Source organism: Malus sylvestris, chromosome 10, assembly GCF_916048215.2.
Source record: "Malus sylvestris chromosome 10, drMalSylv7.2, whole genome shotgun sequence".
Lineage (NCBI taxonomy): Eukaryota > Viridiplantae > Streptophyta > Magnoliopsida > Rosales > Rosaceae > Malus > Malus sylvestris.
The window spans coordinates 10,918,652-10,990,740 of record NC_062269.1 but is presented as its reverse complement, the minus strand read 5'-3'; the positions used below and the strand labels follow the sequence as shown (position 1 = coordinate 10,990,740).

General features: G+C 36.3%; 2 protein-coding genes, 2 long non-coding RNA genes and 1 pseudogene across 4 annotated transcripts in view; all 5 read left to right on the top strand.

The window, feature by feature from the left end:
- Positions 1–10,720, top strand: part of LOC126586119 (uncharacterized) — a 17,954-nt gene extending 7,234 nt beyond the window's left edge. Inside the window, exon 2 of the long non-coding RNA XR_007610750.1 lies at positions 9,574–10,720. This is a non-coding gene — a long non-coding RNA (uncharacterized LOC126586119). The remainder of the gene's footprint in view (positions 1–9,573) is intronic.
- LOC126586115 (putative polyol transporter 1) lies at positions 4,394–9,122 on the top strand (annotated as a pseudogene).
- An 18,022-nt stretch (positions 10,721–28,742) lies between the features above and the next one.
- Positions 28,743–50,953, top strand: LOC126586118 (uncharacterized). Its single transcript, XR_007610749.1, has 3 exons — positions 28,743–28,836; positions 28,930–29,010; positions 50,771–50,953. It is a non-coding gene; the product is annotated as an uncharacterized LOC126586118 (long non-coding RNA).
- LOC126586111 (putative polyol transporter 1) lies at positions 30,750–33,405 on the top strand. Its single transcript, XM_050250812.1, has 3 exons — positions 30,750–30,906; positions 31,103–31,449; positions 32,320–33,405. The coding sequence occupies exons 1-3, from the start codon at positions 30,750–30,752 to the stop codon at positions 33,403–33,405; spliced, it is 1,590 nt and encodes a 529-aa protein (XP_050106769.1).
- A 1,404-nt stretch (positions 50,954–52,357) lies between the features above and the next one.
- Positions 52,358–55,012, top strand: LOC126586113 (putative polyol transporter 1). The gene is made up of 3 exons (XM_050250814.1): positions 52,358–52,514; positions 52,710–53,056; positions 53,927–55,012. The coding sequence occupies exons 1-3, from the start codon at positions 52,358–52,360 to the stop codon at positions 55,010–55,012; spliced, it is 1,590 nt and encodes a 529-aa protein (XP_050106771.1).
- Positions 55,013–72,089: the final 17,077 nt, after the last annotated feature.

Here is a 72,089-nt window from a genome sequence, read left to right as displayed (position 1 = left end):
TATGCAAGCAAGACATGTGTGGAGAAGAACCCCTTAGTTAGCCTTCCATTATCCATTCAACCCAAATTTGTTTAAAATCTATTTAAGTTTTTAGTTTATTCGTTTTTACTTTCAACTTCACCAAACTCAAATCCCCCTTTTACTTTCTTGTTTTAAAATCTTTTGTTTACATTTTTAACTTTGTTTCTTTTTGTTTTTGAGTCAGTTTAGAGGTTTTAGCAAGCCCTCCTAATCCCCGGTTTAGAACGATCCCTACTTACATACTTTGCTACAATTGTCAAAAGAGGGTTTAATTTGTGTGCTTATATTATTACCATCAAATTTTGTGGCGCCGTTCAGGTTTTGTTTTGTTCTTATGTTTTGTTTCTTTGTTTTGCTCGAGGACTAGCAAAAGCTAAGTGTGGGGGAATTTGATAGGAGCATATTTATGCGACTTAGTATGTTTGTTTTCGTGCATTTATGTTCTTAGTTCTTAGTTATGTTAGTAGTTTAAGCCATTTTTGTGTGTTTGTAGGGTCTATGGGCCAAGGATGCAAGAAGATGCATTTTGGAGCATAGACCCTACAAACACACAAAAATGGCTTAAACTACTAACATAACTAAGAACTAAGAACATAAATGCACGAAAACAAACATACTAAGTCGCATAAATATGCTCCTATCAGATTACTCTCACATGAACTTGCTTAACTTTGAAGTTCTGATGGAACCTGAAGCCAGTGAGCTCCCAAAAAGCCTCGTGCTAGGTAGAGATGGGAATATACATATAAGGCTTACAGGATCCATTCCCCTGGGCGATGTGGGATGTAACAATGTTGCGCAATCAAATTTTCGTCGCGCAAGGTCATACAGGTTATTTAAAAGCACAGTTTCACTTTAACTTTTTCTCACATTGGTTTTCCCACAACCCTAAATTTCCTCCCATTTTCTTTATCCCCAACCCCGCCCCCCAGGGGCCCCAAAAAAAATATCCTAAGGTCTTGTTTTTATTTTGGTGAGACGATCGATTGCGCTGCTCTTACAACTAAGCAATGTAAAGGAGAAGGATTTGGGAAAGGTAATAATTAAGTTTATGTGGATGTAATATTTATATTTTTGGAAAAACAATTTTGAAATTTATGTTTTGTTTCCGCATATACTGCAGATAAAAAAAACCCAAAGATTGGTTACATTTATGTATTTGAATAACATATGTTTATATTTTTGTATTTGAGGACGATGTTTTTAATTATTTCTTTAATATGTATTTGAATTAAAATTTCAGTTTAATTGATTAATTGGTTAATTTGATTTATTTGGTTAACTTACACAATAAACTCTTTATTTACATAAGCTTCAAATTTTCAAATAAATATTTAAATTCAATCTCCTCCGTCGCTTCAACATTTAGGCGGCGAACCTGTCATCGCACAAAAATATTCGTTGCGCAAAGTGGCAAAAAAATGCAGGTAGATTTAGCGCCAATTTTCGATAGTATATGTTTTGCGCAACGGAGGTTGTCGCATAGAGAGTTTGTGTTTATAATCAGATTGCTCATCTGTAAAGGCAAAAACTGTGAAATTTGCAGCAACCACCTCTACCATTGCAAAAATTCAGCCTTCCTGCTTCCATTATTATCAAATCCGTCCCCTAATACTCCCATCATCTCAATCTTCATCATCTCTCCCTAAATCGATCTATCATACTCTATTCGGTATGCGTTTTCATTTTGTATTGGAAAATTTCATTGTGAATTCATACTAACGCCATTAAAATTGTTTTCTATAGAGCTGTTGTATACGATTATTGATTAGTGAAAAACGAAATTGGAGGTATGATTTTTGGTTTTTAAATTTTAAATTATTTAATTTATTTTTAAATTATGGTGTGTTAAATTGTTTGTATATAAACTATTGTGTACATCATTAATATTGTGTACGTCACGACCAAAATTGTTTTGTGTTGTACAACGTTAATTTTTTTCCTAGCTTAGAAAAACACCTATTGTCCTAGCCACTAGTTGCAGACAGCGAAGGTCACCCAAGTGACCAACGATTGTATCACGAATGGATAAGACTAGTGGCATAGCACTTTGGTCCACGACGTTGGGCACGTCGTTTGAACCTTTTGCCCTATATGGTGGAAATCTTGGCGGGTCATGCTGGAGAGTCAGAAGGCAGAGGTTCATGATTGTTTGTCGGTAAGTATCCAACTATTTTATGTTATATATATATATTATGTTTGTTTTATACTAATAAATTACGTAATATTTAATACTATGTTTGTATTTGTTAAATTATAGACATACTACAATTTTGACAACATTAATGAGTCCATGGCCGCCCACCTAAAGAGGCTCTTCAATGACCGCTACAAGCAGTGTAAGAGTGAACTCCACAAACAATTTGAGCTGTTTAATGATTCGGGGGTCGTTCCCCTAGAGGGTGTCCTGCTGGAGTTGGAGGAACGCCTAGAAGACTCGACCAGTCGAAATCGAGGCCCTTCTCATATATGATGGATGGTCGACGGCAGGTAATAAAGCTTTTCATATTCCAATTTTTATATGTGACATATATTTTTGCACACTAACATTTTTCTTAACTTTTTCTGTTGCAGGACAATTCAAAACTCCCCGAGATCGACGTCTTCAAGGACATTTATGTTCAACCCGGGGATAAGTTGACCAAGCAACTGCATGTAAGTATAGCTAAATTCTTTTTACTCTCTTACACTTTCAACTATTTTAAAAATTAAATTAAATATTAATTATTTTAATATTTCCTTTCTTTTTGTCACAAGCGGCTATGGTAGAGACGATCCAGTCTGTTCTTTAGGAGACCACCTCCTAGCTTCCCCTGGACACCACAATTGAGGCCGTGGATCCCCCCGAGGATGCAAGGTTTCGGATCTTGACAGAGACCTTGGATCTGACCCTTGATCGGAGACCGAGGAAGTTGTGGCGGGAGATAGAGAATGCCCGGGAGTGAGACACTGGACCTCTTCGTCGACATATTTAAAGGGCAAAGTCACAACATTGATGCAAGAAGTGGGCAACCAAAGGACTGAACTCATGTACACCTAGAGTTAGATGTCGCTGATCGTACAAGCCCTCAGCTTGTCCCACTAAGTGTTGCCCCGTCCACCTCCTAGCCCCTATACCAGGAGCAGAGCTAGCACCTCAATCAGTTGACCGCTAAGCCTTTCTAGCAGTTTACCACCATCGAGGCAGTAGACTTGTCAAACCTTCTTATTGTAGATTTTCTGTTTCCCTTACTTTTAAAACTTTTGAAATTATATGTACATTTTCTTTATATTATAAATAAAACAAATTTATTAATTATTGTTACAATTTAATTATAAAAAAAATGTAATCAACTTTTTTATAAATTATTGTTACAATTTAATTATAAAATTAAATTAAATTGTTGTTTTAATTTAAAAAATGCTTTCAGAACCCAAAATAAAAAAATATGTATATTAAACTTTACGCAATGAAACCTTTTGTCGCGTAACAGTAAATGCCACAACCATATTCGTCATGTAACAGTAATATGCATACAACAAACTTGTGACAATTAAATAATTTTAAAATTACTCCAATTTTGTTTCATGAATGTTTGCTAGGCGAAACGTTTCGTCGCGCGATGCTTTACTAACGCGGCTTTTTCGTCCAAATGAGTACAATATGACAACAGACTTTTTCGTCCAAATGAGTACAATATGACAACAAATTAAGCTCTTTGTTATGTTACATTTAATGCGACGAATCATTTTTTCAACGCAAAGTCATTTGTTGCGTGACAAATTTCATTATTCTATCTCGCAATTTTTTTTTTCATCACCTTTGTTCGACGAACATTTCTTCGCCTAAGATCTTATGTGACAAAATATTACTTTCTGCGACCAAGTGTCCTTTGTCGTGAAAACTGTAAAATGTAGAAGTGAATGTTGACCAAATTCGACTTGCGAACTAGTTATTTCCTAAGGGCAAGGTTTCGTAGGGCAACCCCAATTTTCTGATGGCGGGTGAGCTTGTAACATATATGGAACAATATCACACAGTATTTGCGCATATATAGTTGCGTGCCTGAAATGACACTAAATATGGAACCTTATTTCAGTTTTTTTATTTTGTTGATTTGGTATATAAGAACTAATTAACTAAATTGTGTTCTAGAATTAAGATAATTCAAATCGGTTCATTGATTGATGACAGTACTGGATGACGATGTTTGTTTGCATGAACAACAACATTTTGGACAAATGGATATAATTTGTATAAATGGTACTTGATTAATAGCTCATTCCTCATATCTAATTCTTTCTCTCTCTCTCTGTTAAGTGATCTCTTCATTTCTCTCTTCATTTCTCTCTGATAAGTTATTTGTTTGTCTCTCTCTCTCTCTCACATTTAGCTAGCTCTATAGAGATGGAGATGGCTAACCAGAGAGCAGAAAATAACGTCGTCTCCGGCCAACCCCAGAATAGTATTGCAGACTTTGATCCCCCAAAGAAACCCAAGACAAAGAAGTTCGTTGTTGCCTGTGCCGTTTTGGCTTCAATGACGTCTATCTTACTGGGTTATGGTAATTGTTCCTTAAAACTGATGGATATTGTTAGTGGTTGTGGTTCTAAAATGATACACTCATTCTTCACTCCTGTTCATATTCGATTAAAAATATTATCTTACTATTGCAATCCGCCATTGTCCGTTGCTACTCTTTTTGTTTTGGAAGAAACTTCTCCACCTGCGACGTATGCTTATTCCAAATTTATTTACAGATATTGGTGTAATGAGTGGAGCGTCTCTCTTCATCAAAGAAAACCTCAATATTAGCGACGTTCAAGTCGAAGTTCTTAACGGTACCCTGAACATATACTCTCTCATTAGCTCCGCCTTAGTCGGTAAAACCTCTGACTGGATTGGACGCCGGTACACCATAGTACTTGTCGGAACAATCTTCTTTATTGGAGCTCTCCTCATGGGTTTTGCCCTGAACTACGCCTTCTTCATGTTCGGTAGATTCATTGCCGGAGTTGGAGTTGGCTATGCTCTTATGATAGCTCCTGTCTACACCGCCGGGATCTCTCCGGCCTCGTTTCGTGGCTTCCTCACATCTTTCCCTGAGGTTTGTTTCAGTACCACGTTATATTATCATATAATATAGTAACTATTTTTGTTACTATATCTCATTTCTGTATCATCTCATTTCTAAGTATATGAAAAAAGTTATGCATACGAGACCATATATTTATATCTCATTTTTGTATCATCTCATGTGACACGTGGTGCATACAATGAACATTCAATAAGATAAATTCATTAATTGATGTGGCATTTATACAATTACTTGCCACGTCCGAAGGTATAAAAATATGGTAAAAAAATGTGATATTCTAACAATTTCCTCTTAAAAAGTAGGGGAGTGCTATTTACACATCCTTTTTTACCTTCCACAGACTCTTGTTAATTTTTGTCCACTAGCCTTCTTCAATTCATTCGATCTGGTAGCCAAAAATTGAGAGAATGTGTGAGATGGTAATAGAGAGTGTGATTAGCAGCACCCAAAAATAATGCTAGGGAGACTAGATATTCATAGCACATTAGTGTATCATCTCATGTGACAAGTGACGAATACAACCAACATTCAATGAGATAAATACATTAATTAATGTGACATGTACACATCACTTGCCACATTAGATAGTGCACAAATGTCATATAAAAATGTGGTCACCCTAGGATTTTCCTGAAATATCTACTGGTGGCGCTATCCATACCATGTTTTACTTTCCATACACCCTCTGAATTTCCAACTGCAAGATCAAATGAACTAAAGAATATCAAAAGACGAAAATTAATAAGAGGCGTGTGAAAAATACTAATGGATGTGTAGATAGCACCACCCTATTTATTGTTTTGTAAACCTCTCAAATGCATGCACGTGGAGGTTATATTGATAGAATTGATCATTTTGAAAATATGTAGGTGTTTGTTAACGTTGGTATATTACTGGGGTACGTATCCAACTTTGCCTTAGCCGAGCTCCCAATCGACTTGAACTGGAGGATCATGCTCGGTATCGGCGCAATTCCATCAGTTTTTCTAGCCCTCGGCGTTTTAGCCATGCCCGAGTCACCACGCTGGCTCGTCATGCAAGGGAGACTCGGAGACGCCAAGCGAGTACTAAATAAAACATCATCTTCTGAAGAGGAATCGCAGCTCAGACTAGACGAGATTTGATCGGATCATATTTATATATATTTTTACTTCAAATTCACTCGTCTTTTCTTAGTTAGTTCCTTATATTTTTGAGCTATTTACGTTATTTTTTTGTTTATAGGATTTGTTATGCAAAGAAAATAAAAATGGCACAAGTGAAATTTTATGTAATAAATTCGTCAAAACTAACATATCATTCATCCTTTCGACTAAGCAAATAAAAAATAATAATAATAAATATATAAGCAGCATGATGTGGCAAGGCCACAAATCAAATGAACCGGATATTTAATATGGAAAAGGGTTAGTGAAATGGGATTAGTAGTGGAATGGTGGGAACTTGCTTTTTGTTAAAAGCAACGGACAAGAGTTGTTGTGGGGGTTGAAAGGAGAAAAGAAAGCAGCATTTAAAGAGTATAAAAAATGATCATTCTGCATGTGCTTATTGGAGACTTCTGTTATTCTAACATATATTGAAATTTCTTGTAGGGTCAATTTAAAATAATTCAAATGTCTGGGACGTTTATGATACATGACAAGGGGGAGAGAATGAAAAGAAAGGGAGTGCCTCTCGCAGCGCCTAAGGAGAGCTGCCCCGTGGCAGCTGTAGAAAAAATAACGCTGCCTCTTGCAGCAAGTGAGAGGGGATGAGAAAAACAGAAGGACGGAAACAGAACAAGCGTCAGAGGGAGAGTAGGTGAGACCAGAGGAAAAAAATAATAAGGGGGACTGCTGCCTTGCGGCAGCAGAAACGGAGAGAGAGAGAGAAGCAGAAATTTAAAGGGAGGAGCTGCCTTTGCAGCAGAGAGAAGATATACGTGGAGGGAGGACGGAGAGACAGACGCAAGCCAGGGGAGACAGGAAACAGAAGGCAGCGTGAGGAAGCAGGAGTCCACATGGGAGACGGGCGCATGGGGAGGATGGACAGAGTGAGACGCGGGGACTGAGGGCAGAACGTGCAGCAGAAGAAAAACAAAAGGTCGTATATTTTCTCAAACTCATGTTTAATTTCTGGTTTAATTTGAAAATAATGTGTAACTAAATTTATTTTGGCTAGAGGTTAATTCGAAACCATGAATATATTTGTAATATGAATTGATTATCTTCAGTTGTGATTTTTGAGTTGTGATTTAATTTGCTTAACTACTTGATTGATAACTTGTTTATGTATGTGGGTTGAGGGTCGACACTTAATTTGCATGCCTAAACTTGATGCTAGAATATAAGTGAATTTCACCTAATCGTTATGAACTTATATTCACAAGTAGTGAAGGTTGTTATCCACAATCGTGTTAAGTGAATTCTAGGCGGGATTAACATGCGTATTCCATAGTTATGAATGCCTAGTCAATGTTTATGATTTCCGTTGAACTTAATGATCTTTGTTGAATGTCTCTATCATGCGTATTCCATAGTTAGGGACTTTGATGAGGAATAATTTGGTTGTAATGCGTATTCCATTCAATCCAATGAATTTAGGGAAATCTAAGAGTTAATTTAAGCGGACCTAATTAACTTGGAACATTGTCATTCACAATTTATTGAAAGAACAACTGAAAATCAATTTAGGTTGCATATGTGTCATGTGTGGAGAAGAACCCTCTAGCTAGTCCGTCACCTATCCTTTCACCTTAATTTCATGTTTTTGTCAATTCTGTAATTTATTTAAGTTTAATTTACTTTTCGTCAAAACCAAACCCCCCATTATTAAATTATATTATTTAGTTAGTTTTCATTGTTGTTAGTCTTTTAATTCAATTTCCGTCCATTGCAGTTCTTAGCGTCTAATTTGATTGCTTTCATTATTTTGAGTCATTCTAAGTGTGTTTCGAGTTATTAGAGTTTTTAGCCTAGTTTTGTGTCCTTGAGTCTTGTTTAATATTTTTAAATTAATTTAGAATAGATTAGCAATCCCTCCTAATCCCCGACCTAGAACGATACCCTACTTACATCTATACTACAATTGTCAAAAAGAGGGTTTAATTTGTGTGTCAAGTAAATTTCACACCAAGATTAAATAAGCTGCAGGAATCCTCAAAGAGTCAAAGGATGAGGTCGTTCAGGTTTCTAAACGCAGCCAAGGTGAAGGTATATGGAAGGAATTGCTCCTCTGCCCCACACCGGCCGTTCGCCACATTTTAATAGTAGCCCTTGGTATCCATTTCTTTCAATAATTGTCGGGCACAGACTTTGTGGTTTTGTACAGCCCCAGGATCTTTGAGAAGGCGGGAATCACTTCTTACAATGACAAGCTACTTGCAACCGTGGCTGTTGGATTTGTCAAGACCATTGCAATCTTGGTGGCAACATTTCAAGTTGATCGGTTCGGACGTCGTATTTTGCTTTTGAGCAGCATGGGTGGAATGGTAGTTTCTTTTATGCTGCTCGGTGTGGGTCTTACGATCGTTGATTAATCCCACAGCAAGGTCCCGTGGGCTGTCGGGTTGTGCATCGCCATGGTACTTTTCATCGTCATTTTTTTCTCCATCGGGTTGGGACCTATCACGTGGGTTTACAGCTCTGAGATCTTTCCATTGCAGTTGCGCGCGCAAGGGTGCAGTATGGGGGTGGCCGTAAACAGGATGACGAGCGGGGTCATCTCGATGACTTTTATTTCATTATATAAGGCCATCACGATTGGTGGGGCCTTCTTTCTTTACGCGGGAATTGCTGCGCTTAGTTGGGTCTTCTTTTATACATTGTATCCAGAAACGCAGGGTCGATCCCTTGAAGATATGGAAGTCTTGTTTGGTAAATACCACAAGTGGAGAGAAGCCAATGCCATGCTTAACAAGACTAAGCAAGCTGATCATGGTTTTGGTGACGACAACAAGGCTCAAATCCGTTAGGAATAGAAGGGCAATGCTTAATCAATGTTTAATGCACTTTATGATGATGATCAATTCCTTTATCTCATATATTTCAGTTATACACAACTGTACTTACATCTATAAGAATAATTTTCATTAAAACCCAAAAACTTGTTTGGTACGTAGTGAAGTTGAAAATTTTGAAAACTTTTGGTTTTCATCTTTAGTGAGACATTGTTGAGTTTTGGTTTCAATATTTATTGTATATTTCATTATGAAGATTACAAGAGAGTGAAGGCAACTCTTATAAAGAGCCAAAAGAAAGCTACAATAGATTGTAGGATAACTACACAAACACAACCCCTAAAATCTACCCTAATAAGTGGAAAAACAAAAACCAAATTACAAGTAAAGAAGCTTTTACAAGCAACTAAGAAAGGTTTATGTAAGGTGAATGATGATAGGAGCACATTTATGCGACTTAGTTGGCTTGTTCTTGTGCATTTATGTCGTGTTTCCTTAGTTATTTTAATGTTTAAAGTCATTTTCGTGTGTTTTCAGATTTTATGGACAAAGTATGCAAGAAGATGCATTTTGGAGGCCTTTGGAGCATGTTTCGGGCTTGGAATGGATAGCAAATGCATGGGCCAAGTGGATGGACGAATTTGAGAACTAAAGAGGCCAAGAATATGAAGAATTATGGTCCAAAAGATGAAGAAAACAGCCCAAAAATCTGTCACCCCAACTTGCATTCCTTGCCATGCAAACCACATAGAATTCCCTTTGGATTCCCATACCATGCTTGATCACTCTTGTCCCCTACATAATTTCTGATTTCATGCTTCAATTCATTTAATTATTACACTCAATTGCTTGATACCTCTTGTTCCCTTCACTCATTAGATTTTAGACAACATTTACATCCATTACATGCACCAATTGATGCTCCATCATTCACATTTGGAATCCAATGCCATGTGCAACACATGTTGTTGCACCTTTGACCCATTTGTTGACACATTTCACCTCCCTTTCCATCTCTATGCAATGTACACAATCATTCATGCTCCCTAGCTACAACACCACTCCATTTTACCCTTCACAATTTGCATCATTACTTCATTTTCACCCTTGGACCATTGCACACCACACACACAAATTGCCATGCATTTCATCCTTAACCTAACCTGATTTTCTAAGGTTTTTGGGGCCTATAAATACATGTTTACACCCCTTGGCCAAAGGACAATCCCCCATATTCATCATTTTATCACAGAAATTCGTCCATACACACCCTAGGAAGCAAAACACCCCAAAAACACCATTCTAGTGCCTAGAAAACATAACAGCCACTCCACCTTCTTCCACCCTCTTTGCCTAGTTCTCCACCACCTTCCAACCATCAAACACTCTTCCACACTCACCCTAAACCCCTCCATATCATTCCCCATCCATTCTACACCATAAATCCACCCAAAAATCTGTCCACAAGCTTCATGACGCAACAAGGAGGAAGGGAGATCCATTGATGCACTTGCTTTCCAAGTTGGAGCATTTTAGGTGTTTTCTTTCCTTTGATTTTAATGTCTAATTTTATGTATCTTTGTATTGCAAGAATGAGGAACTAAACCCCCTTAGTTGGGGGGTGATTCGAAACCATGTACATGCTTGCAATATGATTTGATTACATTCAGTTGTTATTTCATAAGTTGCGGATTCAATTCGTTCATCTACTTGATTGATAACTTATTTGTGTATGTTGATTGAGAGTGCACGCTTAGTTTTCATGCATGAATATGATGCTAGATTATGAGGGAGTTTCACCTAATAGTTACAATCTTATAATCACAAGTAGTGAAGGTCGCTTGAAAACGATCGCGTTGAATGAATTCTTGGCACTAGTTTCATGCTCATCATAGTAACGAATGCCTCGTCAACACTTATAGTTCTCATTGTGCTTCATGATTCTTGATTGTATCTTTATTGTGCTCATCACGTAAGGAACCTTTGAGGAATGCTTTGAATTGTTGTATGCGCTTTTCCATCCAATTCATTAACTTAAGGAGAACTTGAAGGTTAATTTAAGCGTATCTAATTAACTTGGGGTGTTGAGTTTCATAATTTATTGAAAGAACAACTGAAAATAATTTTGTTTGCAAGTGTGTCATGTGTGGAGAAGAACCTCCTAACTAGCCTTTTATCCATCCTTTTCATCCAAAAACGTTTTACAATCGGTTTTGTTTTAAAGTTTCTGTTTTGTTTTCAATTTTCGTCCAAAACAAATCCCCCTTTATTTTGAAGTCTTAGATTAGTTAGAAAGTGTTTTGATTTGTGTTTCTAAGTGTTTTGATTCAAGTTTTCATCCAACTTCGTCCAAGTTCTTGTTAGGTTCTCAAAACTGCCCAGAAAGTGGTTTTTAGGCAGTTTTGAGTCATTAGGTTGCTGTTTTGAGTTTTATGTTTGTTTAAGTATTTTAAAGTATAGTTTTGCATTCTTTGAGTCTAGTTTAGTGTTTTAAATTTTGTTTTTATGTTTTTAAGTCAGTTTTCAAGTGTTTAGCAATCCCTCCTAATCCCCGGCCTAGAACGATCCCTACTTACATACTTTACTACATTTGATAAAAAGAGGGTTTAATTTTGTGTGTTAACTTATTTTACGCATCAAATTTTGGCGCTGTTGCCGGGGATTAGCAACTTTGCTAATCCCTCGTTGTTTCTTTTTCATGTCTTTTGTTTTACTTTTGATATTTGATTTAGTTTTCTTTCTTTGATTTTAGGTACTGGAGAAGTAAGACATGGATTTTGCTAGCATTCAAACTCAATTGGCAAATCTTACTTCTCAATTGTCACAGTATGCCGAAAGGACCACAATGCAAAGTGTCCCTACATTTGGTGCGTCTTATAGGCAAGGATATCAAGCCAATCAATACCCACAAAGAGATTGGAGTGATCATTCAAACTCTATGTGGTGGGAAGCTCAACAAGTTCAACATGAAGGATATTGGCAGCCATATGAGGAGTTCTATTCAGGACCTATGCAGCCACCACAACCTCATATACAATATGCCCAATCAAACTCAGACTCATCAATAGATTACAATCAAATTCTTAATGAATTAAACTCTATGGTGCAGGGCTCACAACAAGAAGAATATCTACCACCATCGGAGGAGTTCTATCACTGGCCATATCAACCGTCACAGTCACCACAACAATTTGCCCAATTTAACCCAGGTACGTCTATGAATGATGATAAAACATATCAGTTACTAACCACCATGGCGCAGGGAATGCAGAACCAAGCAAATGAGGTTAATGAGCTGAAGAAGCAAATGGGCCAAATGGCCGAATTTTTGGGGCAATTCCGTGAAAATGGTAAGTTACCAAGCACTACGGTGGTCAATCCAAAGGGTGGCTTCGAATCTGCAAAGGCTATCACATTACGAAGTGGAAAAGAGGTGAGAAACAAGGAAGATGAGAAGATACAACTCGAAGAAGATGAGAACACCTACCCCACGGCAAGGGTACCATCACCCATGCCGCAACCATCTAAGACATCCCATCCGTCCACCTCAGGTAAGAATGTTCCAAATGTTGTGATTTCGAACACTAATCTGCCCAATGTCCCCTTTCCTAGCAGATTTTTGCAATCAAAGAACGAAGAGGAGGAAAAAGATGTTCTAGAGACATTTAGAAAGGTGCATGTCAACATTCCCCTCCTTGATGCCATAAAGCAAATCCCGAAGTATGCCAAGTGTTTAAAGAAGCTTTGTACAACAAAGAAACGTGTCCGGGAGAAAGAGGTGGTACATGTAAGTGAGAATGTCTCCGCCATCTTGCAACATAAACTACCCCCCAAATGCAAAGATCCGGGGAGTTTTACAATTCCGTGTGTCATTGGTAATACCCGTTTCAAATCTGCCATGCTTGATTTAGGTGCTTCTATAAATGTTATGCCATATTCCATTTATGCATCTATGAACTTAGGAGCATTGAAAAATGATGGTGTAATCATACAATTGGCCGATAGATCTAACGTTTATCCAAAGGGAGTTTTGGAAGACATTTTAGTGCAGGTTGATCATTTAATCTTCCCGGCAGATTTCTATGTCCTCGAAATGGATGAATCGGACCATGCCCCTTCATTGCCCATCCTCATTGGAAGGCCATTCATGAAAACGGCTCAAACGAAGATTGATGTGGCTAAAGGATTAGTCACTATGGCATTTGGTGGTAACATGATTAGTTTCAAAATTTCTGAATCCATTGAGACTCCTAATGTTGTTCATTCTTGTTGTGCCATTGATAAAATTGAAAAGATAGGACTGGACCGTTCAGCACCAGGCACAAAGGATGCATCAAGAACCATGCAAGACGAGGGAATTGGAGTGGCGCACAAGGACCATACGACCACTGCTCTCAAAATGCTCAAATTGGCCGAACGCACCATGGGGAAGAATGTTCACATTGCTGCCACTTCATCACAACACATAGGTAAGCCACCTAATCCAAATCCAATTTCCATTAAAGTTGATAGGTGGTTCCCTTATTTGGTGCAGGTACCCAAGCAAATCCCCGATGGTGGACGTATGAACATGAACCTTAGGCAACACAACGCACCCATCAACAAACATCACTATCCATTTCCGTTCAAGGATGTAATCTATGAGAACTTTGTTAAGCATGTTGTGGAGGACATTCCCTTGCATGCCGTGGGCTCCAGTGGGGAGTAATTGTGTTCATCGTCCGGCTGGAAGACGTTAAAGCAAGCGCTTTAAGGGAGGCAACCCATTTATTCTGCTTTATTGTCAATTTTATTACTTGTTTAATTATTTTTGGTTGTTACTTTCTATTTTGAAACATTAACAAATATGCAAAGGATTTTAACATTAAACTTCGTGGAAATGAACTGCAAACTGGGAAATAAAGAAACATAGCATAATACAAGAGGGAGCCTTCACAAAGGCTGCTTGGGAAAGGTCGTAGTAGTCGGCGGAGTTGCAGTAGTCGGCGGAGTCTCAGCAGTCGGTGGGGCCACGGAAGGAGAAGGTATCGAAGGTTGATCAGTTGGAGCTTCACTACGCGGTGCCGCCCCAGAAGACGAAGGCAGATGCTGTTGGAACAAACCCACAAACCTCCGGTGATCAAGTAAAATCTGACCATCAGTTTCCTACAGCTGTTCAATTTTCCTTTTCATGTTTGTGGCATAACTGTGTGCAAGCTTGTGCAATTTTTTATTTTCATGCTTGAGTCCTCTAATCTCCTCTTTGAGACTCTGTATTTCAGCCACCAACGATTCAACGTGACGGGTTCGAGCAAATAGGCGTTGGGCCATGTTGGACACAGAACCCGCACACTGCACGCTAAGAGCCAGAGACTCCTTAACCGCTAATTCATCAGACCGTCTAACGAGCAATCTGTTATCTCTGGGGGTGACAAGGTTTCGGGCCACCACCGCAGCGGTCATGTCATTTTTCATCACCGAATCCCCAACGGTAAGAGGACCAGTAGGGGATATGAGGGACGGGCGCCATATGTTGTCTGGAGAAGGAGGGGCTGCTCCTTCACTAAGGTTCAAGTCAAAACGACGGTCGGAAGGGCCAGACATTTTTCAGAGGTGTTAAAGAAAGAGGAGATCGGACAAGTCAAGATCGTAGAAGTGCAAAACGGGAGTTTTTACAGGCAGAAATTCAAGAGTGCTTTGAACGTCCTGCATACCTCTATAAAAATCAGCACGCGATGGGATTTCAGAGATCGAAGAGGTGAGCTCAGAAATCGAAGAAGCCATTCGGAGATCGAAGAGGCGCCATCTTTCTCAAAAGTTGGGCTTGCTCACAAACCACCAATTCCAGATACCGAAGAGTGTCAACTGTCTCAGCCTCGTCATCACCCATCACACGCAACTCAGCTTTGCGAAAATCACGGGCAGTCTGTCGAAGCACCGATTCCAACCATCTGTCTCTCTCAGCCTCGTCAGCACTTGTCACATGCAATCTCTGCCCTCAACGAAGCTCAGAACTCGAAGCGTAAATTCCGGATATTAAAGAGACCTCTGCTTTATCGAGACGTGTCAGCATCTGTCAATTTGCACATCTGCGTTGCGTAAATCACGCGCAATCTGTCGAAATTTTTTGGAGAAGCGGAATGCACGTGGAAACTACTGTTAAATTATCCCAGGCTTGCCGACACGAGTAATGGAACAATGCCTTCCCAGCCATTAAGAAAATTCTATAAATGTTGAACTTCAAAGTGAAGCAGTCTCACCCAACTTTCAGCCTCACTTAACCCTTCATCCTCTCTGAAATGGCTTTCCAACAAACCCTCTCGAGTCACTCTGTATTTTTCATCCCCTGGGATACCCCTGCAAACAACCCATCCAGAGCACAAGTATTTCATATCATAAAGGTTGAGTGCACGAGTATCTCATATCATGCTTTCTCCCTGTCCTTTCTCCAGCCAGCACCTGCTCTCGAGTACTCATCATCTTGTGTTTCTGCTTCGTCTCTCACATATAAGGGAAGTGAAGATGATACCTCGAAGCATGTGGAGACAACGTGCTGATTCATCCTCAACTAAGGACAAGGAGAAAGAAAGCAAGAGGTGGGCACTTGGAAAGATTGAAGAAAGAAACAGACCAACACCTCTCCCTCGTGCCTGCCCGTCGTGCAGAAGAAACAAGCAGAGAAGAATGCAGCTTGCACAATCATCCTAGCGTAAGGAGTCTGAGATGAAGAACTAGAGAAGCTGCCACATCTGCTTGGAAAACAAATAAGGAATTGCAACATCGCCAAAGAGAAAAGCTTCGCCGTACAATTCCAATCCAGTTCAAGATCAAAGCTGTGGAAAGTCAACAAGATCAACTATCTCCAAAACCAGATTTGCGTTCTTAAACTCTACTCTGTCTGGTTTTTACTTTGCCATATTTGTCATGTTTATTTGTTGTTTATTATTTGCTTGTTTTTGGTGTGAGTATATGCTTGAAACATTGAGGACAATGTTTGATTTAAGTGTGGGGGGGTAACCATTGTTTTGCATGAAATTCGTAGAAATTTATCACCCATTACTTCTAGTGTTGTTCCTTGTTGTTTTAAGTATTTTTTAAGTTGTTTTGGAGTGTTTCAGTGTGTTTTGACATAAAAATCCGAAAATTCATAAAAATTTGAAAAATAGTTTTTGAAAATCCAAAAAAGAGTTGTTTTTGTGCGCTTATTTGTGTCTTAGGGTACCTTCCAACACAATGATGAGGATTCGGTTTGTAATTGCATGACTGTTAAAGAGAGTTATAAACATGGATGAAAGTTTGATTTACTCTTTATTTATGCGTGGTTGTGGTTATAACTTATGAAATCACATGTAATCATAAAAGAAAAAAAAATTAGTTTTTGTAACATGCTTGAAGGAAAGAACTCAAACTAACGCTACAACCTTGTGAGACTTGAGCTTAAACGTTTATTTGGAGAGTTAAAATCTGTGCATTCTTGTTTTCTAAAGTCATTGCATGATCTCATTATTCTTTGGTTGGTTATTACTTAGAAGGCGTTTCATCATTTAGTTCCAAATGCTAGAACTCATGCCTATTTCATTCAAAGCATGCTATTGATTTGCATAAAACATATTCAAGATGAAATTGTGTAGTTACCACCACCAAAGCCAAATTGCCATGTATCCCATATCGTTATATGTTTAAGTTAACCCCATTGAGCCTTGATAGCCTACATTCTTTGTTAAACCACATTATCCTTACCTAGCCTAGTTTAGGACCATCCATACCCTTGTTCTTGAAGCATAGTAAAGCATGATTCAAATTGAATTTCTTTTGATTAATGTATGGCAGAAAACAAGTGTGGGGGAAGTGTGAGTTATTATGCTTGTTGAAAAGAAAAGAAGAGTTGAAAAAAAAAAAAAAAAAAAAAAAAGAGTTGAAAAATATGCGAAAAAGAGTTTTAAAGTGCTGCTTGTTGAAGAAAGGGTCCAAAACATAGAATTCGGCCCTAAATATTGCTTGAATTTTCCCTTCGTGTCTAAAAGCTGATTTCTGCAATCTAAGTGAATTCTAAGTTTCAATTTCATTACTTTACTTGCTATTGCTTTAAGAACGATTGTTATCCTTATCCTTCATTTGTTAGCCATCACCCCAAGCCCCGTTACAACCCTTAACTTCATCTTGAGTGTCATGCGTTTCAATATGTGGAGTTTGAAATTGATATGAGCATATGGTGTCACTGGTTCTCGCATCTAAGTAGTAGCATTCCATTCATGAGATCATATCTAAACATGCTTATTAACTCCAGAAATTGCTTTCTTTGTGATACATATATGTGAGCGTTCGTTTTCATATCTACATCAATCTTCTCACATATAACTAGTATAGGGTGTGTAGTTAGAAAATCTGAGTGAAAATTGAGTGCATATCTTGTAAGGAATTGAGTGATTTCTCTAAGGCATGTTACTACATCAAAAACATTATTTTAATCGATTAATTGTGAACAAGTAAGTAGTGACTATGATTAAGTACGTGCTTAAGTGTGAAGATGACTCAAATCTGTGGGGATAATGATTTTTAACATGTCATGTGCATTGGAAATCCCTGAGGCAAATGTTGGAAGGTTTAGGTTGTGTTTTATTTACTTTGTTTCGTTTTATCTCTTTGTTTTGCTCGAGGACTAGCAAAAGCTAAGTGTGGGGAATTTGATAGGAGCACATTTATGCGACTTAGTTGGCTTGTTCTTGTGCATTTATGTCGTGTTTCCTTAGTTATTTTAATGTTTAAAGTCATTTTCGTGTGTTTTCAGATTTTATGGACAAAGTATGCAAGAAGATGCATTTTGGAGGCCTTTGGAGCATGTTTCGGGCTTGTAATGGATAGCAAATGCATGGGCCAAGTGGATGGACGAATTTGAGAACTAAAGAGGCCAAGAATATGAAGAATTATGGTCCTAAAGATGAAGAAAACAGCCCAAAAATCTGTCACCCCAACTTGCATTCCTTGCCATGCAAACCACATAGAATTCTCTTTGGATTCCCATGCCATGCTTGATCACTCTTGTCCCCTACATAATTTTTGATTTCATGCTTCAATTCATTTAATTATTACACTCAATTGCTTGATACCTCTTGTTCCCTTCACTCATTAGATTTTAGACAACATTTACATCCATTACATGCACCAATTGATGCTCCATCATTCACATTTGGAATGCAATGCCATGTGCAACACATGTTGTTGCACCTTTGACCCATTTGTTGACAAATTTCACCTCCCTTTCCATCTCTATGCAATGTACACAATCATTCATGCTCCCTAGCTACAACACCACTCCATTTTACCCTTCACACTTTGCATCATTACTTCATTTTCACCCTTGGACCATTGGACACCACACACACAAATTGCCATGCATTTCATCCTTAACCTAACCTGATTTTCTAAGGTTTTTGGGGCCTATAAATACATGTTTACACCCCTTGGCCAAAGGACAATCCCCCATATTCATCATTTTATCACAGAAATTCGTCCATACACACCCTAGGAAGCAAAACACCCCAAAAACACCATTCTAGTGCCTAGAAAACATAACAGCCACTCCACCTTCTTCCACCCTCTTTGCCTAGTTCTCCACCACCTTCCAACCATCGAACACTCTTCCACACTCACCCTAAACCCCTCCATATCATTCCCCATCCATTCTACACCATAAATCCACCCAAAAATCTATCCACAAGCTTCATGCCGCAACAAGGAGGAAGGGAGATCCATTGATGCACTTGCTTTCCAAGTTGGAGCATTTTAGGTGTTTTCTTTCCTTTGATTTTAATGTCTAATTTTATGTATCTTTGTATTGCAAGAATGAGGAACTAAACCCCCTTAGTTGGGGGGTGATTCGAAACCATGTACATGCTTGCAATATGATTTGATTACATTCAGTTGTTATTTCATAAGTTGCGGATTCAATTCGTTCATCTACTTGATTGATAACTTATTTGTGTATGTTGATTGAGAGTGCACGCTTAGTTTTCATGCATGAATATGATGCTAGATTATGAGGGAGTTTCACCTAATAGTTACAATCTTATAATCACAAGTAGTGAAGGTCGCTTGAAAACGATCGCGTTGAATGAATTCTTGGCACTAGTTTCATGCTCATCATAGTAACGAATGCCTCGTCAACACTTATAGTTCTCATTGTGCTTCATGATTCTTGATTGTATCTTTATTGTGCTCATCACGTAAGGAACCTTTGAGGAATGCTTTGAATTGTTGTATGCGCTTTTCCATCCAATTCATTAACTTAAGGAGAACTTGAAGGATAATTTAAGCGTATCTAATTAACTTGGGGTGTTGAGTTTCATAATTTATTGAAAGAACAACTGAAAATCATTTTGTTTGCAAGTGTGTCATGTGTGGAGAAGAACCTCCTAACTAGCCTTTTATCCATCCTTTTCATCCAAAAACGTTTTACAATCGGTTTTGTTTTAAAGTTTCCGTTTTGTTTTCAATTTTCGTCCAAAACAAATCCCCCTTTATTTTGAAGTCTTAGATTAGTTAGAAAGTGTTTTGATTTGTGTTTCTAAGTGTTTTGATTCAAGTTTTCATCCAACTTCGTCCAAGTTCTTGTTAGGTTCTCAAAACTGCCCAGAAAGTGGTTTTTAGGCAGTTTTGAGTCATTAGGTTGCTGTTTTGAGTTTTATGTTTGTTTAAGTATTTTAAAGTATAGTTTTGCATTCTTTGAGTCTAGTTTAGTGTTTTAAATTTTGTTTTTATGTTTTTAAGTCAGTTTTCAAGTGTTTAGCAATCCCTCCTAATCCCCGGCCTAGAACGATCCCTACTTACATACTTTACTACATTTGATAAAAAGAGGGTTTAATTTTGTGTGTTAACTTATTTTACGCATCAAATGACAAGCTATGGAAAGTGATTGGTGAATGACAAGCTATGGAGAAAGGTTGATGTAAGGTGAATGACAAGCTATAGTGAGGATGATAACTCATACATACAACCCATCCATACAAACTGTTTTCAATACACCCCCTCAAGCTGGATCAAGGGGATTGATTGATCCAAGCTTGCACAACAAACGCTGAAACTGAGTAGAGCCTAATGCTTTTATGAATAAATCAACAAGTTGATCTTGGTTGCATGTGAACACGATGTTTATCACCTTGGATTGAACTTAAGCACGAATATAATGGTAGTCAACTTCAATATGTTTGGTTCTTTCATGGAATATTGGATTGGAGGCAATGTGCATGGCAGCTTGGTTATCACAATACAAGGACATAGGTGCCATGCTTGTGAATCCGAGCTCAGAAAGAAGACCTTTCAACCATATGAGTTCACAGGCTGTCTGCCATAGCCCTATACTTTGCTTCGGCACTAGATCGAGCAATAACAGTTTGTTTCTTGCTCTTCAAAGTGACAAGGTTCCTTCCAACAAATGTGCAAAAACTTATTATGGATTTTCGATCAAGGGCATTTCTAGCCCAGTCAGCATCTGTGTAGGCCAAGATGTGATTTGGTCCATTGTTCTTCATAATTATCCCCCTTCCTACTGAGCCCTTGAGATATCGAAGTATTCTTGTGACGATTTTCCCAGTGAACTAGAGTAGGAGTGCATGAACTGACTGGCTAGGCTAACTGAATATGAGATATCAGGCCTAGTAATGGTGAGATAAATAAGTTTCCCAACCATTCGCTGATAAACACTAGGGTCCGAGAGAGGTTCACCTTTTTCATGCCACTGAAGTTTGCTAGCTAGGGGTGTCCGAGCTGGTTTACATTCCATCATTTTAGCTGCATCTAAAAGATCAAGAACATACTTTCTTTGATTTAAGAACAATCCTTTTGAAGAGGTAGCCACCTCAATTCCAAGAAAGTATTTCAAGGGCCCCAAGTCTTTAATGGCAAATTTTTGGTGAAGTGATTGCTTAAGCATCTTGATTTCACTTATATTGTCACCTGTAATAATTAGGTCGTCAACATATATAAGCACAACCAATTTGCCAACAATACTACTTCGAACAAACAAAGAAGAGTCAGCATGACTTATTTTGAACCCTACAACTTCAAGGACTGAACTAAGTTTCGAATACCAAGCTCGAAGGGACTGTTTGAGACCATATATGGCTTTGTGAAGTCTGCAGACCTTGTTGGGTTCATTTTCTCTTGGATGACCAGGAGGCAACTTCATGTACACTTCTTCTTCAAGATCCCCATGAAGAAATGCATTCTTCACATCCATTTGGAATAAGGGCCATGCATTATTAACTGCCATAGACAATAATACCCTTACTGTGTTCATTTTGGCAACAGGAGCAAAGTTCTCCTTATAGTCAATGCCATAGGTTTGAGTAAAGCCTTAAGCTACTAACCGTTCTTTGTGTCTTTCAATGCTTCCATTGGAGTTGAATTTGGTCTTAATATCCACCTACTTCCCATAATCATCTTGCCATTTGGAAAATCCACCACACTCCATGTCTGGTTATCATTCAGAGCTTGAAGCTTTTTAGTCATAGCATCTTGCCACTCAGGCGTGCATATGGCTTCATGAAAATTCCTTGGTTCGAAAGTGTGGGACAATTTGTTAAGGAAAGAAGTATGAGAAGATGAGAATCTATGATAAGAAATGGCTGTAGAGATAGGATGCCTTGCAGTGTAAGTAACATACTCTTGTAAGCTCACTGGTGGATGTCTATCTCGTGTAGGATTTATTCTTGGTGCAGTTATAGCTTGCTGATGGTCTAAAGGAGCTTGGCACTGCATCAATTACACTTTCAATGAGTTGAGAATTATCAGTGCTGATATGAGCAGGAGTGACTTCATGAATTTCTACTGGAATAAGTAATGGAAATAGGTCCATAAGATCTTCCATATTAGCATTAGTCTCCAACCCTTTGTGGAAATAAGGAGAATATTCATCAAATCGCACATCTCTAAAGACTACCAACTTCCCCGTGGGTTGTACACTTTGTAACCCTTTTGAGAACTGACGTATCCCATAAACACACATTTGGCAGCTCGAGGGTCGAGTTTGTCACGATGGAGAGCTTGAATGTGTACATAACATGTACAACCAAAGGTCCTGAGGTGAGATAAGTTTATAGGCCTGCCCTTCATGACTTCAAAAGGAGATTTACTATTCAACACCCGAGTTGGCAGTCTATTAATGATGTACGTGGCAGTGAGTAGGACTTGAGACCAAAATTTTTTAGGAACGTTCATTTGGATCATAAGTGATCGAGTCTTCTCCAATAAGTCTCGATTCTTTCTCTCTGCCACACCATTTTGTTGTGGTGTACCAAGACAGCTAGTTTGATGCAAAATGCCATGATTGCTCAAGTAATTACTCATGTTATTGGAAGTGTACTCGGTACCATTATTTGATCTTAAGATATATAACTTAGATGAAAATTGATTGGTTATTAGGTTGTGAAAGTCCTTAAAAGCATCAAACAAATCACTTTTAAGTTTTAAAAGATACAACCAGGTTACTCTAGAATAGTCATCAATAAATGTAACATAATATCTATACCCATCAAAGGATTTTACACGAGAAGAACCTCAAATATCAGAGTGAACAAGCTCAAAAAGTTTACTAGTTCTAGAATTAAAGGAAACAAAACAAAGTCTAGTGGCTTTTGACATTTGACAAGTTTCACACTCCAGTGTGTTTTTACAAAAAAAGGGAAACAACTTGGTCATCACATGTTCTGAGGGATGGGCAAGGCGTTGATGCCAGAGTTGGTGTTCCTAAACTTAACTTAAGTTGACACTGAGCTTTTTGACAAAATTGGACTCCTTTGAGAGATAGTAGAGTCCTTTCAAGAATAACCCTTCACCAATCTTCTTTTGAGTAACTCGGTCCTGAAACACAACATTGTGAGGGGAAAATATGGCAAGACAGTCTAAGGTTTTTGTGATTTTTCCTATTGACAAGAGCTGAAAAGGAAAAGAAGGTACATAGAGCAATGGAATCAGTATGCTCACTTAGCAATCTAATCTTTCCTTTCCCTAGAATAGGTTCCCCTTTCCCATTTGCAACAGATACATGAATTGGATCAATAATTCTTTGAGAATCGTGGAGACTAGATGGTTTATTAGTTATATGATCAGTGGCACCAGAGTTAATAATCTAAATATCATATGTAACATTGGCATTAAGAGCAGTGGAAATGGCACTGATAATACCTAGAATATTGCCTTTCGATGTGTTCTCCGAGTCAGTCAAGAATCCAACAAAATTCCCTAGCATTGCAGTAGGGTTTTCAGGTGTCATTTCATCAGGTTTAGTGCTTCCTTGCTTCTTTTGAAGAAAAACAGCAAACTCGTTGATCAAGGACACATGATTTGTTGAGAAATTGGCTATCCCATTAGTTGAGGAACAAGCTGAATGAAATGCTTTTGGAGTGACTCTAACCTTCCCATCTTTGATCATCCTACCTTCCCTATCAAACTTAGGCTTTAACTCTAGATGAAAAATCCAACATTTTTCTCTCAAATGTTCCTTCATGTTGCAATAAGAACATTTCCAGTCTGCTTTCTTGCCAAGCACCCTATCACCAGTTGCTTTGTGATTTGTCGTGAAAACTCTAGCTTTAGATTTGGATTTGGGCTCAACGTTCATCACTCTTCGTCAAGTTTCCTCTCTGGACTGCATGACGCACACTGGTAAAAGAGGGCATCTCTTGAGTCATTAATAAATGACTACGCAGGTCTTCATACTCCGCTCTCAAGCTTGCTAAGAGTTGAAACACCTTGTCTTCATCAGCACTCTTCAGTAGCACAGCGGAATCAGTCGTGTGTGGACAATACATATCGAGTTCATTCCACATGGATTTCATACTTCCAAGGTGTTGAACAAATGAGTGATCACTTTGCTTTAAACTAGCCACACTCTTCTTCAATTGAAAGATGCAAACTGAGTTGTTTTGGCTGCCATACATATCTTTGACAAACTCCCATAGGAGAAGGGAAGACTCTGAGTAGCTGAAAAGCTCAAACAGTTTTGGCTCCATGGAGTTAAGTAACAAAGACATAACCAGCTGATCAGTAACATGCCATGCATCGTAAGTTGGTGAAGTGGATTCTGAGGGCTCAGAGCTTCCATTGATAAACCCTAACTTCGATCTTTCTCCTAGAGCAAGTGACACATCTCTTGACCAAGAAAGGTAGTTGAACTCGTTCAGTAGCACCGAGCAGAGTCGTTGATTTGGATTGTTCTTAACCCCTTGGGTTAAGTTTGGGGAAGAGGATGAGGCACTATCGGCACTAGACATATTTTCTTCTGCCATCTCTATCGATGATGAGCAAATGAAGAAGTAAAAAAATGAACAGAGTCAGGACCCTATGGTTCCTGCTCTAATACCAAGTTGAGTTTTGGTTTCAATATTTGTTGTATATTTCATTATGAAGATTACAAGAGAGTGAAGGCAACTTTTATAGAGAGCCAAAAGAAAGCTACAATAGATTGTAGGATAACTACACAAACACAATCCCTAAAATTTGCCCTAACAAGTGGAAAAACAAAAACCAAATTACAAGTAAAGAAGCTTTTACAAGCAACTAAGAAAGGTTGATTTAAGGTGAATGACAAGCTATGGAAAGTGATTGGTGAATGACAAGCTATGGAGAAAGGTTGATGTAAGGTGAATGACAAGCTATGGTGAGGATGACAACTCATACATACAACCCATCCATACAAATCGGTTTCAATAGACATAGATCTCGAGCAATCGCTTCAGCCATTATATTAAATTAAGAACTTTTAAGAAGAATAATGCCAAGGAACCAAATTTTCAAACCAAATTTTGTAAACCAAATGATACAGTTTTGTATGGTTGGATTATTACTTAAGTGTTGATTAACATGTTTAACTCCTATTGATGATACATCATTTAGTTTGCAAAATTTGGTTTAAAAGTTTGCTACCTAGCATTATCCTTCTAAACAAATCACTAAATATAGCACATGAAAACCCCACTCTACCTAGACATCCATTGACTTGCCCGTAAACCCTCACCCTCGCTTATCGACTCACCCTTTATTCTTCACTCTGATCCTACCGTCCTTTCTAACATTTTCTAGTGGACACAAAATCTTCATCATCAAGATCGATGGAGCACACAAGTTATGTGCTCACTCTTACCTTTTGGGAAGGTTCAGAGTCTCAGACATCTGATTTTCTTTGTTAAGTAACAAGATGTTCTATCGATATGTTTGGTAGATGTGTTTAATATATAATTGTTTGCTCTTGTTAGAACATTTAGTTAATTTAGATTCTTCTCCGTAATTGCAAGAAGGTAAAGTTTTATAGTAATTACTTTAGGAATTCGTCTCATATGGGTAGGCTAGGAACGCTAAATTTATGGACAAAGTTTTGAAAACTAAAGGACATAAAAGTTGATGATTGGTTTATTACTTACACATTGATAAACGTGCTTATTCTTATTGGTGACACATCATTTAGTTTATAAAATTAGTCCTCAAATTTGGTCTCCCTAGCATTACCCTTTTTATTTTCCACGTGCTAGATTTTACTGGAAATATCAGTACCTGCAATAAACCTACGGTCGTAGCTAGCAATACGATATGTATGATGACCATTTGGTGAAAATGAATCACCAATAGTTTTAAGATATCATTCAAGTTTAACTAGATTTAGGTCTCCTCAAAGACTACTCAAGAACAAAATATAATATACATCAAATGGTAAGTAGAGCATCCTTCCTCATTAGGCTCCTTGCATGATTTCTTTTTAATAGCTACTAAATTAAATAATCATACATTTGAAGAAAAAATTAATCAAAAAATAAAAATAAACTAATCTTTAATCAATTGGGAGAGGAAGGGATGGAGGAGAGTGTAGGGTGTTTGTGTATAAGAGAGAGAGAGAGGGAGAGAGAGAGAGAGAGAGAGAGAGATGCAGGGAGAAACAGCAGCCGTCGAGGGGAGTAGGGAAAGGAGAATGGAAATAAAGAAGAATGCATAGACCTAATTGGTGAAGTAGTGTTTGCCTGACAGAAATCCTCGACAGGAACTTTCACTTAATTGTCAAGCAAACGTGAACTTAGCCAACGAATCAATGTTTCGTCCCGCAAGCCATAATTACTTGCGCGCCAAATTTTTTGTTGGCGCCAAAATCTTGCCCTATGACAGTCAAATGTGGAAAACTTTCATCACCTAAAGTGCATTTGAGTGACGAAAATAGTCGCTCAAGGTTTTCAACTATATGCAGGTAAGGAGTTTTTTGGCACCAAATAGTCGCATGACGAAGAATTTCCCGCTTAAACACTACGCGATATATTTTATGTTTTCTTTCCGTATATATAATAGATAAAAAAAACCCAGAGATCGGTGCGGGCTCAAAAGGAGGAAAGTGCGCAACGTAAGCAAATCATTTATGATGATATGAGGGGATTGAATACAACAACGAATGCGGAGCTTATGCACGAAATTCTGGTACTAGTGCGGATCAACTGTTTTACAGAGCGGGCATCTTGGAACAATTTTCCCAAGGACCTGAAAAAGTCTATGTTGGATGAATTATCAATAAGTGTAAATTTGTAGCATAATAATTATTTTTGTTAAATAGTATATTATAACGATTAATTTGTAATTATTTTTTGTGTCACAATGTAACTATATTATTTATGTTACGGACCAATGCTTGATGAAGTTGATCGATGAGATGTTCAGGACGCATTACTGGCAGTGGTGGCCTAACATCTAGAGACACGTAGAATTACAATGAAATCGTAACGGTCTAGTGGAGTGGAAGTGTTAATTAAGTGTTGTGAATGAATAACATATGTTTATATTTATGTATTTGAAGACGATGTTTTTAATTATTTCTTTAATATGTATTTGAATTAAATTTTCAGTTTAACTAATTAGTTGGTTAATTTGATTTATTTGGTTTACTTAATTTGATTTAATTTTTTTATTACTAAATCAATTAGACAATAAACTCTTTGTTTAAATAAGCTTCAAATTTTCAAATAAATATTTAAATTCATTGTCTTTTGTCAGTTCAGGATTTAGGCGACAAACCTATCATCGCACGGAAATATTTGTCGCGCAAAGTGGCAAAAAAAATGCAGGTAGATTTCACGCCAATTATCGACGGTAAATGTTTTGTGCGACGGAGATTTCGTTGCACAAATAGTTCGTGTTTATAATCAGATTGCTTAGTTGTAAAGGTAGAAACTGCAAATTTCGCAGCAACTGCCTTTGCCACAACAAAAATTCAGCCTTCCTCCTTCCATTACTATCAAATCCATCCTCTAATACTCCCATCATCTCAATCTTCATCATCTCTCCCTCAATCGATCTATCCTACTCTATAAGGTATGGGTTTTTCTTTTGTATTTGAAAATTTCATTGTGAATTCGTACTAACGCCATTAAATTTGTTTTCTATAGAGTTGTTGTGTACGATTATCAATTGGTGAAAAATGAAATTGGAGGCATGTTCTTTGGTTTTTAAATTTTAAATTATTTAATTTATTTTTAAATTATGGTGTGTCAAATTGTTTTTAATATAAACTATTGTGTACGTCACGAACAAAATTATTTTGTGTTGTACAAAGTTAATACTAACTAACTTCATGTGCGTTTTTTCAAAATAAACTTAGTTTACTGTTCGAGGATTAGTTGGATTTTGCACATGGCTGTGAAAGCATATGACTGTGGTCCAATTGATTCTTGAATTATCCCATTATTTGGACAGTTTGAGAATGCATAGTTATGCGGCGTAGTTTACGGTTCACAGATTAGGTTTTGGTCATGGGAATTTCGGTCATAGTTTTTTACATTCTTCGAGTGCCTGATATGTATTTTTTATCTACATTGTGCACTTAAAGAACTGTAGAGAGATGGTGCCAGAATTGTCTCACGTCAAAATCTAATCCGATGGAGCAATAAACAACGTCACGTAACTGTGCATTCCAGAATGTGGATATGAAATACTGGTTATTACTATTTGCAGGGTTTGGGAAACACTATAATTATAAGGGAGGTTTTGCCGAAATTTCGGCAGAATTTTAGAGTAGGTTTGACTAATTTTATTTTTTTCTTTTCCAGCTAAGAAAAACACCTAATGTCCTTGCCAATAGTTGAGGACAACGAAGGTCACCCAGGTGATCAACGATTGTATCACGATTAGATAAGACTAGTGGTGTAGCACTTTGGTCCACGACGTTGGACAAGTCATTTGAACCTTTTGCCCTATACGGTGGAAATCTTGGCGGGTCATGCCGGAGCATCAAAAGGTAGAGGTTCGCGATTGTTTATCAGTAAGTATCCAACTATTTTATATTTGTGTGTGTGTGTATATATATATATATTATACTAATAAATTATGCAATATTTAATACTATGTTTATATTTGTTAAATTGTAGACATACTACAATTTCGACAACATTAACGAGTCCATGGCCGCCCACCTAAAGAGGCTCTTCACTGACCTTTACAAGCAGTGTAAGAGTGAACTCCACAAATGATTTAAGTTGTTTAATGATCTGAGGGTCGCTCCCCTAAAGGGTGTCCCTCTGCAATTGGAGGAACGCCTAGAGGACTGGGCGTGGCTCTGCTACCTTTTTCAGGATAAGTCCTCTATGGTATGTCTGTTATTACGTCTTAATTAACTATTGTTTTTCTAAATTCTTATGTTAATTAATTTTTTTTTATATTTTCTTCAAATATTACAACTAATACGTTCATTTTGTGTGCAAAAAAAGAAGGCGAAGGCCAACAAGATCAACCGAGACAAGAAGACTCGACCAATCGGGATCGAGGCCTTTCTCAAATAGGATGGAGGCTCGACGGTAGGTAATAAAGCTTTTCATATTCCAATTGTTATATGTGACAAATATTTATTTCTTTTTTGCGCACTAACATTTTTCTTAAGTTTTTATGTTCCAGGATGATTCAAAACTCCCCGAGATCGACGTCTTCAAGGACATTTATGTTCAACCAGGGGATGAGTTGACCGAGCAGCTACATGTCAGTAGAGCTAAACTCTTGTTACTCTCTTACACTTCCAACTATTTTAAAAACTAAATTAAATATTAAATATTAATATTTTTAATATTTCCTTTCTTTTTGTCACAGGCAACGATGGTAGAGAAAAGCCAGTTTATTCTTCAGGAGACAACCTCCTAGCTTCCCCTGGACACTAGGGTTGAGGGCGTGGATCTGCCCGAGGATGCAGGGTTTCGAATCCTGATAGAGACCTTGGATTAAACCCTTGATCGGAGATCGAGGAAGTTTAGCTGGGAGATGGGGAATGCCCGGGAGCGAGACACTGGGCCTCTTTAGCGACACGTGTAAAGGGCGAAGTCACAACATTGACGTAAGAAGTGGGCAACCTAAGGAGTGAACTCATGTATACCTAGAGTTAGATGTTGCTGATCGTACAAACCCTCAGCTTGTCCCACTAGGTGTTGCCCCGTCCACTTCTGAGTCCCGCTACAAGGAACAGAGCTAGAACCTCAATCAGTCGACCTTTAAGCCTTTCCATCAGCCTGCCACCGTCGACGCAGTAGACTTGTCAAACCTTTTTATTTTAGATTTTATGTTTCCCTTACTTTTAAAACTTTTGAAATTGTACGTACATTTTTCTTTGTATTATAAATAAAACAAATTTATTCATTATTGCCACAATTTAATTATAAAAAAAATGTAATTAACTTTTTTATAAATTATTGTTACAATTTAATTTAAAAAAAAATAAAATTGTTGTTTTAATTTAAAAAATGTTTTCAGAACCCAAAAGAAAAAAATATGTATATTAAACTTTACGCAATGAAACCTTTCGTCGCGTAACAGTAAATGCCACAACCATATTCGTCGCGTAACAGTAATATCCATACGACAAACTTGTGATAATTAAATAACGTTAAAATTATGCCAATTTTGTTTCGTGAATGTATACTAGATGAAATGTTTCGTCGTGCGATTGTTTACTAATGCAGCTTTTTCGTCCCCATGAGTAGAATATGACAATAGACTTTTGCCTTGTTGTATTTCACATGACAAATTAAGGTCTTTGTTATGTTACATTTAATGCCACGAATCAGTTTTCAACGCACAGTCATTTGTTGCGCAACAAATTTCATTATTTTGTCTCGCAATTTTTTTTTTCAAGGCCTTTGTGCGACGAAGATATCTTCACTTAATATCTTAAGCGACATAATATTACTTTCTGCGACCAACTGTCCTTCGTCACAAAAACTGTAAAATGTAGAAGTGAATGTTGACCAAATTCGCCGTACGAACTAGTTATTTCCTCAGGGCAAGGTTTCGTAGGGCAACCCTAATTTTCTGATGGCAGGTGAGCTTGTAACATATATGGAACAATATCACACAGTTTTTGCGAATATATAGTTACGTGCCTGAAATGACACTAAATATGGGACCATATTTCAGTTTTTTTTTTGTTTTGTTGCTTTTGTATATAAGAACTAATTAACTAAATTGTGTTCTAGAATTAAGATAATTCAAATCTGTTCATTGATTGATGGCAGTACTAGATGAAGGTGTTTGTTTCCATGAACAACAACATTTCGGACAAATGGATATAATTTGTATAAATGGTACTTGATTAATAGCTCATTCCTCATATCTAATTCTCCCTCTCTGTGTTAAGTGATCTCTTCATTTCTCTCTGATAAGTTATCTGTTTGTCTCTCTCTCTCCCTCTCTCTCCCTCTCTATCTATTCATTTATCTAGCTCTATAGAGATGGAGATGGCTGACCAGAGAGCAGAAAATAACGTCGTCTCCGGCCAACCCCAGAATAGTATTGCAGACTTTGATCCCCCAAAGAAACCCAAGACAAAGAAGTTCGCTGTTGCCTGTGCCGTTTTGGCTTCAATGACGTCTATCTTACTGGGTTATGGTAATTGTTCCTTAAAACTGATGGATATTGTTAGTGGTTGTAGTTCTCAAATGATACAATCATTCTCCACTCCTGTTCTTATTCGATTAAAAATATTATCTTACTATTGCAATCCGCCATTCTCCGTTCCTACTCTTTTTGTTTTGGAAGAAACTTCTCCACCTGCGACGCATGCTTATTTCAAATTTATTTACAGATATTGGTGTAATGAGTGGAGCGTCTCTCTTCATCAAAGAAAACCTCAATATCAGCGACGTTCAAGTTGAAGTTCTTAACGGTACCTTGAACATATACTCTCTCATTGGCTCTGCCTTGGCCGGTAAAACCTCTGACTGGATTGGACGCCGGTACACCATAGTACTTGCCGGAACAATCTTCTTTATTGGAGCTCTCCTCATGGGTTTTGCCCCGAACTACGCCTTCCTCATGTTCGGTAGATTCATTGCCGGAGTTGGAGTTGGCTATGCTCTCATGATAGCTCCTGTCTACACCGCCGAGATCTCTCCGGCCTCGTTTCGTGGCTTCCTCACATCTTTCCCCGAGGTTTGTTTCATTACCATGTTATATTATCATATAATATAGTAACTATTTTTGTTATTAGCCAAGGTAAAATGTTTACGTAAATATAAGCATCTAAGTATTTGAAAAAAGTTATGCTTGCGAGACCATATATTTATATCACATTTATGTATCATCTCATGTGACACGTGGTGCATACAATGAACATTCAATAAGATAAAATCATTAATTGATATGGCATTTAAACCATCACTTGCCACGTCCGAAGGTATAAAAATATGGTAAAACAATGTGATATTCTAACAATTTCCTCGTAAAAAGTAGGGGAGTGCTATTCACACACCCCTTTTTACCTCCCACACACTCTTGTTAATTTTTGTCCGCTGGTCTTCTTCAATTCATTCCATTCGACGGCAAAAATTGAGAGAATGTGTGAGATGGTAAAAAAAAGTGTGTGAATACAACCACCCAAAAAATAGTGCTAGGGAGACCAGATATTCATAGCACATTAGTGTATCATCTCATGTGGCAAGTGACGTAGACAATCAACATTCAATTAGATAAATTCATTAATTAATGTGACATGTACACATCGCTTGCCACATTAGATAGTGCACAAATGTCATATAAAAATGTGGTCACCCTAGAATTTTCCTGAAATATCTACTGGGTGGCGCTATCCACACCATGTTTTACTTTCCATACACCCTCTTAATTTCCGACCGCAAGATCAAATGAACTAAAGAATATCAAAAGACGGAAATTAACAAGAGGTGTGTGAAAAATATTAATGGTTATGTAGATAGTACCACCCTATTTATTGTTTCGTAAACCTCTCACATGCATGCACGTGGAGTTTATATTAATAGAATTGATCATTTTGAAAATATGTAGGTGTTTGTTAATGTTGGTATATTACTGGGGTACGTATCCAACTTTGCCTTAGCCAAGCTCCCAATCCACTTGAACTGGAGGATCATGCTCGGCATTGGCGCAATTCCCTCAGTTTTTCTTGCCCTCGGCGTTTTAGCCATGCCCGAGTCACCACGCTGGCTCGTCATGCAAGGGAGACTCGGAGACGCCAAGCGAGTACTAAATAAAACATCATCTTCTGAAGAGGAATCGCAACTCAGACTAGACGAGATTAAAGAAGCTGCAAGAATCCCCAAAGACTCAAAGGATGAGGTCGTTCAAGTTTCTAAACGCAGCCAAGGTGAAGGTATATTGAAGGAATTGCTCCTCCGCCCCACACCGGCCGTTCGCCACATTTTAATAGCAGCCCTTGGTATCCACTTCTTTCAACAATTGTCGGGCACAGACTCTGTGGTTTTATACAGCCCCAGGATCTTCGAAAAGGCGGGAATCACTTTTTACAATGACAAGCTACTTGCAACCGTGGCTGTTGGATTTGTCAAAACCATTGCAATCTTGGTGGCAACATTTCAAGTTGATCGATTCGGACGTCGTATTTTGCTTTTGAGCAGCGTGGGTGGAATGGTAGTTTCTTTTACGCTGCTCGGTGTGGGTCTTACGGTCATTGATCAATCCCACAGCAAGGTTCCGTGGGCCGTCGGGTTATGCATCGCCATGGTACTATTCATCGTCGCTTTTTTCTCCATCGGGTTGGGACCCATCACGTGGGTCTACAGCTCTGAGATCTTTCCGTTGCAGTTGCGCGCGCAAGGGTGCAGTATGGGGGTGGCCGTAAATAGGGTGACGAGTGGGGTCATCTCGATGACTTTTATTTCATTGTATAAGGCCATCACGATTGGTGGGGCCTTCTTTCTTTACGCGGGAATTGCTGCTCTTAGTTGGGTCTTCTTTTATACGTTGTATCCAGAAACGCAGGGTCGATCCCTTGAAGATATGGAGGTCTTGTTTGGTAAATACCACAAGTGGAGAGAAGCCAATGCCATGCTTAACAAGACTAAGCAAGCTGATCATGGTTTTGGTGATGACAACAAGGCTCAAATCCATTAGTAAAAGAAGGGCAATGCTTAATCAATGTTTAATGCACTTTATGATGATGAATCAATTCCTTTATCTCATATATTTCAGTTATATGCAACTGTACTTACATCTATAAGAATAATTTTCATTAAGAACCAAAAACTTGTTTGGTACGTAGTGAAGTTTAAAATTTTGAAAACTTTTGGTTTTCATCTTTAGTGAGACATAGATCTCGAGCAATCACTCCAGCCATTATATTAAATTCTGAACTTTTAAGAAGAATAATGCCAAGAAACCAAATTTTCCAAACCAAATTTTGTAAACCAAATTATACGGTTCTTTATGGTTGGATTATTACTTAAGTGTTGATTAACATGCTTAACTCCTATTGATGATACATCATTTGGTTTGCAAAATTTGGTTTAAAAGTTTGCTAGCTAGCATTATCCTTCTAAAAAAAATCACTAAACACAGCACATGAAAACCCTAGTCTACCTAGACATCCATTGACTTACCCGTAAACCCTCACCCTCGCTTATCGACTCTCCCTTTATTCTTCTCTCTGATCCTAGCATCCTTTCTAACATTTTCTAGTGGACACAAAATCTTCATCATCAAGATCGATCGAGCACACAAGTTCTATGCTCACTCTCACCTTTTGGGAAGGTTCAAAGTCTCAGACATCTTATTTTCTTTGTTAGGTAACAAGATGTTCTATCGATATGTTTGGTAGATGTGTTTAATATATAATTGTTTTTTCTGTTAGAACATTTAGTTAATTTAGAATCTTCTCTGTAATTGCAAGAAGGTAAATTTTTATAGTAATTATTTTAGGAATTCGTCTCAACAATCTAGTTTTTAATAAAACTATTTTCACTCCCTGTCTGCATCATTATTTTAAATTCATTATTTTCAATATGGAAAATATTTTCATACCCACCCACCCAATCAAATCAATTTATTGAGTATCTCAAATTGAAGGTAAATACCGATCAATCATTTCTCCTATTCTTTCTATTCATTTATAACATTTGGGCATTGGTCTTAGCTCCCATAATTCCACAACATTCTACCATCATCATAATGATTGTAGTCTTGACTGTTGTCCTCATAATTTCTACCATCATCAGTAGATGTGCCATGCCTTCCCTTTCTAGCTGTGCATTTCCACTTGCTCCAAAGCCAAATGAGTGCAATCATAACCCCATTTACTGCTGAGTGTTGATGACAAAGCAAAACACCAAACAAGTGCATTTACTTTCTCATTTTATTAGCCAAATCTGCTTAGCCCTTTTCTGAACCTTTCAGTGTTACAATGCCCATAACTTCTTCTAGAAAAATGATATTAACAATCCGTGAATTTCTCCAGAAAATAGACATCCGTAGCTTTCCAAGCATATAAGGCTCATTTTCTCATTCATTCTGAGCTGTTCGTAACATACTTCCAAAGTCAGCTAATCTGCACAGGCAGTTTTGACGAATTTGTTACTTAATATCTCACTTGTGCTACTTTTCTTTTCATTGCTTGATAAATCACACAAAACACAAAAACATAGTAAATAGCTCAAAAATATAAGGAACTAACTAAGAAAAGACAAGTGAATTTTATGTAAAATATATATAAATATGAGCTTATCACTAATCGACTCAAATTAGACTTAACTAGACTTAAAAACACTAAACTAGACTCTTATGACTCAAAACTGACTCAAACTACTCAAAACAGCACAAAATAAGCAAACTGACACTAAGGATGACTTTGGACGAATTCTAAACTAGAAAGACTCAAAACATTAAAAAGACACCAATTGGACATATTCCAACCTAAGAACATGAAATATAAAGGGGGTTTTTGGTTTTGACGAATTTAAAACTTAAACTAAGTTACTAAACTAATTGCTACGAATTTAGGGTGTTTTAAGGGTGAATGGCTAGCTAGAGGATCCTTCACCACACATGACACATACGTATGCGAATTGATTTCCAGTTACTCTTCCTATAAACCATGAATGACAACGCCCCCAATTAACCATGAACAGCACTAATTAACCCTCAGATTTTCCTATGTTCATTAAATTGGACTCAGCGTCACAACCAACTTATTCTTATCAAGTTCCCTACACGAACAACATGATAGAGATACATATCAAAGATCATTAAGTTCTATGAAAATCGTAAGCATTGACAACGCATTCGTACTATGAACAACATAATACTCCTGCCAGGAATTCACTTAACACGATCATGACCAGTGACCTCCACTACTTGTAAATATAAGTTTGTAACTATTAGGTGAAACTCCCTTATATTTTAGCATCAAATTCATGCATGCAAACTAAGTATGCATCCTTAATCAACATACAAGAACAAGTTCTGAATTAAACAGTTAAGCAAATTGCATTCACGATTCATGGAGTAATAACTGAAAGTAATCAATTCATATGCAATATATGTTCATGGCTTTGAATTCGCCTCTAGCCAAAACAAGTTTAGTTCCTCATGTTTGCAATTAAAAAAAGATAACTTAAATTAAACATTGAAAATAAAGGATAGAAAACACCTAAGAACGCTCCAGCAATCCAATCTTGAATGGTAGGGCATGGCAAAAGGTCTCCTTTCCTTTCTCCTTGCAAAGCTGCGGCACAAGAGTGATTTTTGTGGTGATGGATGTGTGATGCGATTTTGTGGTGAAAGATGGGTCAATTTTCAATTGTTGCAGCATAATGTATTTATAGGGAGAGGGAAGGCACGGCAAGGGTGTGAAAGAAAGGGATTATGACTCCAAATTAGCAAGGAAAAGGGACACTTCTCATCGAATTCCAGGGAGGAAAAGGAGTAGTCTTTGCATCAGGAAATATAGCTTCTAGAAGGGCTAGGTGCAGCACCAATTTAGGGATAGGGTTTGGCTCCTAGAAACCTGATTTGTAGGTATCCTAATCTGAAAATATGTCCCCCTTGCAGCTGGAATTAAGGTAAGATAAGATTAAGATAAGATAAGATAAGGTTAGTTTGGATAAGATAAGGTTGGATAAGGTTTTGGATAATGTTCCTTCTTTTTAGCTGATTCCTTATCTTCTTTGTCTTGAATTTATTTTCTTCATCTCTTCAACATATTCCTAGCCTCTTGAACTTCAAAAACGTCCACCCACCATGCTCCATTCATATGTTATCCATTCTTGGCCCACAACTGCTCCAAATTACTCCAAATTGCACTTTCTTGCCAACTTTGTCATTTGGACTTACAAACACACGAAAATAGTTTAAATCACTATAATAAACAGAAACTAGCTATGAAAATGCAAGAAAACAAGTTAACTAAGTCGCATAAATATGCTCCTATCAAATTCCCCCACACTTAGCTTTTGCTAGTCCTCGAGCAAAACGAAACAAACAAAACATAACATAAACCTTCCAACATTCGCCTCGGGGATTTGATAGGAGCATATTTATGGGACTTAGTTAGCTTGTTTTCTTATTTTAGTATTTTAAGCTATTTTCCTGTGTTTGTAGGTCCAAAAGGTTAATGTGGCAAAGAAGTGCATTTTGGAGCATTTTGGAGCAGTTTTGGGCATGGAATGGATAGCATAGGCTTGGAGCAAAGGGTATGGACGAAATTGAAGACCTAAAGATGCTAGGATTCCTAATTGAAGAAGGATTCCTAATTAAAGAAGGATTCCTAGTTGAAGAAGGATTTGATGCGTAAAATAACTAAACACACAAATTAAACCCTCTTTTTATCAATTGTAGTAAAGTATGTAAGTAGGGATTGTTCTAGGCCGGGGATTAGGAGGGATTGCTAAATCACTTGGAAACTGACTTGAAAACGTAAAAACAAAGTTTAAAACACTAACTAGACTCAAAGAATGCAAAACTATACTTTAAAACACTAAAACAAACCAAAAGACTCAAAACAGTCCCTAAACACTCAAAACTACCTTAAAAACACAATCTGGGCAATTTTGGGACTCTCACACAAACTTGGACAAATTTTGGTTTTCTAATGAACTAAAACACTTAAAAACATAATCTAAGACAAGTTCTAATTAATATGACTCAAAGAAATAAGATGGGGTTGATTTTCGACGAAAATAATTAAATTAAGACAAGAACAAAGTAAACAAATTCTTAGACAAATTTGGGTGAATCAAAACACTCTAACACACAACCAAAACAGAAATTAAACACTTTGAAACAATAAAGTAAAAGGGGGATTTTGGTTTTAATGAATTTGAAAACAAAACAACTTTGTAAAACAAAACAGATTGTAAGTGAATTTGAATGAAACTTATGGATGGAAGATTAGCTAGGAGGTTCTTCTCCACATATGTCACACTTGCATACAAAACGATTTCCAGTTGCTTTTCGATAAGCTATGAATACTCAACGCCCCAAATTAACCGTGAATTGCACTAATTAACCCTCAGTTTTTTCCACAAGTTATTAGGTTGGATGATTGCATACGACAACCCAAAACATTCCCTACAAGTTCCCTACATGAATTGCATAATAGAGATACAAGCAAGAATCATTAAGTTCTATGAAAAACATAAGCATTGACGAGGCACTCGTTACTATGATTTGCATGAAACTTATGCCAAAAGTTTACTTAACGTGATTGTGACTAGCAACCTTCACTACTTGTGAATATAAGTTTATAACGATTAGGTGAAACTCCCTTATATTCTAGCGTCAAATTCATGCATGAAAATTAAGCGTGCACTCTTAACCAACATACATAAATTAGTTTTTATATGAACGGATGAGTAAATTGAATTCACAACTTATGAATCACAACTAGATGTAATCAAATCATATTGCAAGTATGAACATAGTTTCGAATCACCCCCTAACTAAGAGGGGTTTAGTTCCTCATACTCACAAAGCAAAGATACATAAAATTAGACATTAAAATCAAAGGAAAGAAAACACCTAAAATGCTCCAACTTGGTAGCAAGTGCATCCAAGATTCCTCCTTTCCCTTGCTTGCGGCAGATTGGGTTATGGACAGGTTTTGGGTAGTTTTATGATGTAGAATGGATGGGGAATGGTATGGAAGGGTTTAGGGTGAGTGTGGAGGAGTGTTTGATGGTTGGAGGGTGGTGGAGAACTAGGCAAAGAGGGTGGAAGAAGGTGGAGTGGCTGTTATGTTTTCTAGGCACTAGAATGGTGTTTTTGGGGTGTTTTGCTTCCTAGGGTGTGTATGGACGAATTTTTGTGATAAAATGATGAATATGGGGGATTGTCCTTTGGCCAAGGGGTGTAAACATGTATTTATAGGCCCCAAAAACCTTAGAAAATCAGGTTAGGTTAAGGATGAAATGCATGGCAATTTGTGTGTGTGGTGTGCAATGGTCCAAGGGTGAAAATGAAGTAATGATGCAAAGTGTGAAGGGTAAAATGGAGTGGTGTTGTAGCTAGGGAGCATGAATGATTGTGTACATTACATAGAGTTGGAAAGGGAGGTGAAATGTGTCAACAAATGGGTCAAAGGTGCAACAACATGTGTTGCACATGGCATTGGATTCCAAATGTGAATGATGGAGCATCAATTGGTGCATGCAATGGATGTAAATGTTGTCTAAAATCTAATGAGTGAAGGGAACAAGAGGTATCAAGCAATTGAGTGTAATAATTAAATGAATTGAAGCATGAAATTAGAAATTATGTAGGGGACAAGAGTGATCAAGCATGGCATGGAATCCAAAGGGAATTCTATGTGGTTTGCATGGCAAGGAATGCAAGTTAGGGTGACAGATTTTTGGTCTGTTTTCTTCATCTTTTGGACCATAATTCTTCATATTCTTGGCCTCTTTAGTTCTCAAATTCGTCCATCCACTTGGCCCATGCATTTGCTATCCATTACAAGCCCGAAACATGCTCCAAAGGCCTCCAAAATGCATCTTCTTGCATACTTTGTCCATAAAATCTGAAAACACACGAAAATGACTTTAAACATTAAAATAACTAAGGAAACACGACATAAATGCACAAGAACAAGCCAACTAAGTCGCATAAATGTGCTCCTATCAGGATTCCTAGAAGAATAAGGATTCCTACTCAAAGAATGACTGTTAGCCAAGGTTTCCTACTTTGGTTTTGACCTTTCCTAATCCTAATTTATCAAGGTTCCAGCTGCAAAGGAGTGTCCTAAATATGTTAGGACACTTAATTACATATTTCCCTTTCCTTTTCATCCTTGACGCATAAGGGGACTCTCCCCTTTCCTATTTTATGTCTTAAAAACACATTCCCTTTCTTTCCTAAACCCAGCCGCACCTTCTTCCCTTTTCTCTCTTAAATTCTGACAATTAAATTCCTTTCCCTTTTTTTGCCACATATCCCTTTAGGTCTCTCTTAGCTAAGTTCTAAACTTTTCCTATTATTTTCTGAGTACCCTAGCCCTATAAATAACATATTGCCGCACCCTTTAGGTCTCTCTTCTCTTCTCCTCAGCCATTCCATCCACCTATCTACCTATCCATCCTCTATCACCCATCACCACAGATTCTCTACACACCCTAACCATCTCTACATAACTTGCCGTAACCCTTAGACCATCCATTCACCACTCACATCCTTGTGCCACATATTTGCAAGGAAGGAGGATTGCTTGGAGTTGTGCTAACCATTCAATTTGGATTGCTGGAGCATTCGAGGTGTATTCTACTTTGGTTTTCAATGTTTAATTTCAATTGTTTCTGTTTAATTGCAAGTATGAGGAACTAAACCCCTTTTGGCTAGGGGGAATTTCAAAGCCATGAACATATTTGCAATATGAATTGATTACTTCTAGTTGTGATTTCATAAATTATGAATGCAATTTACTTAACTGTTTGATTCAAAACTTATTCTTGTATGTTGATTGAGACACTTAGTTTGCATGCATGAATTTGATGCTAGAATATAAATGAATTTCACCTAATCGTTACAAATTTATATTCATGAGTAGTGAAGGTTGCTAGTCACAATCGCGTTAATTGAATTCTTGGCACACGTATCATGCATTCATAGTTACAAATGTCTCTTCAACACTTATGATTTTCATTCAACGTAATGATCTCTGATTGTATCTCTATTATGCATTCATATAGGGGACCTTTGGAGAATGATTTGGGTTGTCACATGCATTCATCCAATTCAACGAGTAAATGAAAATCTGAGGGTTAATTAGTGCATCACAGTTAATCTGGGGTGTTGAGCTTCATAATTTATTGAAAAGCAATTGGAAATTGATTCATGTACAAGTGTATCATGTGTGGAGAAGGACCCTCTAGCTAGCCCATCACCTATATTTTCCCCCAATTTTCATGCAAATTTGTCTAGTTCTAGTTTCTGTTTTATTTTTACTTTATTTTCGTCCAAAACCCAATCCCCCTTTACTTTAGTGTGTCTAATTATTTAGAATCTTTTTTCGTTTGTGTTTTTAAATGTTTTGAGTCAAGTAAAAGTTAATTTTCGTCAAAAGTCATTCCTAGTGTCTAGTTTGAGTCTATTTGGTTGTTTTAAGCTGTTTTAGTATTTTAAGGTTGTTTTGAGTCTTGTGAGTCTTGTTAAGTGTTTTTAAGTTTATTTTTATGTTTTTAAGTCAGTTTAGAGTAGATTAGCAATCCCTCCTAATCCCCCACCTAGAACGATCCCTACTTGCATCTTTACTACAATCGTCAATAAGAGGGTTTAATTTGTGTGTTAGTTTATAATACATCAGGATTTCCAATGAAACATGACATGCTAAAAATCACTACTCATATAGATTTTAGCCATCCTTACCCTCGAGCTCATACTTAATCGCAGTCACCACTCACTAACTCATATTTAATCAATTAAACAATGTTTTGAATGTAGTAACATGCCTTAGAGAATTCCCTCAATTCCTCACTAGTTATACTCTCTATTTTCATGCAGATTTTCTGACTACACTCCCTATACTAGGTATATGTGAGAACATTGATGTAAACATGTAGACTAGCACTCGCATATGTTATAATCAAAGAAGGCACTGGTGTGGAATTATTAATGCATGTATATATATAATCTCATGAATGGAATGCCACTACTTAGAAGCAAGAACCAGGGATTCCATATGCTCGTACCAATTTCAAACTCGACAAATTGAAACACATAACATCCAAGATACAAGTCAACGGGTTGTAATGGGGCTAAGGTATTGGCTAACAAAGAAAGGTTAAGGATAAACAAAGGTTCTTAAAGAAATAGTAAGCAAAGTAATGAAATCAACACTTAGAATTCACTTTTCAATGCGGCAACTAACTTTAAACACAAAGGGAAGATTCACTTAACAGTTAGGGCCGGATTCAAACTTTTGGACCCTTTCTTTAACAACCAAAACTTGTAAGTTCATTCTCACTTATTTTGAACTTTTTCTCTTTTTCTTCTTTTCTTTTCCACATTTTTTTTCTTTCTTTTCACGATTTTTTTCTTTTTTTTTCGTTGGAAATAACCTTCCCCCACACTTGTTTTTTGCAAAATGTTGATCAAAAGGAATTCCCTCTAAGTCATGCTCCACTACACTTTAAGAACAAGGGTATGGATAGTTCTATTCTAGGCTAGGTAAGGATAATGTGGCTAACAAAGAAAATAGGCTAATTAAGGCTCAAAGGGCTTAAACCTACCAAACATATGCAAGGGATTAAGGCTTTTTGGCTATGGTGGTAACTACTAAACAACTTCATCTTGTTATATGTTATGCGCTCAATTTTAAGCTTTGAATGAAAAGGGCATGAGTTCTAGTATTTGGAACTATAGTAATGAAAACGCATTCTAAGTAGCAACCAAGCAAAGAAATAATGAGATCATGCAACGACTTTAGAAAACAAGAAATCATAGATTAATAACTCTCCAAATAAAGTATAGGCTCAAGTCTCTCAGGGTTGTAGCATTAGTTTGAGTTCCCTCCTTCAAGCATGTTACAAAAATTGATTTTTTTTCTTTGTGATTACATGTGAATTCGTTAATGGCAACTACAACCAAGTATTAACCAAAGAGCATATCAAACTTCCATCCATGTTTGTAACTTTCTTTAACAGTCATGCAATTAAAAACCAAATCCTCATCATTGTGTTGGAAGGTACCCTAAGAAACAAACACACAAAAAACGACTCTAAAACGATTCTTTTTTGGTTTTTTCAAAACTTTTTCTAAATTTTTTTTCTAATTTTCTTATTTTTCTTTCAAAACAAATTTAAACACTTAAAAACACACTAAAAACACTTAAAAACAGTGAAAACAACTCTAGAGGTGCTAGGTGGTAAAATCCCATGAAAATGAATGAAAAACACTTTGTTTACCCCCCCCCCCCAACACTTAAACTAAACATTGTCCTCAATGTTTCAAACAAAGACTCACACGCAAGCAAGCAAACAACACAACTAACAATTATGACAATCATGGCAAAGTAAAAGCAATAAAGAGCAAAGTTTAGGAATGCAAATCTAGTTATGGAGCCGGAGGTTCCTAGGTCTTCTTTATTTGAACGCATGGGTTGCCTCCTAAGAAGCACTTGCTTTAACGTCTTCCAGCCGGACGATACCTCCTTTTAAGCTCCATTAGGGCCCACGACATAAAGTGGTATTTCCTCCACAACATGCTCCTTGAAACTACCATGCATTGGATCTATGAACGGAAGGGGATAGTAATCCTTCCTGATTGTGGCGTTGAGCTTCCTAAAGTCAATGCAAACTCTCCCACCAACTTGAATTCGATTTGGCACCTGAACCAACGAAGGTAACAACCTATTAGTTGAAATGAGAATTGGAATTGGAATTGCTTTGATTGATTCCAGTGCAAACTTGAATTGTATTCAAGAATGATTAATTCCTACTAAGTATTTTCATAAGTCAACATAAATACTTAGTGCTGCTAATCAATCACCAATGCAATTAAAATATGAAATACCTAAAGCACATGTCTGTCAAAACAATATTTGTTTTAAAACCCCATTTGTTTTAATAAAAAACATTTCAAATCCAGTCATATTAGGTCTCCCTTTCATAGCACTTATATATCCTTTTAAGGTTCATCACAATCGGATTACCACCAGAGTCTTAGGACAAAAGATCACATTTGAGTTCTGCTTGGAAACAGACCTCAAAAAATTAAGACACATACAGAAAAATAATATTTCAAAAACCATTAGTATAATTACTAATAAATCACAACATATTAATTTCTTAAAAGAAGAAATTAATCACAAACGAATTTAAGAACAGCTAACAAATAAATCTTTGCTAGAAACTATTAATAATTTTCAAAAGAAACTTATTAATAATATATGTTATGATATTCCCAACGCCTTTTGGAACCGCAAACAACACATTGTTAAACTTCATTACATAAAGGAGTTTAATGAATCAAAAATTCCAACTAAAGCCAGACCCATCCAAATGAGTCAAGAAGTCATGGAATTCTGCAAAAAAGAGATCCAAGAACTTCTTAATAAAGGAATTATTGGAAAAAGTAAATCACCATGGTCATATCCTGCATTTTATGTTCAGAAAAACACAAAATTAGAAAAAAGGACTCCCAGATTAGTTATTAACTATAAACCTTTGAAGGAAGTTTTGGAATGAATTCGGTATCCAATTCCCAACAAAAGAGATTTGATAAAAAAAGCTTTCTCAAGTAGTTATCTTTTCAAAATTTGACATGAAATCAGGTTTTTGGCAAATTCAAATACATGAATCTGATAAATACAAGAGGGCTTTTGTAACACCTTTTGGTCATTATGATTGGAATGTAATGCCTTTCGACCTCAAGAATGCACCTAGTAAATTCCAAAATATCATGAATGAAATTTTTAATCAATACAACAATTTTTCGATTGTTTACATTGATGATGTTCTTATTTATTCAAAGTCAATGGACGAACATTGGAAACACTTACATATGTTTACTAGAATAATCAAGTCCAATGGATTAGTTGTTTCTGCATCAAAAATTAAGTTATTTCAGACTAAGATTAGGTTCTTAGGATATAATATTTATCGGTCTACCATTCAACCCATTGATAAAGTTATTCAATTTGCCGATAAATTCCCAGATCAAATTACTGAAAACACCCAATTACAGAGATTCCTTGGATCATTAAATTATGTTTCAGAATTCTATCCTCACCTCCGACAACAATGCAAACCTTTATTTGATCATCTCAAAGATAATCCTCCATCATGGTCTCATGTTCATACTTCCATTGTTAAACAGATCAAATCACATGTTAAGACATTGCCCTGTCTAGGCATTCCAACTCCCAAATGATTTAAAATAGTTGAAACCGATGCATCTGATATAGGTTATAGAGGTATCCTCAAGCAATCAATTTCTTCCGAATCTCCTAAACAAATTGTTCGCTTCCATTCAGGAGTATGGAATCCAATACAAAGTAATTATAGTACTATTAAGAAAGAAATATTATCTATTATATTATGCATTAGCAAGTTTCAAGATAATTTATTGAACCAAAAATGTTTAATCAGAGTCGATTGCAAATCTGCAAAACATGTTTTACAAAAGGATGTTCAAAGCATTGCATCAAAACAGATTTTTGCACGGTGGCAAGCCATATTAAGCATTTTTTATTTTGATATTGAATACATTAAAGGCAACCACAATAGCAATCCCGATTTCCTAAAAAGAGAATTTTTGCAAGGGAAGAATGACAAACAAGAGCAATAGCCAAATGAGGTTTCCAGCCACTCTACCACCACCAGTAAAACAAGAATCTATTCTCGATTCCTCATCGGCTATAGCCATTACCAACTGTTTTACTCCCTTAGGTTCCACAGTAGGTAACTTCAGGCCAAATTATCATCAACCACGACCAAATTACCAAACGACATTAGTCAACTCTTATGATCCATATTCATCCATGCCTTATCCATCATAATCCCAATTAGCCAGCTATGCTAAAACATCCCCTTACGTCCAGAAAAATCCAAAGGATTACCTCTTCAGTATCCTTTTCAACATCAACCAAGAACAAGCACCAGAAAAAATTGCCAAAACTATATTTCCACCCAATTTTCATTATCAACCCACAGAGTCATAGAAAACCATCAAATACTACCAAGCCATTCTAATGGAAATAGAATCCATTGCCATAAAACCAATCTTCAGTAGAACCCATAAAAACAAAATTCTTTATCATTCCCTTCACGTAGGAAAATTCCTTATCGAAATAGAATGGGGAATCCCTTTGTACCACACCAAACCTCTTCATACCTAACATGTTCTCATCCCCAACAACAAATATAATTATTTTGATTACATTCAAGCTTGGACAAACATTTTTCTTCATCAAACTGATGACTTTAGTCACTCATGGTTTATTACTTTTGATAGAAATTTCAGATTGAATTTTCTAGCATGGTTTCCAAAATGGTGGTCTACTCATGGTCCAACAGCTAGTTTAGTACCAGAAGACCTAATGTAAGTTCTTTCAGCTAGTTTCCAGAAAAAATTCGACCGTAGCCGATTCAATTACAGGATTACACTTCTACCATTGTTCATGGCCAAATACAAAGTCCCATGGATAATGAAGTGGAATTATGAAGTTGAAACAGGAGAAGTCTATAGATAACTAGTCGTCAAGTGGTGGGATAAGTTCAACCATCAGAAGATCATTGACTTAGTCCTCTCTGAATTTCCCACTGATCCAATTTCAACCCCAATAGCAGTTCAAACTACACCAACAAAGGCGTTGCCATAAATTCTAGAACAATCCTTATCAGACATTAGTCCTTCATCCTTTCTCAAAGGAATATCCAAATCATCCAAGTCAACCAGTTTGAAGAAAAAATAGAAATCCTCACAACTCAAGGATTTAGCCTAGCAGCTTATGGCAGAAGTAACTTTGCTGCACAAAGAAGAACCAGGTTTCGACTCCAACTCATCAAACGTGTCGTCACAACCTCCGACCATTTCAGCAAGTCAGAAAAAGTGGGCCTATTATCAGGATTCCCAAGACCGTTCGAATTGTAGAATTTAAATGTGTAATCATCTCAAGTATTTTACCCAAGTAAATTTTACAGTATCAGCTATGTAATCCCTTCACATGAGACATCATCTGTAGTAGCAGCAATTATTCAGACAAGTTACTATTCATGAATAGTAAAACCACTTTTACTATTAATCCATCATTTCAGAAGCAGCCGCGTGATTCCACAATGAAAAGAAAATCATTTCTCCAGCTTTTACATCTCACAGCACATGCAAGCTGGGATTCCTGCTTTAGCTTCAATCATCTTCAAGACAACGAGATTCTCGGGTTCAATCATTTTAATCCATCCATCTCCAGCCTATATCAACACAACTCAGAATTCATTCAGAGCAGGCTGAAACTTCTGCGTATTCTCATACAACAGAACAGAAGACAATATTCAGTCCACATTATCCCAGTTCAAATTTGCAAACACTTAAATACTTTTAATTATCATGCCATGGATGCCTGCGAGCTCCATCCTTATTTTTCATCAACTGTAATTGCTAGTAGGCAAATTGTAAGTCTTCATTTCAAAGTTTAATAAACTTATGTTCATAACATATCTGCATCATTAATTTTAATTCACTATTTTCATTATGAAGAATATTTTTATCACGACTGATTTTCAATGCCATAAATGTCTTACTCCCATTCAGTTCATTGAGTATCTCAAATTCAAGGTAAATACCGACCGATCATTCATCATCTTCTTCTTATCTATTTGTAACATTTGGTATGATATCTGCATTCCATATCATCATAATGACTATAGTCTTGACTGTTGTCCTTATAATTTCTACCGTCATCAGTAGATAGTCGCTTCGCACCCATTTAGTGTGTGTGTGTGTGTATATATATATTATACACATTGTATCACACAAATTAGGGAATCATATTTCTATGAGGTATCCAAGCAGGTTGCTCCATGTATGAAGCTCGACGGCCACACGTGCTCTATGTCACCTTATTTGTGTTGGAGTAAAGCTAGGAAGACTAAATTTATGGACAAAGTTTTGAAAACTAAAGGACATGAAAGTTGATGATTGGTTTATTACTTATACATTGATTAACGTGCTTATTCTTATTGGTGACACATCATTTAGTTTATAAAATTAGTCTCCAAATTTGGTCTTCCTAGCATTACCCTTTGTGTTGTCCACGTGCTAGGCATGAAAATTCAGTGACACACTCTGACCCTAATAACACAAGTTACAAGGACGTAATATGCTGGCCGCCACTAAATTGACCACATGAACCCATCATAAGATGACGTCACAAGCCGACTTTGTGATGAAAGCCATCGTAAGATAATTATGATGTGAATGAATTTGAACCCTAAATTTCCTCCCGTTTTCTTTATCCCCAACCCCCCTGCCCCCAAAAAAAATATCCTAAGGTCTTGTTTTTATTTTGGTGAGATGGCCGATTCCTCCGCTCTCACAACTATGCAATGTAAGGGAGAAGGATTAAGGAAAGGTAATAATTAAGTTTCTGTGGATGTAATATTTATATTTTTGGAAAAAAAATTTTTGGTGAATCACTTACTTTGATTTGAAATTTAAGTTTTGTTTCCTCAGATATTGTAGATAAAAAAAAAACCCAGAGATCGGTGCGGTCTTAAAAGGAGGAAAGCGCGCAACGTAAGCGAATCATTTATGATGATATGAGGGGATTGAATACGACGACGAATGCGGAGCTTATGGAAGACATTCGGGGTACTAGTGCAGATCAACTGTTTTACAAAGCGGGCATCTTGGAACAATTTGCCAAAAGACCTAAAGAAGTCTATGTTGGATGAATTATCAGTAAGTGTAAATTTGTATAATAATAATTATTTTTGTTAAATAGTATATTATAACGATTAATTTGTAATTACTTTTTGTGTCAAAATGTAACTATATTATTTATGTTACGGACCAACGCTTGATGAAGTTGATCGATGAGATGTTCAGGACGCATTACCGACAGTTGTGGCCTAACATCTAGTGACATGTAGAATTACAGTGAAATCCTGACGGACTAGTGGAGTAAAAGTGTTAATTAAGTGTTGTGGACGAATAACATATGTTTATATTTATGTATTTAAGGACGATGTTTTTAATTATATCTTTAACATGTATTTGAATTAAATTTTCAGTTTAACTGATTAGTTGGTTAGTTTGATTTATTTGGTTTAATTAATTTGATTTAATTTTTTTATTACTAAATCAATTAGACAATAAACTCTTTGCTTACATAGGCTTCAAATTTTCAAATAAATATTTAAATTCAATGTCCTTTGACGGTTCAGCATTTAGGCGACACACCTGTCATCGCACGGAAATATTTGTCGCGCAAAGTGGCAAAAAAATGCAAGTAGATTTCATGCCAATTTTCAACGGTATATATTTTGCACGATTGAGATTTCGTTGCACAAAGAGTTTGTGTTTATAATCAGATTGCTTAGCTGTAAAGGTAGAAATTGCAAATTTTGCAGCAACTGCCTCTGCCACAACAAAAATTCAGCCTTCCTCCTTCCATTACTATCAAATCCATCCTCTAATACTCCCATCATCTCAATCTTCCTCATCTCTCCCTAAATCGTTCTATCCTACTCTATTCGGTATGCGACTTCTCAGTCAATCCCCTTTGTTCATGGCTTTGAATTTATTGTAATGCTTTTCTTTTCTGTAAAGATCTCGTTGACTGCTTAATTAATCTTTCCTTTCCCGCTCCTGAATGAGAAATTATTTTTTTATTCCTACGGTCTTGGCCTGAGAAAAGTGATCTCTGAAACTGAAAGCCTTGCGACTGAAAAGTTACCATTTTCGTTTTGTATTTGAAAATTTCCTTTTGAATTCTTACTGACGCCATTACATTTGTTTTCTATAGAGTTGTTGTATACGATTATCGATTGGTTAAAATATGGTGTGTCAAATTGTTTGTATATAAACTATTGTGTACGTCATGAACAAAATTATTTTGTGTTGTACAAAGTGAATAATAACCAACTTCATGCGCGTTTTTTCAAAATAAACTTAGTTTACCGTTCGAGGATTAGTTGGATTTGGCACATGGCTATGAAAGCATATGACTGTGGTCCAATTGATTCTTGAATTATCCCATTATTTGGATAGTTTGAGAATGCATAGTTATGGGGCGTAGTTTACAATTCACGGATTAGGTTTTGGTCATGGGAATTTCGGTCATAGTTTTGTACATTCTTCGAGTGCCTGATATGTATTTTTTATCTACGTCGTGCACTTGAAGAACTGTTGAGAGATGCTGCCAGAATTGTCTCACGTCAAAATCTAATCCAATGGAGCAGTAAACAATGTCACGTAACTGTGCATTCCAGAATGTGGATGTGAAATACTGGTTATTACTGTTTGCAGTGTTTGGGAAACAGTATAATTATAGGGGAGGTTTTGCCGAAATTTTAGCAGAATTTAAGAGTATGTTCGACCAGGTGATCAACGATTGTATCACGATCAAATAAGACTAGTGGCATAGCACTTTGGTCCACGTCGTTTGAACCTTTTGCCCTATACGTTGGAAATGTTGGCAAGTCATGCCGGAGTGTCAAAAGGTAGAGGTTCGTGATTGTTTGTCGGTAAGTATCCAACTATTTTATATTTATTTTATATATATATATTATACTAATAAATTACGCAATATTTAATACTATGTTTATATTTGTTAAATTATAGATATACTACAATCTCAACAACATTAACGAGTCCATGGCCGCCCACCTAAAGAGGCTCTTCACTGACCTTTACAAGCAATGTAAGAGTTAACTCCACAAATGATTTGAGCTGTTTAATGATCCGAGGGTCACTACCCTAAAGGGTATCCCGTTGGAGTTGGAGGAACGCCTAGAGGACTGGGTGTAGCTCTGCTTCCATTTTGAGGATGAGTCATCTATGGTACATCTGTTATTACGTCTTAATTAACTATTGTTTTTTTAAATTCTTATGTTAATTAATTTTTGTTATATTTTCTTCAAATATTACAACTAATACGTTCATTTTGTGTGTAAAAAAAGAAGGCGAAGGCCAATAAGATCAACCGAGACAAGAAGACTCGACCAATCGGGATCGAGGCCCTTCTCAAAAAAGATGGAGGCTTGATGGTAGGTAATAAAGTTTTTCATATTCCAATTTTTATATGTGACAAATTTGTATTTCTTTTTTGCGCACTAACATTTTTCTTAACTTTTTATGTTCCAGGACAATTCAAAACTCCCTGAGATCGACGTCTTTAAGGACATTTATCTTCAACCCGGGGATGAGTTGACCGAGCAGCTACATGTCAGTTTAGCTAAATTCTTGTTACTCTCTTACACTTCCAACTACTTTAAAAACTAAATTAAATATTAAATATTAAAGATTTTTAATATTTCCTTTCTTTTTATCAAAGGCAGTAATGGTAGAGAAGAGCCAGTCTGTTCTTCAGGCGATAGCCTCCCAGCTTCCCCTCGACACCAAGATTGAGGGCGTGGATCTGCCCTAGGATGCAGGGTTTCGGATCCTGACAGAAACCTTGGATCAAACCCTTGATCGGAGACCGAGGAAGTTTAACCGGGAAATAGGGAATGCCCGGGAGCGAGACACTGGGCCTCTTCATCAACACGTTTAAAGGGCGAAGTCACAACATTGACATATGAAGTGGGCAACCTAAGGAGTGAACTCATGTACACGTAGAGTTAGATGTTGTTGATCATACAAACCCTCAGCTTGTCCCACTAGGTGTTGCCCCGTCCACATCTGAGCCCCTCTACCAGGAACGGAGCTAGCACCTCGATCAATCGACCTCTAAGCCTTTCCAGCAGCCTGCTACCATTGACGCAGTAGACTTGTCAAACCTTTTTATTGTTGATTTTCTGTTTCCCTTACTTTTAAAACTTTTGAAATTGTACGTACATTTTTCTTTATATTATAAATAAAACAAATTTATTAATTATTGTTACCATTTAATTATAAAAAAAAATGTAATTAACTTTGTGATAAATTATTGTTACAATTTAATTTAAAAAAAAATTGTTGTTTTAATTTAAAAAATGTGTTTAGAACCCAAAAGAAAAAAATATTTATATTAAACTTTACGCAGCGAAACCTTTCGTCGCGTAGCAGTAATATGCATACGACAAACTTGTGACAATTAAATAATGTTAAAATTACTCACAATTTTGTTGCATGAATGTTTACTAGACGAAACATTTTGCCGTGCAATTGTTTACTAATGCAGCTTTTTCGTCCCCATGAGTAGAATATGACAACAGACTTTTGCCTCGTTGTATTTCACACGACAAATTAAGATCTTTGTTACGTTACATTTAATGCGACAAATCATTTTTTCAATGGACAGTCATTTGTTGCACGACAAATTTCATTATTTAGTCTCGCAATTTTTTTTTCATGACCTTTGTGGGACGAATATTTCTTCGCTTAATATCCTATGCGACAAAATATTACTTTCTGCGACCAACTGTCCTTCGTCGCGAAAACTGTAAAATGTAGAAGTGAATGTTGACCAAATTCGCCGTACGAACTAGCTATTTCCTAAGGGTAAGGTTTCGTAGGGCAACCCCAATTTTCTGATGGCGGGTGAGTTTGTAACATATATGAAACAATATCACACAGTTTTTGCGCATATATAGTTGCGTGCCTGAAATGACACTAAATATCGAATCACATTTCAGTTTTTTTATTTTGTTGCTTAGGTATATAAGAACTAATTAACTAAATTGTGTTCTAGAATTAAGATAATTCAAATCCGTTCATTGATTAATGACAGTACTGGATGACGGTGTTTGTTTCCATGAACAACAACATTTCGGACAAATGGATATAATTTGTATAAATGGTACTTGATTAATAGCTCATTCCTCATATCTAATTCTCTCTCTCTGTGTTAAGTGATCTCTTCATTTCTCTCTGATAAGTTATCTGTTTGTCTCTCTTTCTCTCTCCCTCTCTATCTATTCATTTGTCTAGCTCTATAGAGATGGAGATGGCTGACCAGAGGGCAGAAAATAACGTCGTCTCCGGCCAACCCCAGAATAGTATTGCAGACTTTGATCCCCCAAAGAAACCCAAGACAAAGAAGTTCGCTGTTGCCTGTGCCGTTTTGGCTTCAATGACGTCTATCTTACTGGGTTATGGTAATTGTTCCTTAAAACTGATGGATATTGTTAGTGTTTGTGGTTCTCAAATGATACACTCATTCTCCACTCCTGTTCTTATTTGATTAAAAATATTATCTTACTATTGCAATCCGCCATTCTCCGTCTTATTCTTTTTGTTTTGGAAGAAACTTCTCCACCTACGACGCATGCTTATTTCAAATTTATTTACAGATATTGGTGTAATGAGTGGAGCGTCTCTCTTCATCAAAGAAAACCTCAATATTAGTGACGTTCAAGTCGAAGTTCTTAACGGTACCTTGAACATATACTCTCTCATTGGCTCCGCCTTGGCCGGTAAAACCTCTGACTGGATTGGACGCCGGTACACCATAGTACTTGCCGGAACAATCTTCTTTATTGGAGCTCTCCTCATGGGTTTTGCCCCGAACTACGCCTTCCTCATGTTCGGTAGATTCATTGCCGGAGTTGGAGTTGGCTATGCTCTTATGATAGCTCCTGTCTACACCACCGAGATCTCTCCGGCCTCGTTTCGTGGCTTCCTCACATCTTTCCCCGAGGTTTGTTTCATTACCACATTCTATTATCATATAATACAGTAACTATTTTTGTTATTAGCCAAGGTAATATGTTTACATAAATTTAAGCATCTAAGTATTTGAAAAAAGTTATGCTTGCGAGACCATATATTTATATCACATTTTTGTATCATCCCATGTGACACGTAGTGCATACAATGAACATTCAATAAGATAAATTCATTAATTGATGTGGCATTTAAACCATCACTTGCCACGTCCGAAGGTATAAAAATATGGTAAAAAAATGTGATATTCTAACAATTTCCTTGTAAAAAGTGGGGGAGTGCTATTCACACACCCTTTTTTACCTCCCATGCACTCTTGTTAATTTTTGTCCATTGGTCTTCTTCAATTCCTTCGATCCAACGGCCAAAAATTGAGAGAATGTGTGAGACGGTAAAAAAGAGTGTGTGAATAGCACCATCCAAAAAATAATGCTATGGTGACCAGATATTCATAGCACATTAGTGTATCATTTCATGTGGCAGGTGACGTAGACAACCAACATTCAATGAGATAAATTCATTAATTAATGTGACAGGTACACATCACTTGCCACATTAGATAGTGCACAAATGTCACATAAAATGCGGTCACCCTAGAATTTTCCTGAAAAATTAAACTGGGTGGCACTATCCACACCATGTTTTACTTTCCATACACCCTCTGAATTTTCGACCACAAGATCAAATGAAGTAAAGAATATCAAAAGATGGAAATTAACAAGAGGTGTGTGAAAAATACTAATGGATGTGTAGATAGCACCACCCTATTTATTGTTCGTAAACCTCTCACATGCATGCCCGTGGAGTTTATATTAATAGAATTGATCATTTTGAAAATATGTAGGTGTTTGTTAACGTTGGTATATTACTGGGGTACGTATCCAACTTTGCCTTTGCCAAGCTCCCAATCCACTTGAACTGGAGGATCATGCTCGGCATTGGCGCAATTCCCTCAGTTTTTCTTGCCCTCGGCGTTTTAGCCATGCCCGAGTCACCACGCTGGCTCGTCATGCAAGGGAGACTCGGAGACGCCAAGCGAGTACTAAATAAAACATCATCTTCTGAAGAGGAATCGCAGCTCAGACTAGACGAGATTAAAGAAGTTGCAGGAATCCCCAAAGACTCAAAGGATGAGGTCGTTCAGGTTTCTAAACGCAGCCAAGGTGAAGGTATATGGAAGGAATTGCTCATCCGACCCACGCCGGCTGTTCGCCACATTTTAATAGCAGCCCTTGGTATCCACTTCTTTCAACAATTGTCGGGCACAGACTCTGTGGTTTTGTACAGCCCTAGGATCTTCGAGAAGGCGGGAATCACTTCTTACAATGACAAGCTACTTGCAACCGTGGCTGTTGGATTTGTCAAGACCATTGCAATCTTGGTGGCAACATTTCAAGTTGATCGGTTTGGACGTCGTATTTTGCTTTTGAGCAGCGTGGGTGGAATGGTAGTTTCTTTTACGCTGCTCGGTGTGGGTCTTACGGTCATTGATCAATCCCACAGCAAGGTCCCATGGGCCATCGGGTTGTGCATCGCCATGGTACTATTCATCGTTGCTTTTTTCTCCATTGGGTTGGGACCCATCACGTGGGTCTACAGTTCTGAGATTTTTCCGTTGCAGTTGCGCGCGCAAGGGTGCAGTATGGGGGTGGCCGTAAACAGGGTGACGAGTGGGGTCATCTCGATGACTTTTATTTCATTGTATAAGGCCATCACGATTGGAGGGGCCTTTTTTCTTTACGCGGGAATTGCTGCGTTTAGTTGGGTTTTCTTTTATACGTTGTATCCAGAAACGCAGGGTCGATCCCTTGAAGATATGGAGGTCTTGTTTGGTAAATACCACAAGTGGAGAAAAGCCAATGCCCTGCTTGACAAGACTAAGCAAGCTGATCATGGTTTTGGTGACGACAACAAGGCTCAAATCCATTAGGAATAGAAGGGCAATGCTTAATCAATGTTTAATGCACTTTATGATGATGATCAATTCCTTTATCTCATATATTTCAGTTATATGCAACTGTACTTACATCTATAAGAATAATTTTCATTAAAACCCAAAAATTTGTTTGGTATGTAGTGAAGTTGAAAATTTTGAAAACTTTTGGTTTTCATCTTTAGTGAGACATAGATCTCAAGCAATCACTCTAGCCATTATATTAAATTCTGAACTTTTAAGAAGAATAATGCCAAGGAACCAAATTTTATAAACCAAATGACACGGTTGTTTATGGTTGGATTATTACTTATGTGTTGATTAACATGCTTAACTCCTATTGATGATACATCATTTGGTTTGCAAAATTTGGTTTAAAAGTTTGGCATTATCCTTCTAAAAAAATCACTAAACACAGCACATGAAAACCCCACTCTACCTAGACATCCATTGACTTACCCGTAAACCCTCACCCTCGCTTATCGACTTTCCATTTATTCTTCTCTCTGATCATAGCGTCCTTTCTAATATTTTCTAGTGGACACAAAATCTTCATGATCAAGATCGATCGAGCACACAAGTTCTGTGCTCACTCTCACCTTTTGGGAAGGTTCAGAGTCTCAGACATCTTATTTTCTTTGTTAGGTAACAAGATGTTCCATCGATATGTTTGGTAGATGTGTATAATATATAATTATTTGTTCTTGTTAGAACATTTAGTAAATTTAGAATCTTCTCCGTAATTGCAAGAAGGTAAATTTTTATGGTAATTATTTTAGGAATTCGTCTCATATGGGTTTTGTCAAACCCTATATATATATCAAATTATCTTTCTTTGTTCATTTGTTAATTATCTTTATTGTTCATTTTCCAGCTTTCAATTCAGTTTATCTTGTTTGATTCACATTCTAAGCTGTCGTATTTAACTCTCAACTCAAACATTAAGACGTGTTCCAAACAATAAGTCCATAGGATTGGCATGAGCGGAGAGGGAGTTTAGCAAATACTCAAGGAAGGTAAGCCGATAGGATTTCTATTTTGTAAGTCTGTATTTTGAGAAATATGAGTAGATTATTTAGATCTAATTCAATGGCCAACGCTAGCTCTAGGTCCAATCTAGGAACAATTCCAGATGTAGTAAATGAAGAATAAAAACTAGAATTTCAGACAGATGACAGTGTCGACTTTGGAGATTGGAATATTCCCAAGGTTTCTAGTAAAAACATCTATAAAAAGAAATGGTCAGTAGCCTCTTTTAGAAATGAACACCATGTCAAAACATTTGAAAAAGCATATGCTCTTAGCAAAGAACATGAAACTTGTCAATTATTCACGCCGGAAGAAATTAGAACCCATAGAAAATATGGTTACAATTACATTCACATATGCCTAATCCAAATTGCAGTTACACCATTAACAAGGAGAGGTCTTAATACCTCTATCTTGTTATGTCTCTGAGATGCTAGATTCACTGATTTTAGTGATAGTATTCTTGGAATGATTGAGTCAAGTTTTTATAACGGACCAATTCATTTTGATTGTTTCCCAGATCTCACAATAAGCCTTTCAGACCCTCACATGCTGAAAGCACTCACATTAAACATAAAAACTTCAAGGTACCAAGTCTTTGAAAGGGTCCAACCATTAGCTCTAATTTTTAGAGTCTATTACAAGGTTACAGGAACAAACATGAATTTCCAAGCCTTAGTCAAAGGTCCTAGAGACCACACTCTTAATCCAAACAAACCAAGAATATGCTAACATCAAAATACCCAGAACCATTAGATGGTCAGATATCAGTCTACCTTCAGATTGGTGTTTGATTAACGAAAGCAAACCAGTTAATATTCAAAATAGTCTAGTCAATCTAGACAACATAGAAGAATATTTTGATCGAACAGTTAAAATCAACTTTGACCGACCAACCAGAAAATCAAATGCTCAACTACAAGAATTTCCCCAGTCACACAAATCCTTGACACCCAGTAGGAATTCTTTTTCTGGATCCACATCTGCCATTATGATGGGTCAAGACCAAGATTTAATCAATTGATTAATTAACAAAAAATTAAAGGCAGTTGAAACAAGCTTGACTGTTACTCAGCAAGAATTAATCAATGACTTGATTAATATCAAGCTAAAAGCAATAGAAACAACTTCTCAAGCCACTCATCTCGTTTATCAACCCAATACCCAAAATCAAGGAGAACAAACTTCTCCAACAGCTTCAGACTTTGAAAAAAGTCAAGTCAACCATCAATTACTAGTCTTAAAATAATTTCACAAACCAGAGTTTACTCACCATAGGAAAACGGTTAGACAAAATCGAAACAAAAATAGACAAACTTTCCCAACCAAAACTAACACTTAGGGAAAAACCTTTAGTCAACTTTCCAAAGTCTTCTTCTAGCACAATCGCTTTGAAAACCATTTCCACAAGTAAAAAAATAGACCAAATGTTACAAGAATTAAAGCAAGAAAAAACAGTCAGTGTTTTACAACATCCAGAACAATCTCGTGTAGAAACAATTTCTACAATATGGGATTCAGAAAATGAAACCGAAACAGACTCCATTAGGAAAGTAGAACAATCTTTTCAAAACCTTGAACTCAAAAGGATCACAAATAAATGAGTCAACAAAACAACTCTTACCCAAAATTGGTATCCGATACCAACACCTCCGGATATTCAATTTGAGGAACGAAACATCCAAAATCAATTCTTAGTTTTGACTAATAAACTATATGAATGGAATATAGATGGGTTATCAGAACAATAACTTTTAAATAAATTACAACACATCTCTATGGTTTCTAATAGTTATATTACCAATCATAATCTTAGCCAAACCCAAGTTGTCAACCTTTTGATCACTGGATTCACAGGAATGCTTCATTTATGGTGGGAAAAACATCTCAATGAACAATCACGAAATGAAATTAAACATGCAGTTAAAAAGGATGAAGATGGAACGCCCATCTTTGATGAGCATATATGATAAGGAGTCCAAGATGCAAGCAACACCTTACTCTTTACCATCACAGAACATTTCATAGGTACACCCAATTATGTCACTTCCAGAATTCATGACCAACTTAGCAATCTAAGATGTCCTACCTTAAGCGATTTCAGATGGTACAAAGACGTTTTCATGTCCAGAGTCATCATTAGAGAAGATAGTAATCAACCATTTTGGAAAGAAAAATTCATCCATGGATTACCAAACCTTTTTGCCCATAAAATTAGGAATGTTTTAGTCAACGACGAAGGTATCATACCATATCATACCTTTACTTATGGAAATATTATTAATATTATCCAGAAGGAAGGATTGAAAATGTGTATTGATATGAAAATTTCAAAACAAGTAAATAAAGACGAATCAATAGCCAAATATGAATTAGGAACATTTTGTGAACAATACAGATTACCTCCTATTGCTCCATCCAGCAAAAAGAAAAAATCAGAAGCCTACAATAGGTATCCAAACAGACACCCAAATAGGTATTCTAGTAGGAAACATCCTAAATATAACAAATTCAAAAACAAGAATTTTGAAACAAATAAATTTTATGACAAACTCAAGTCCAGCAAGTGGAAGAGGAAACCTTCAAGAAAATTTCACTCCAAAAATCAAGAACAAAAGGGAAATTGCTACAAGTGTGGCAAATTCGATCATTATGCAGATAAATGTCGTGTTAAGAAAATAATCAGCCAGCTGAAAATCTTTGAAAAAGAGAAACTACAGCTAATTCAAGTCTTAGAATTAAGGGACACAGACCATAGTCAATCCGAAAATGATTTAAGTACTAATTCCTCTTCTTCCAACAATTCCTCAAGTAGGCTTTCATCCCCCGACATTAAGATAGGATGCATTGATACTTGTTGTAAAAAGATTTCAGTCCTTAATAAACAAGAAGAACAGAAAATTTTCTTATCGAATTAATCAGTAAAGTAGATGATCCATAATTGAAATCGTTCTACTTACAAAAGCTTAAGAAATTAGTCTCCCAAAATGAAGCCAATACCAGTTAAACCCAAGTTTCCCAAAAAATAAGCCTTAACACAACCTTGGAGCGATTTAATAAATCCAAGAAAGAAATTACAGTTAAAGATTTACAAAGAGAAATCAACAAAATCAAAGATGAAATTAGGTTTCTAAAATCAGAAAACCTAGAAATTCGTACACATCTCAGTAGGATTCAAACACAAACACTTGTCAACAATAATGATGAAGGACACGATAGTTCTTCCTCAAGTCACAATTTAGATTCTCAGTCTAAAGAAAAATCAACAAAAGGTTTAATATTAGGATTATTAGATAAGATAAGAATCTAGAAATGATATTCTAAAATTAAAATAATAATTGAAGATTTTCACTTAGAAACAATTGCTTTGATTGACTCAGGAGCACACTTGAATTGTATTAAAAAATGACTAATTCCTACTCAGTATTTTCATAAATCAATAGAAATGCTTTAGTGCTGCCATGTCAATGCAATTAAAATATGAAATTCCAAAAACTCATATCTGTCGAAACAATGTTTGTTTCAAAACTCCATTTGTTTTAATAAAAAACATTTCAGACCCAGTTATTTTAGGACTTCCTTTCATAGCTCTCCTATATCCTTTTAAGGTACACCATAATCGGATAACCACTAGGATGTTAGGACAAAAAATCACATATGAGTTCTACATGAAAACATACCTCAAAAAATTAAGACAATTACAAAAGGATAGCATTTCAAAAACCATCAATTTACTTACCAATAAAACACAACAAATTAATTTCTTTAAGGAAGAAATTAATTACAAAAGAATCAAAGAACAATTAACAAATAAATCTTTGTTACAAAACATTGACAATTTTCAAAAGAAACTTATAAATGAAATTGTTCTGATATTCCTAACGCCTTTTGGCACAGAAAACAACACATTGTCAAACTTCCTTACAATAAGGATTTTGATGAAAAGAAAATACCCACCAAAGCTAGCCCAATTCAAATGAGTCAAGAAGTTATGGAATTCTATAAAACAGAGATTCAGGAACTTCTTAATAAAGGAATAATTAGAAAAAGAAAATCACCATGGTCATGTCCTGCTTTCTATGTCCAAAAGAATACAAAATTAGAAAGAGGAACCCCTAGGTTGGTCATCAATTATAAACCTCTTAATGAAGTTTTAGAATGGATACGATATCCAATTCCTAACAAAATAGATTTGATGAAGAGACTAAGTCAAGCAATAACTTTTTCAAAATTTGATATGAAGTCTGGATTTTGGCAAATTCAGATTCATGAGGATGATAAATACAAAACAACATTTGTCACTCCTTTTGGTAATTATGAATGGAATGTAATGCCTTTTGGTCTTAAGAATACACCCAGTGAATTTTAGAATATCATGAATGAAATATTTAATCAATACAATCATTTCTCAATTGTCTACATTGATGATGTTCTCATTTATTCTAAATTGATATATGAGCATTGGAAACACCTGAATATGTTTGCTAGGATAATTAAGTCAAATGGATTAGTTGTCTCAGCAACCAAAATTATACTATTCCAAACCAAAGTTAGATTTTTAGGATACAATATCTACCAGTCTACCATTCAGCCAATAAATAAAGTCATCCAATTTGCAAATAAGTTTCCAGATGAAATCACTGACAAACCTAATTACAGAGATTTCTAGGATCCTTAAATCATATTGCAGAATTTTATCCCTATCTTAGACAACAATGCAAACCTTTATTTGATCGTCTCAAAGAAAATCCTTCACCTTGGTTTCATACTCATACTTCCATTTTCAAACAAATCAAATCCCATGTTAAGACTTTGCCCTGTCTTGCCATTCCAACTCCTAATTCATTCAAAATTGCTGAAACTGATGCCTCTGAAATTGTTTATGGAAGTATTCTCAAGCAGTCCGTCTCATCCGGATCTCCTGAACAAATTGTTTGTTTTCATTCAGGAGTATAGAATCCAGCACAAAGTAATTATAGTACTATTAAAATAGAAATATTATCTATTGTATTATGCATTAGTAAATTCCAAGATGATTTGTTAAATAAAAAAATTTTAGTCAGAGTCCATTGCAAATCTGCAAAACATGTTTTACAAAAAGATGTTCAAAACATTGCATCAAAACAGATTTTTGCAGTCATATTAAGTATTTTTTATTTTGACATTGAATATATTAAAGGCAGCCAAAATTGCATCCCTGATTTCCTAACCAGAGACTTTTTGCTGGGGAAGAATGACAGACAAAAAAACTGATCAGAGGAGGCTTCCAGTCACTCTACCACCACCACCAGTCAAACAAGAATCAAACCCAGATTCTTCATCAGCCTTAGCTATTACCAACCGATTCACTCATTTAGGCTCCACAATAGGAAACCTTAGACGAAATTATCAAACACCCCATCCAAATTATCAAACGACATTAGTCAGTCAATATAATCCATATTCAACTTAAACTTACCAATCCACATCTTCCCAATCAGCCAGTTATACTAAAACATCACCATATGTCAAGAAAAACCCCAGTTAATATCTTTTCAACATCCTTTTCAACATTCACCAAGAACAAGCACCAGAAAAAATAGATAAAATAGTTTTTCCACCCAATTTTCATTATCAGCCAACCAAATCATATAAAACTCTCAAATATTACCAAGTCATTCTCAGTGAGACTGAATCCATTTCAATTAAACCACTTTACAGCAAAACTCATGAAAACAAAATCCTTTACCATTTTCTTTATATTGGAAAGTTTTTAACTGAATTAGAATGGGGACTCCCCCTTTACCAGACCACACCCCTTCATACCCAGCATGTTCTCATCCCTAATAATCATTACAATTATTTTGATTATATTCAACCATGGACTAACATTTTACTCCATCAAACAGAAGACTTGAGTCATTCATGGTTCATCAATTTTGACAAAAGTTTCAAATTAAATTTCCTAGCATGGTTTCCAAAATGGTGGTCAGTTCATGGCCCACCAGCTAGCCTCTTACCAGAAGAACTCATGCAAGCCCTATCAGCTGGTTTCCAGATGAAATTTGACAGAAGCCGATTTAACTACAAAATTACACTTCTCCCATTATTTATGGCCAAGTACAAAGTTCCGTGGATTTTAAAGTGGAATTATGAAGTTGAAACCGGTGAAGTCTACAGATCAAGATCAGTTAAGTGGTGGGATAAATTCAATCATCAGACGATTATCAACCTGGTCCTCTCAGAGTTTCCCATCCCTCAAGTTCCAGCTATCCGAGCTCAACCAACAATGGCGTTGCCAACCATTCTAGAACAATCTTTATTAGATATTAGTCTGTCATCATCCATTAAAGGAACAACCAAGTCATCCAAATCAACAAGTTCAAAGAAGAAAGAAAAATCATCTCAGCTCAATGATTTAGCCCAACAGCTAATGGCAGAAACAACTTTGCTCCATGACGAAGGCTCAGATTTTGACGCTTCAGACCCATCCTCACAGCATATAGTCAACTCAGCAAGTCAAAAATCTCAAGTAGTATATTATATGGATTCCCAAGACCTATTTGATCTCTGAATAATTCAATCATGTAAAGACACAGTAACTAGGCATGTGACCCCAATAAGAAATATGTCATTTCCAGCACCAAAAGCAGTAGTCATCATTTCAAATTCTAGACAATTCACGAATAGTCACTTTTTTCACCATTCATCAACAGTAAAAGCAAGTCATCATTCTGTTTTTCAATTATGCTCGCGTGATCCAACAGTCATCAACTTTAATCATCATCCAGCTTAAACAACAGCGAGGTTCTCGACCTCAATCATTCCATTCAGTCATCCCAGTCTATTAAAAGAAAGCTCAAGCCTCATTCGGATGAGGCTGAAACTTCTACGCATTCTTATCTTAGAACAAAAGCAATATTCAGCTTGTAATTTCCCAGTTCACAAATTTTAAACACTTTTAATTTTTAAATGTCAAGGATGTCTGCGTGCACTAATATCCTTTTCATCAGTTATTTTCCCATTTGCTGACCCAATCGTCAGTAAATCAATTGTAAGTTCTAGTGTAAGTTTTGCAATAAAACTTATTTTCAAATTATATATGCATCACTATTTTAAATTCATTATTTTCATTATGAAGAATATTTTCATAACAACTGATTTTGAATGGCATAAAATTCTTACTTACAGTCAGTTCATCGAGTATATAAAGTTTAAGGTAAACACCGATCAATCATTTGTTCAATTCTTTCTATTTGTTTATAACAGTTGGTTTCATGGCATTTTTTGTTGGAAATATGCCCTGAAAGTCAATCTTTGGAAGAAACCTTTCAGGACAAATGAATCGATGTATGGATGAATCTTATACATCAAATGGCAAAGACACGAATTAGGACTATCTCAATAAACGATATATGTCCTAAATAGTGTATCCATGGATAATGGATCGATTGAAGAAGTAATCTAATGATGTTAGACTTCAGAGACCTTCTTCACATAACCATTATGTCCAAAAGGTTCCTAGTCATTGGATTGTCGGAGGGAAACTAACAATGCTTAGACCGGTACATACTGTGTCCGCTTCAAATGGAAGGATGGAAAGTCTCATCCTATTCGTGTTGTGACACTAAGACAAGTATGTAGGTGCTCATTAAGAGAATGAGTTCACTGAACACAATCGAACGAGAGTACTTGCATGGAGGTCTACTCACATGTCAAGCAAGTAACTCTAATGGTTGGAATAATGTAAGTAGTCCTTTGACCTGAGGCATCGTCGTTGTCTAGTGGCTAAGTACTTAATCTTTGATTATGTCAAAGTCACCCCATTCGCGGATGTCCACGACATAATTGGGGTTAAGCCACTTAGTCATGAAGGCAAGTGAATGCGCAACAAGGAATCTCTAATCCTCGATTAGAGAGGAAGAATACTCTAAGATATGATTCGGGAATCTTCGGCCGAAGTATCGAGCGTAATAAAGGAAAGCGTTCCTATACGACTCAATAGAATCATATAAGAAGGAATAATCACATTAGGGGTTTGACATAATATATCCATAACCTAGTAATGTGATTGAGAGTATTGTTTTAGAGAAGGATCGAATTACATTGTAATTCCAACTGAATAGGTTCTCCGAACAACTTCTACATTAGCTTGGGTAGCTATGACATATGGTTAGATGTCACTCATAGCTTGTGAGTTCTTCTAGATGATTAAATGTAGTCATCAAAGAAGAAAGGTGAATTAAAATGAAGTTTTAATTCACTAAGTGATTGGATTAAATATAATCAATTTAATTGATGTCAATCACCTCACTGCCTTGCTAATTAGAACCTAAAATGATTGTACACCGATACACTCTTGTAGTGAGTAATTAATGGATGATGGAAATAATTAATTGGATTAATTAAGTGTTGTGATTAATTTAGAAAGTCTAAAGAAATCATAAAAGCGATAAAAGATCGTTTTGGGCTTAAAGAAACGTTCGGGTTTAATTGGGCCCATTGGGCCTAAACCCATTGGGCTTTTATTCTTGCATAGGATGACTTGAAATAATAAAAGCCCAAACCAAACACTAAAGGGCCGGCCACTTAAAGGGTTTGGGAGAGATATTTAGTCAAGTTGTTGACTAGGTTTCTTTTTGTCTATATAAGGAACATTATAGCACAAAGTTCATTAGGGTTTTTGTGTGTTTTTGAACAACAAAGAGGCAAAAGAAAATAGCTCTCTAAAACCACAAAGGCCGGCCACCTAGAGGGTGAATTAACTAACAATCTTTCACCCTTTTGGTTATTCCTCCATCCATCTCACTACACTAGTGGGTGTGGATCTTTAGAGGTCTTCTCCTTTGGAGACTAAAGGAGAACCTTGGAGCACTCTTACTAACAAAGTGGAGGAGGCAAGGAGGGAGGCTAGACTCAAGGACTTCAAGGAACAAAGGGCTTGGAGGTGGTCCATCCTTGGTCTCAAGTCTAGATCAAGAGGTATAAGTCTAAACTTTCACTTTGTTCTTTACTAAAATGTTTTGATGCATTATATATAAACCTATGAACCTTGAAGGGGATTTGCATGACTATAGCTTTGATTTTATTTGATAAATTGCTTCCGTTGCTCATGTATATAAATTTTGAATTGTATATGCATGCTAGTCATTTAGAAATCCCTTTTGTACAACTCATAATTTTCCCTTCATTTTTAATCCTGGTTATTCACCACATCAAGTTGTTGGAAATGTGCCCTAAAACCAATCATATGATGATACTTTACGGACATTTCAAATGTTAAACTAATCTAGTTTAACATATAAAGGGCAAAGATTATTGTTTGAGCCGTCTCATATAAATGTTATATGCTTAAACGATAAAGTCCAAGGAATATGTGATTGGGAGAATGCAATCTAATGAAGTTAGATTAATGAGACCATTCTTTCGTAGACACATCCTAAATGTTCTTGATCATAGGATTACCAATTGGGCATTGACAGTCCGTTAAGATCAGTACGTACTGTGTCTTCTCTCAGGGAGAGTGACTAGTCTCGAGTCATTGGTGTGTGTGACATCAAGACAAGTACGTAGGTGCTCAATAAGAGAATGAGTTCACTGAACGTGATCAACGAAGAGTTCTTATATTCCATGTCACATGAGAACTCATGGTTGGGATAATGCAAAGTAGTCCTTTGACCTGAGGCATCACAGTTGTCTTGTGGTTAAGTCCTTAATCTTTGATTATGTCTAATTCACCCCCTAGGGGTGTCACGGCATCGTTGGGGTTAAGCCACTTAGCTATGGAGACAAGTAAATGCGCAACAAGGGATCTCTAACCTTCAAACAGTTGAGGGAGAATACTCTATGATATGATTTGGAATCTCTGGCCAGAGTATGAATGAGATTGGGGAATGCGTTCCAAATCACATTCAAGGAAATCATATAAGCAAACGATTCACATTGGATAGTAGACATGAGTAAATAAACTATCATACCAAACAATGTGGTCAAGAGTATTAGATTAGAGAAGGACCGTATTGCATTTGTAATCCCGAACTGAATAGGTTCTCTAACCTCTTCTGATTAGCTTGGGTAACCATGACATGCTGCTAGGCGTCAACCATGGTTTGTGGAAGCCCTATACGTGTATAACCACTAAAGGGAGAATTGAAAATTGTTTCAATTCACAATCGATGTAAAATTGTTTTAATCGCCCACTGCCTCGCTAAAAGGAACCTAATGGATCGCACACCATAAAAGGTGGAGATTGAAGATTAAACGGAAATGAGTAAGAATGATTAAATGGTTTAATCATTTATTTATGGCAAGGATTAATTAATATGTTAATTAATCAAACGAATAAGTTCGTTAAAGACCTCGGGATAGTTTTGGACCTTAAGGCCCAATGGGCTTCGAACGTCAAGCCCATTAACTTAAGTTGTATGACAAATTAATGAATAAAGATTCATTAAAGCCCAAAAGCCCAAAATTCCTTAGGTGGCCGGCCATATGGTGATGAATTAGGGTTTTGGTTGTTTAGGTCACTTAAAGAAGTGACTATATAAAGGACTTTATAGCCAAATATTCATTAATGTGATTAAGGGTTTATTTTGGGTGAAAATGGGTGAGAATTGTCTCTCCATTTTCTCTCTAAAGAGGCCAACACCTTGGAGGGTACATCTAGCAATCCTACTACTCCAAGGTCACTCATTTCTTCTACAATCAAACCTTGGTGAAGAGACTTAGAGGTTCTCAATTTTGGGAACTTGGAGAACCTATTCTTCCATCCAAATCCATGGATCTAAGAAGCAAGGAATGAAGGCCCTATCTCTTTGGGTGATTAGCCTTTGCTTATGCAAAGAGGAATCTACGAAGGTATTAATTTCAACTCACTTTGTTTTGAGTTGATTATTGGTTCACCAATCTACTAGGCTTTGAATTTCATGGGTAATGTTTTGTTTTTGAATGCATACAAGCATGATTCCGCCTTTAATTTGTTAATTGCATGCTATAGATGTTATTCAAATGAACATGTTTTTCAAAATAAATCCTTCAAGTGGTATCAGAGCCTAGGTCTAGTAGTTGGTGAATCCTTTTGGGTTTTGTAGTTCATAAGTTTATGATTTAAAAGTTGTAATTGTTACAAGCTTTATTCTTGCTTCTTTGAATGTAAATTTTGTTTGAAAATTTGCCATCTCAAATGTTGTAGATGTAGTTCATATGAGCATGAATATTGGAGCTAAAATTTGGTGCCATGATTTTGGGAATTTTCGGCCAAATCCAAAGGGTGATTTTTTGGGTTCATGTTTGTCTTGTTAAAATGGTTTTAAGGTGACTTTTGGAACCCCTAAGTACCCTAGGATGTTAGCCTCATTTTGAATGATGAAAATTTGAGTTTTTTGGCTTGAAAACATTCATGGAGCTCTTATGGGTTTTCATGGATGTTCTTCATATGTTCTTGATGTTCTTGCCAAGAACACAAAGGTTTGTGTTTTGATTCAAAGTTTTGATTTATTTCATAAAGTTTATGATATATGTTTTTCAAATGATTTATCATGTATTTAAAGTGTTAAATATTTGTATAAATGATGATGGAAACATCAATCATCAAAACATATATTATTTTTATGAAAGTATTTAAAGTGTTAAATATTTGTATAAATGATGAAAGAAATATCAATCATCAAAACATATATTATTTTTATGAAAGGTGAAAGCACTACTTGATTGTTTTTGACAAAACTAATAAATCAAAACACCCACCACTCCTTTTTATCCCTAAAAACCGGCCACCCTAATAAAATAGGGTATTTTTGGGGCTTTTATGCAATTACATAAAGTTTTGATACTTTTGTGTATTTGTACTTTGACCCGAAAGTTTACGTTTTGACGTTAAGGCCTAAAAACGCTAAAGGACAAATTGTTTTGCTCCTTTAATGAAGTTTTTGAATTTATTTAAATTTTGGGTTCTAGTTGTATTTACATGAAGTAGTGACTTTTGTGTTTTTACAAAGTGACCCCAAAAGTTTATGTTTTCGCAATATGGCCCAAAAAGTTGTGGTTATTGCATGATGGCCCAAATAGGATGAGAACAAAATTGTTTTGTCTCTTTAAATGAGAATTGGATTTTCATTTTGTTTAGCTCCACTTAAATCAATTTTATGGATACAAAAACCAAATGAAAATGTTGCATTCAATTAATTAGTTAAAGCGTTAATTAATTAAAGGATGATTATGAACCTAAACCTAATATAATTGAGCTATGTGAAAGGCGTTTCAAATTTGTTTGAACCATGGGAATGTGTAGATTAGATTTTGGTTGTAATTTGATTTGATCAAATGTTGTAAAAGGGCATAAGTCCTTCTTTACTTTAAGGTAATTTGTTTTATGCAAATGTTGTAATGAGCATAAGCTCATCCTTTACTTTGAAGTATTTCTTTCTTGCTTTATATGATATGCATGAAAATGAAGTAATTGGGTCCAACGCCCCTATGACAACACGCCTTAATGTGATTAAACGCGTAACTAAAATCAATCTCCATCCCTAGACCGAGATTCAACACAAGGCTCGTGTTGAATCTAAACAAAGGTTCATAGTCATCCTAAGGCCCTAAGGCAACTATATAGTCCATCAAATGAATGCAAACCTTATGTTAGTAGTAACATATACTCTTGCTTTAAAAACCGTTTTAAAAGCATAGTGGGAGTATTATGTACAACTAAAACAATCATATGGACCAATAGTTGTAATAGGACCAAAATTGTTTTAATAGAGATTAAAATGTATATTGATATGAGATGAGACCTAAAACCCTCAACCAAACCAATATTAAGTTGATAAAGCGTGAGAGTGCTTTGAACACTCTTTCGTGGCCTTCCACCGTGGTGGGCTTCAATCGTTTGTGACTCGTACAATGTATTCGTCCAGTTCTGGGGTTGCAAAGTATGTGCTTACATTCAGGAGAAGCCTATAAACATATGATGAAGTGAAAGGTAGGCAACGAGTGTGGCCAATATGGAGTTCTTCTGAGGCCATTCTTGAACCCCTACTTGAACTAGCATGGTGGGAATGACTTAACTAAGTGCAATGGTGCCAATATGGAGTTCTTATGAGGCATCATTCTCTAGAGGCCAAACGAGATGGGTACTTGCATTAGTTGCAAATGAGTAAGCGTACTCTCTCATTATTATTGTTGCTAGCCAATATGGAGTTCTTCTGAGGTGGGCTTGGTAATAGTGAGCCTCCCATAACCTACTAAGAGTTTCATCCAAAACTCTCGAATTCCAATGAGGGATATGGAATTTGCCAAAAATAGTGGGTGGTGCTATTTTGATTTAAAGACCCGAATCAAATGGCTTAAAATCAATCAATTTATATTCGTTATGTATTTGATTACCAATATATTTGCAAACGCTATCCAACACTTGACAAATAAAAGCCGAACGTTTAGTTTACGGACTTGGTACTACAAAACCATAGATTGTCTTTAATGGCTTGTAAATGTACCTAAGTAGTCTCATCCTCACAATCTTCCTATTGATAATGTATCATTAGAAGAATATGTTAGAAAAGGTCTATCATAGAGAGGACAACACTTTTAATGTCATAATTCTTCAATTACAAATTGTTGTATGAAGAAATAAGAGTTGCTTTGAACAACCCTTAGTCAATACAAACACTTAGTGCTTATTTCTTTGTTAATTGAACAAAGAACTTGAGAAGTAAGCACAAGGGCATGGACACTTTATGTGCCATGATTCTTCACTTACAATTTGTTGTGTGAAGAAATAAGAGTTGGCTTGTACAACTCTTTAAAGTTTGTAATTATGTTTAGAACATAATGGTTGGTTGACAAAAATAGTCCATTAACATGGACTTATGATGATTTTGAATCATTGAATGTTGAAGTGATAAACCACTTAACGAGACGGAAACTAGGCAAGGACTTCACCTTTGTTTCCCTATCCTAATCGTTCACTAAGTTTATTGTAAACTATGTAGTGAACAATAAACCACATGCTCTCCAAAATTGTTTGATGTGTATAACACAATTGAAAAAGGTTTCAAGAGAGATAGTGGGAGTTTAGGGATCATGACTAATGTAGTCAAAGGTGAAAGTCAAATAAAGAAGATAAATAACTCCAAGGGAACAAACTTTCTTTATGAAAGGATGGACATTGGAAGGGGTATTTGCAAGAAATGTCTTGCAAGTGTCAAGGACACACTTTTCGAAAGTGTTGTAAAATGTTCTTGAAAAGTTCAAAACAGTTGGTTCTTCTACTTGAATGTATGATTCCGTATTAGTAACTATGTTTTACAAATCGTTGTAAAAGTGTGACTAATAAGAAGTAGAAGATATATGAGAGAAGAAAAGGTGCTTCACATACGAAACGTGAATCAAATGTAGATCTCTGTGAAAACAGATAGTACTTACTTCCTCATATGAACTACCAAAGAAATTGGATTATAGTAATCTAATTTATTGTCTCTATAGTAGAGATGATATGGTAGTGTTAACTGTTTAGAATATAATGATGCTTAAAACCCAAAACGTTGCAAGGTAGTGACTAATCCCAACTAAATTGTGATACTTCTAAAAACATAAGTTACGAGTTGGTGAAACAAGGATGCTTTGGATCGTTAGATCCGGATCCAATACCTTCTTGTTAAAATTGTATGGAGGCGAAATGTTCGAATCTTTATTCTTTTGGAAAGAAGAAAGAATCACAAAGTTGTTGAGGTTAATTCACTTAAATGTTAGTGGCATTTGTCCACAAACATAATATTACTCATGTTGAATAACATTCACCGAAGATCACTCTCGGTTGGACTATAGTTTATTTTGAATAAACACAAGTCCGAATACTTTGCAAAATGTTTCAAAGAATTCAAGTAATGTAAGTTGATGAGTAAGACGTCTAAAGTATTTACCTCCTTAGATTTGATCCAAGATAAGGTAACACTTTAGATGAGTTTCCTTGAAAGATATCAAGGAAATAAGCAGCATAAGATAATGTATTTCTCCATTAGGAGAAGAACGAACTTGAATAAGATTTAGTTCGTTAAATGTTATCTATTACCCATATATAGGATATATACTTCTAAAACAATATGATTGTCGATGAGAAGATCTTCCAATATTTTCATGACTCCATAAGATGTAGTTGGAAAAGAAAGACAAATCTTAAGCATGTTAAAGATTTGGGGTTGTGTGCTAATAAGCAATATTTGTTTGATAACAATCTTGTAGGATATCCTTAAAATAACTTTTGGATATCGCTTCTATAAACCAACTAACAAATGTTGTTTTGTTGGGTAGTTCATTGTAATTCTACAATGTGATTTGCCTAAAAGCAAATGAACGAGAGATAGAACTCAAAGAATGGGTTCTTTGAGAGACAAGATAGTAATCAACAAATATAAACAACCTAGTTCCTATACCACAAGCTCCAAGGTAGTCGATAAGAATGAAAATCCTTATGACTACATTGAGTGCATATACGATATATACTCAAGGAAATGGTAAAGTACCATTTGACTCGAAATAATGAAACCTTCATAGCTAATTGGTAGCTTAAGGTAACTACAATCAAAGAGAATGGTTGACTTTGAAGAAACCATCTTTGAGATAGTCTTAGTTTCAATTAATTCGAAGATTGCTAGCTACAACTAAAATGGTGATTCAATGTTTTGACATAATATGGGTTTCCGAAACCATTATTAAGATAGTCTTGATAATATATGTCCAAAACTATAAATCACAAGACATGTAAGTTGTAGAGATCCATCCATCATGGATCTTAGCAAGTTAGTGGGAGCTATTTGCATTTTATGAGGAAAAAGGATCAAATCGTTTGATTTCTCATCAAGATGTAAATGAATCTTTTGTTTACGAGTTTTACAAAAGATTAGTGGGAGTTAATCATGTTCCTAAAATTTAAATATATATGATATATTAATTTTGGAAATGAAAAGAATGCTTCTTCGTTAAAGTTATGACTTTAATACATTATATGAAGATAGAATGTATATGGGAGATATAGTCTATATACATGGGATGGAAATCTATAATGATATATTTC

Coding starts and splice junctions, on each gene's coding strand:
- LOC126586111 (XM_050250812.1), top strand. CDS start 30,750: ATGGAGATGGCTGACCAGAGAGCAGAAAATAACGTCGTCTCCGGCCAA. Junction 30,907..31,102: donor GTCTATCTTACTGGGTTATG/GTAATTGTTCCT, acceptor ATTTATTTACAG/ATATTGGTGTAATGAGTGGA. Junction 31,450..32,319: donor TCCTCACATCTTTCCCCGAG/GTTTGTTTCATT, acceptor GAAAATATGTAG/GTGTTTGTTAATGTTGGTAT.
- LOC126586113 (XM_050250814.1), top strand. CDS start 52,358: ATGGAGATGGCTGACCAGAGGGCAGAAAATAACGTCGTCTCCGGCCAA. Junction 52,515..52,709: donor GTCTATCTTACTGGGTTATG/GTAATTGTTCCT, acceptor ATTTATTTACAG/ATATTGGTGTAATGAGTGGA. Junction 53,057..53,926: donor TCCTCACATCTTTCCCCGAG/GTTTGTTTCATT, acceptor GAAAATATGTAG/GTGTTTGTTAACGTTGGTAT.